Here is a 68,598-nt window from a genome sequence, read left to right on the forward strand (position 1 = left end):
TGATTATCCCACAATTCACATGAGAATTTCAGAAAAACAGTACCATCAGCATTAAGATATCTGAAAACACTTTAATATTTTCTTAGTTGGGGGGTACACTTTTTTGTACAGAATATTCTACTAGGTAAGAACAACAAAATTATTCTGTTTTAAATTCACTTGGAGTGGTTCTTCTTTATGAGGTTATCTCACCATAAAGAATGGTGGGTACACAGTTATAATGTTTGATTATTAGGGATTGCTTTTCTTAAATTTAATTTTGTTTGACACCTATTAAAAACTGGGTTTCTTAAGGGAAGATCCTAGGCCCCTTGGATCAGAAACACTACAGGGGCTTATTAAAACTTTAGCTTCCTGATCTTACTGAACCAAAATCGCTGAGGAGATGGCCTGAGAATCTGAATGTTTTGCAGACATTTTAGGTGAGAACTTCCCAAGAAGCGTGCCACAAATAAATTGAACAGGACATAGATTTCCTTGGCTGTCTAGTGGCTGGTGGCAAAGAAAGACACAGGCCCTGGGCTGACTGTCCTCCTGCATGAATGGTCTCATTCATTTGTCTCAGGTGCCGTATCAATAGGACCATTTCCGTAAATGCCACGAGGTGAGAAAGATTGGGAAGCACTATCCTAGATGACGTTTCTGCACAGCGAAGTTCAAGGACGACCACTGCCTTACATGTTGGTGTCCCTTGGGTTCTTCTGTCTGGGCTAGCTTCTTTACTCACTACTCTACAATCTTGTCCAGAACAATTTCATTCACTCCACAGCTCCAACTCCCATAGCCACAGATTTGCTAGATCTTGTGCCTGAGATCTGCAGCCACACACCCAATTGTCTTTTGGCCATCAACTTTTAAATGTGTCCCAAAGGCCCCTCAAAATATGCATGAAGCCCAGGATGACAAATCTCCACGTGTCCTAAATCAACTCATCTGGACTGTATCCTGCCTTTCTGTAGTCTAATAAATCATTTTAATTGTAATAGTTGGGATGAAACTTATCTCCCCCACTAGATTCCATAGTTGTTAATGGTATGTAAGCTTATAAAGTACCTAGGAAAAAATTCCAGGTTCATAGTAGGTGCTCAACAATATTAGTGTCCTCCCCTGAGGTTTACCTTCCGAAGCAGGCATTAACCACCTACCAGGGACAAGAGAACGAAGATTCAAACAAGCAAAAGAATGTTCCCAACGCCATTTGGAGATAGCACCTACCTCATGGGGCTCATGTGAGGAGTAAATTAGATAACTTATAAAAATTATCTAAATTGGGCCTGGAGCATAGTAAGAATCCCTTAAATGTAAGCTCCATAAAGGCAAGAATTTTGTCTCTTCTGTTCTTCACTGTGTCCCAAGCATCTAGAACGGTGTCTGCTGCTCAGTACATACTAGTTGATAAAGTAAATATGGGTGCCCTGCCCCATTTTCAGCATGTCATTCATTGTGAGCCTAACACGAAGAAGTTTCTGCTCCCACATAGCTTGCCTGTGTTGGTGTATACTCAGCTCACTTTTGCCAGACACAAGAAATAAGGCAGGATTAGAGATGGTTCCTGCTCAGTGGCCTGACAAATCATTTAATAGAAAAATATAAAAATCCATCTGGGCAAGAAAGAAAGATATAATGTGAGATGTAGCCAATCCCCATGGGAAAGGGGCTGAGAGAAAACACTGGGGTTGAAAAGCATCACTCAAGGGAGCAGCTTGGAAACAACAACAGAAGAATCTAGAAATGAGTACCATGTTGGTACATAGCAGGTGGTGGGGTAGGAAGGAGGAGGGAGGAATAGAAAATTAGAGACAGCAGGGACGGGGCTGTAACTGGCACTGGCACAGACACTGAGGTGAAAGCTGGCACAGAAACAGGATTGGGCTATGAGAACACCCGCTGACTGCAGCCGGGACAAATGGGCACAGAGCTGGTGCCAACAATGGCAGCAAATAGAAGAGAAAGCAAATGGAACTCAAAGTGGCAGTGAGTTTGATGTCAGACAGACGAACATGGAGTCTAAGACCCATTCATTAATTCCTACATACACTCTTCCATTGTGACATATAGTGTCCTTATATGGCATGTTCTTTCTTCCTCCAACCTCGTGCCTGCATTTCCTGGAAATCTTGAAGGAATAAACAAAAGAAGAAATTATAGATTATGTTTCTTTTGAAACGTCAAAAACTAAGTAGCTTCTAAAATGATGCTAGGATCCCCTAATAGGAGAGCTCTGTATCAGTGAGAACTTTCTAAAGGATCGGATCTGTTATGTGGGGTGAACAGAGGTGAGTGGGTCAGCGCTCCAGAGAAATGAGAGGAAGGTAGAAGAAAGTCTGCTGTAAGTAGTTAGATTCCAGTCAGTGCATGACCAGTGAGAACATGCAACTTGGTAAAGAATCGTATCACATACTCTCAATGTTGAAAAAAAATATTTTAAAAAATAGTATTGCTGTCAGAAAGTAAGGCTTGCCTTGTAAGAGAGCCTGTTAATTTTTATATCTATCTTTATTTATTGATGTAGACAGGAAACTGAGGTATTTAGATTAAAAAACAGACTGTTGTTTATAGAACACCTGAAGAGCATTGGGTCTTCATGTCCCAATTCCCCAAGAGGGTGACAGGATGAAGGGCAGGTGTAATTGCACGTGTAGGGGATACACCATAGGAGTCTCGCCAACCCTTTCCTAATGTTCGGACTCAGAACACAATTCCCCAGAATAAAGACCTAAGAAGCAGCCTCAGAAGCAAAAGTTTTTTTCTGACCTTCTCCCACCCTCCTGTCTCTCAGAACAATTCTCCTTGAGGCTGTCCATAGAAATCAGAGCACCTTTTTCCCAAGGCCAGCCATAAAACCTCAAAATATTATCCTAACTTTCCCTCCACCTTTCTGTGTAAAACTGGCCACAGAAATTATCTGACCTACCTTGTTTGATAGCAGGTCATAAGACCCCCATTCCAGAGAAAGTCCAGCCACATACTCAGAAGGAAGAAATGCTGCATGGAGAGGCAGAGAAGGATCTAGACAGACAGGCCTTGCAGGTTCCCCTGCTCACTGTATTAGTATTACATCATACCCTTTTTATTGAGTCCTTTTTCCACAGGGCTGTCCATACTTTGTTGAACCTAAGCAGAAAAATAGAAAACTCCCCTGTACCTTTGGATCTTCATTCTGAAGTCTCATATGTCATGTAAAACTATGATCAAATAAATTTGCATGCCATTTCTGTTTCTCTTATTAATTTGCCTCTTGTCAGTGGTTTTCAGCAAAACTTCAGAGGGTGAAGGGAAAAGGTTTCCCTTGGCTCTGACACTACCCACCCCAACCCTCAGGGACCTCTCCTTCCTTTGAGTTCATTCTTATTTCCCTGACTACTTGCAGGACACCAGCTAGCATTGGAATTTCATGACCCTGTGTTGCTAATTGGTATGTGTTTATACTCCAAATAAAACATGGGCAATTTCCTTGAAGACCTGTGCCTTATTTCACTTCCACAGCAGTAGGTATCACTTTGTCTTTTAGAAAAATATCTAAAATTGGCTTTAATAGTAGCAGCTAACAGTCATGAAAAGTGTTTGCTAAGCGCCATTTAGCAAACTCATTGCTTTGCATTCATCATCCCACTCTGCCTATAGAAACACCCTCTTGTAACACTTGAGCTCTAATATCTGTAGAAAGCCTGTAGATTTACCTATTTCCATGAGAACTAAACTCCTTTTAGCAGCCATTTGGTTCTATCTTTGTAGATACTGGGGAAATAGTTCCTAACATCAACCCCTACACAGCCTCTGCCTCCTGACTGGGCGCTCCATGGCTCATCTGGGAGGTTTGAGGATTTGGAGACATGTGCAAAGGAACTGGGAAGAACAGCCCAAAACTTAAGTGTGCAAATGATGTAAAATTACTTTGCATTTGTTACACACAGAGATTCCACTCATTTTCCCCTAAAGGTAATAATTCACTATTATGTTTAGTTATTTACAGTTGTATCAAATTTTTAGTCATTGTTTAGAATAAAAAAGAAATGAATTCAGTACAGGCTTTCAGATGAATTTAGTAGCTTAAATTGGATTTTTTTCTTTTTAATTTCCTGTGAAAATACTTAGTGCCCTCCTCATTCCTTTTCTATCCCCATTATTGCATCTTTTCTTTTCTCCTTGGCTCACAGGTACAATGGTGAGGAAAATCACACTCACATCCAGCTCTTCTCAGTGAGTTTGACTGGATCTGAGTCGGATTTTGTGACTATGACCTCTTACATGTTATGTATTGTCAACGGAAAAAAAAGCCAAACTCTAAAATAATTTTAAAGAGATTTATTCTGAGCCAAATTTGAGGACCATGACCCAGAGCCAAGCCCAACAAGCCTTGAGCAAGTGGACTCGCTGTGGCTGGGTTACAGTTTGGTTTTATACATTTCAGGGAGACAGGGGTTACAGATAAAGTCATAAATCAATATGTGGGAGGCATACATTGGTTTGGCCCAAAAAGGTGGGCCATCTCAAAGGGGGGGCTTATAGGTTATAGGTGGGTTTAAAGATTCTTTGACTTGTAATTGGTTAAAGACATGAAGCTTTGTCTAAAGGCTTGGAATGTTTTAACATAGGAGCTGTTTATCAGAGATAAGCCACCGAACATAGATTTGTTGTGTAAATTGAGGACCTGCAAGTTTGTCTTGCATACCTTTAGGCCTGTTAATGAGTTACAAAGGATGTCCCCAAGAAGAGAGGGGCATGATGAGGCATGTCTGACCTCCTTCCTCTTGGCAGGCAATTTAGTTTTAGGATATTCCTTTGGCCACGAGAAGTCCATTCAGTTAGCTGGTGGGGAGGTGAACCTTAAAATTTTATTTTAGTTCACAGTATGAAGGGAAATAAATACATACATGACTTGAGTGAAAAGCTGTTTTACAATTACTTGACCAGATATTCTGCATAACACTCATAAAACACCTGTCTTCTTTTTGCCTTAGGTATAGCCATGAAAACCTGAGATTTGTAGACTTAAGTTTCACAGAAGATTGATGGAGAGAAAAAAAATGTCAGAGTTGACAACCCAAAATAAATGACTGAGGCAAAGATCTCAATCAATGGAGGTTTATTAAGCCAAAGTTTGAGGACATGTCAGGAAGAACACAAGCCACAGACACATCTGTGACTGTTTTTTCTGAAGGGGGATTTGGGAACTCAGTATTTAAGGGGGACAGGACATACAGAAAGGAAAGGGAGAGGGGTGGGTAGCGAGGCAAATGGTCACATTCTTGTGAGGCCCAGGAAATCTGCATTTTACATGAGATAAGGTGAATGTTTGAAGAGAAAAAGAGGAAAGGAAGCATCAGTTATGCAGATGTGCCTAGGTAGGTGGAGGAATGATTGATCTGGTCTTGTCTCTGTTCTGCACCTGGGAAGATAAACTTGGAATCAACATTATCATTGTGGAATTGAACAGACTTTATTATAGGAGCTAGACTTACCCTGTAGACCTAAAGCTATGACTGGCATGTCCTCGTTTATGGGACATGCCAGCACAGAATTTCCTTCCAAATGACCTATGGAGGTCGTGCTCTGTAGATGCCTCTCTGTGGGTATCTGGCTAATGCAAAATTTTAATAACAGCTATTCATTAGGAAGGGGTGTTGCATGACAGCCTCCAGGCTTGGGTAGTACTGAGATTTTCATTTTCCTTTACAGAGTCTACAGTCTTTGGCTTTTTTCTATAAATCTTTCCAGAGTGATCTGAAAAGTGTTCTGGATGATACAGTTAGGTTTCGACACTGACCAACCGGGATTGCTGTCCTTCCCTAGCCAGTGCCCCTTCTCAGAGGGAGTACCAACAGGAACAACGTGTGGTATCAACATCTGGCTCTGCCCCTGGGCTCTTCTTCTCTTGCCCCAAGACAGGTATGGCTGGGGCAGCCTGTTCCCTTTCTCAGCTCCCCAAATTCTGAGGGAACAGTATGGGGAGAAATGACAGACCATGACAAAAAAAAGCAGTCTATCATTTTACTTTGTAATAGAGTTCTGCCAACTACAGCATGTGCCATAAATTACAGTGATCCTTAAAATCCAGCTTGGTCACTGCTGAATGGGTGGGAATAGGCGTAGTTTCAGTTTTTAAGGTCACACTGTCCTAAACTGCTACATATCACACCGTGTAGTAAGTTGGTAACAACTGCTTAGAGGAAGGCTTTCATTATGCAAGTGAGTACATAAAAAAGGGCGCTTCCATCAAATGAATGAAGCAAGTTAAACCAATGATGTTTCTGCAGAGCAAGAACAAAGTAAGGCAGGAGTTTTAAGTAAAATATACTGATGTCTTTGAGCACCTACGGATTCATCAGTAGGTCTAAATGTCTGGTGGCTAATAAACACTGGGTTTCTAGCCACTGCTTAGAAGTGGAAATTAAATGCTGAGTTATATGAGTGAAAATATTTATATTTGTATTTATATGTGTCATTTATATAAATAATGGAAGTGAGAGGGTGAAAATACTCTAAAAACTCAGCTAATTTCTTCACCCCAAAATAAATAATATAGACATTTTCTTTCTTTATACAAGATTTTTGCAGTAGTGTCTTCTTCACATGTAAATGACAGCAAGTTACCTCAAGGTGGAAAATGAGATGTTTAACCTAAGGGAATTTTCCAGGCAAAGGGTATTGCCACTTAAAATGCAAACCTCTTAAAACAAATTTTAACCATTTTGTATGGAAATACATATTAGTTTATTCTGTCTGTCTAAACAGTTTAATGTTGTTATAAAAATTGCATTATTGAAATAACATCAAAAGAAATGCTGTGCTGTCCTTGGGAACGTCCCACTTGCTCCTTGCTGACTCCTTAGTCTGGATCTGCCTTGGGGGTTTGTAAGCAGGCTGTTGACAGTACTGTCTACTCTTTCCTGTACTTGCTAGCCGTTAGCATGTGACAAGGGTATCACAGTGCACTTGGACCCAGAAACCACACACAGGTGTCCCAGCAAATTTTTACTCTTGTGGAAAATCCATTTTTGTCACAAGTAAGTATTCACACTTTTATAATCATTTGGACCTGAGTATGACCTGCCATTGGCTTACAATGGCTGAAAGTTGCTATGAGTAAGATAGGTTGACATGTCCCTAGAGGATGTGACCATTTTTCCTTTTCAGTATAAAAGAGTGATCAGCCTGCTCTACCCAGACTCTGAGTGCCACAGGTTGCCAAGGGGATGGTGCAAGCACTGTGAATGTTGTTATAGGAACTGAGAGATAATGCTATTTAATATTTTAAGGCTGCCTAAGCAATTGCTCAGCAATTATTGCCAACTTACATTTCGAAACACAATTTTGTTTTATTCATGTCACCAGAAATTGTAATATGAAGTATGCTAACACAAAATTTGAGAACTATTTGGTAGCGATTGCTAAAATGATTGACAGGCTATTAGGTTGAGCAAACCAAAACTCAATTCAGTGTAAACAGTAAAACAACACTTACACTTTATCAATCAGAAACTATCAACAAACCTCTAACGAGGGACTTTCCACCAGATCATATCCAAATCAGACAAATGCCTATGTAGCCAATCAGGTAATTACTTTGTTTCCATGTTTTAGCCTATAAAATCCTACTGCTCACTCTCCTAAAGTGGAGTTCTGTGAACCTCTTCAGGTTTTGAGTGCTGACTAATTCATGATTCTGATGTTTGTTAACTTTGTCTTAAGTTTTTCTTTTAACACAACTCTCACCTTTATTTTTTGTGGGTTGGGAAACCAGGGTAACAATTTTCGTAGAACTGTGTGCAAAGTATTGTAAGTGTGAGCATGCTCTGAGTAAAGTGAAGAGAGGGTTTACTTCTTATTAAATGTGCTTTTTTGCCAGGCTATACAAAATACTTTAAAAAGCATTTTTATTTACTTCTGAGTTCTTTACTATATTTCAGAAAGCTGAGTTTGCCTAACAGCACATATTAGTTAAGTGAGATGTTAGGAAAATTGTCTTCAGCAAACAATTCTCACATAAAAGGCTTCAAAGCACCAAATTTCCATAAAGTAAAACTCTTGGAAAATAATAAATCACCATAGGAAAAACTTTAAATGTACTACAGAGACAGGTTTAAACTTTACTGAGCATGGTCAAATAAAGTAAAAGGCAAATATTGTATCATTTCAACTTCAGGTATGTTACTAAGAAACTTTGCTTTCTAAATTTGCCATATACCCACTTCGGAAACTACATCCCAAAGGGACTGCCTTCTGGAATTGAGAAGATCAGTATTCATCACAGCTCTTCTCAGCATGGAGACTCTGACAACTACAAATCTCAAAATGAATGTATCATGCCACACTATCGGGAAGCTCTGCTCTCACTGAATTCTGAATAAGAGACAGATAATTTTATTATCACTCTTCAATGCATGCTTCTGTCAATTTAAAATGAACCCTTATTTGAGTCAAATAACTGCTTTTAGTAACAGGACAATGTACTACTGATAACTTTAAAAAGTTAAAAAGGTTTTGCATTGACCATTTCGGTGATCTTGAGGTCTCCAGATTTACAAATATCTCCTCATTCATTTTCCAAAAGGCACATAAGGCTGGTTTGTCAAAAGTATGAGGATAACTATTTTCTGGGCGAAAAAAAAAAAGTGACCCCATATCTTCATAATCTAATCATTTCCAGACTTTTTTTTTTTTTTAAGTCACACCAAATTTCTGTCTTCAAAAAATGTTCCTTTTTTCTCTCACTTGTCTTCCTCTTCAGATTTTGAACAAATTCATCTTAAATATCTTGGAGCATGATTACCACAGAGAGAAATCAGTGTCCTAAATGGAGTGGCCTGGGCCAAACTTTATCTGTTCCAGGAATCTCCTTTACAAGATTCTTTTAGAGGCTGCTCCCAACCCTTGGTCTATATTCCTTTGGATTCCCGGGAGGTTGAGAACTTCCCCTCCGAGATACTCTGTTCTCTGCTCACGTAGAGTATATCTGCTGTTTTGAAATCAACATCCCTACCAGACTTGTGTAACATTTAAATTCACCCACAGTAGTACTCTTCTGGAAGAACAAGGATTTCTGCTGCTTCTGTAATCCTAAGGGCATTCTGTGGGATTCTTAGGAACTCGAATCTAGCACACTCATGCTCAGCAGGTGAATTCAGCCTTTACTCATTACCCAGAATCATCTAGTATTCACTTTCACCTCTGACTTTCTACTCTCTCACTCCAACTAAAGGGCTCCCAATGTCAGTTCTGGCTTAGCTACGCTACCCTACCTTCCTGCTCCTTGTCATGCCCCCAGCAAACCCTGTTTCTGTTCTCCAAGAGGCTGACCCTGAGCTCCTCCTGGCTGCCACAGCACGCTCCTCCCTGGGGACCACAGGGCAGCATCTGTCCATCAGCCAGACAAGAAGAAAGCCCAGGGAAGACGCACTCTCTTACATTCCCTATATGATGGGGTGGGTGTGGTGAAACTTGCTCCAAGTTTTGTACCTCATCCATCACATTAAGGACAACAATTTGAAGGGCACATTAAGGTCTAATGTCCTATCTGCAGGTTCACATAAGCTTCTAAAATTAAGTACCACACTCTATTTCTTATTGATGACATCTGATTCAGAATTTTTTCTTCATGCACTTCCTCATTTTCTGAACTCAGAACTCCCCTCTCACGTTAGAGCCAAGCAGCTGTGGCAAACCAGCCATTTTTCCCTGCACTGCATAAAACAGAATGCTACTCTCCAAGGCTCACCCAAGCATTGTGATCACCACAGACTTTTCAGACCCCGTCACGGCCACGATGCATGTGTCTGTTCTCTAAGGAGTCTCTACTCCGCTCCTTCTCCAGTGGTCTGCCCCTCGCCCAGCTGTCTTCCATCTCAGAGACACCGTCACAGGGAAGAAATGTGCTTACGGGGCAGCAGAACCCAGACTCGGAAACACTGCGAAGGATCTGCGGACCACAGAACCCACAGCATGGGAGCTATGAAGTGGCCCGGTGGTGGTGGGGTGGTGGTGGTGAGGGGTACGAGGTCAAAGCAACTCCTTGTTATATTACCCCAAACGTACGGTTTTATTGCTCTGAGATAAGATGTAGTTTTATACAATAAAAAGAAGGGCCCTGTTCTAAGTTAGGGGACTTAGGATGTTTGAAGGACGACAAAGCTGTGAGCAGGACAGGGCTGGAAGATTACTGAGTGAGCTGCCTAACGTGAGGAGGCCCTGCCCTGCGATCGGAGTGCCTTGGCCAGCAGGGCGCTGATTTTTACCAACTCCCCAGGCACCACCTCCTGGGCAGCTACCCACAGGAAGTGAGGCTTGGCCAGGGGGTCACTGAGCATCTCTTATCACACGGTGTCTTTCTCATTTTGTCTTCTAAAATCCTGAGTGCATCATTTAAATGTTACCTTTGTGGTTTCTATAAAGGGGTACCTATACATAATCTACACAGAGGGAAACTTTCAATATATGAAATCACTGCATTGCAACCAGCTGTGATTTTTCTTTATTTCCACTTGTAAATTTAAAATTCTCAGATTAATGTAACGTAATCTGTTCATTTGAGGCTTTTATGTTCTAGTTCTGTGCTTTAGTACTAGGTGGCTGCAAACCGCAATGCACTTTCAAAACAAAGTGTCGTAACCTTTATACAAATCCTATTCTTTGTTATTTGTTCACTTCCAAAAAAATGTTTATAAACATTTTAGACATCTGATACCACTGCATTGCAGGAGGGTAGAAACATTTATTGTAGCCAAGTGCTATAGTTACTCACTCTTAAGTTTATTATTCCCCTTATTTTGTGGCAGCAACTCTGGATTCTGTAGTATAAAGAGAAATCAAAAGAAAAGTTCTATAATCTTGTTTTAAGAAGTACACTAGGACCTGGTGACCTAAACCATATGTACAGGACATAAACATATTTATACTTTATATGTACATAGTTAATGGTTACCTATGCATTATAAATAGTAGGTTTAACTTAGATTCTACAAAAATAATCATTTTGGATGGGCACATGCAAACTGGTACACATAAATCTATTTATAAAACACATCTCTATGCTTTTTTTTTTTTTTTTGCTTTTAAATATAAATGTTGCTATTTGGCCCTCAGCTAAATGATTTAAACGCAAACCCCAAAGTTCCCAATTAAAAGTATAAAATCTGCTTCTATCCACAGCGGCATACCACTTCAAGTATTCTTCTCCTATGCAAAGTCTAAATAATTTTGTCACATATGGGTTATAGGTACACATCCTATTTCTTTACTTATTAGACATCCCTGCAAGGTCAAAGCTTTCTTTGTTTCGTTTTTTGCTTTTTTGTTGTTGTTGTTGTTTATTAAAATATTGCAAAACAGTAGATATTTCTTAAAATGGCATCACCTTAGCTTTTACATTCTGATAAAAATGAACATAACTAAGCCTCTTTTCCTCATGCCCTGACCCCAGTGCGGCAAAGCCTGCACTTAATGGTTGGTGGAGCCATCGGAGCTGGTAGACAACTGAGTGGCCACAAAAGGCTCGTTTTGCTTCTGATCGTCTTTCATGCCAGCTGCCTGGTCTGTGATGGAGGAGAAGGACAGCTGGTCATGCTCGATGATGTGCACTTGATCTTCATCCTTGTCCTTCTTCACGTAGAACATCTTTCGGAATTTTTTCAGCTCATGGAGTTCACAGAAGGTTTCCAGAACTACCAACATGGCAATCAGGCCAAGTAGCAGGTAACCTGGTGAGAAACAGGACAGCGTCTCAGGGTGATCCAGTCATGGATAAATCAAGTAACAAGCGATTTACCTCCCGCTTCCCATGCTTTCCGGAAACATTTATTAAGGAATAAATTCATTGCCAGTTTTCTAATTTCTAGGAACGTTTTGAAGTCCATGGCTTAAAGAGGAACTACCCATTGTCAAAGAGGGAAAGACAATGAAGCAGGACTTAACCTTCTATGAACTTGGATTATTTTAGAATCACAGGCTACAATTTTTTTTTTTTTTTTCTTGAGACATGGTCTTACTCTGTTGCTAGGTACTCCTCCAAGTTGGAGTGCAGTGGCTTCATCATAGCTCACTGCAACCTCAAACTCCTGGGCTCAAGCGATCCTTCCACCTCAGCCTCCCAACGTGTTAGGATTACAAGCATGAGCCACTATGTCTGGCCCTGAAATTTCTGAGAAAACAAACAGTTGGGGCTGATGTGGTATTGTTAAAGACAGATAAGATAACACACTGTACTCATCCAAATGAGACCTTCCATGCAAGGAGGGCTTGTCACCTCTGCTTTATAATCAGGGGCTTACAAAAAGCCAGTGACATTTTAGAAAAGTTTATTTCTCTTGGGGTGCTCAGAACAATGCTTGGCATCTTTTTAAGAACTCAACAATACTCTTATTGTGATTTCTACTGCAGAATAAGAACTCTAATTATAGGAATTGCAGTTTAAGCTAAATCAAAATTCCTTTAAGAATCGATGTCAATATTAAATAGGTCTCTGTGTGTGGCTATTTACACTTGCACCTAAATCTAGCAGCAGACCAGAGCTCTCCATTATTTGACAGCTGTTTTTTATGGCACATGGACCACCGGCTAGATAACTCTACAAGTTTCTTATTCTTAAAATAAAATAACAGTTGATTTGGGTACAGTGGAATTTATGATGGGAAATGGTGATTTTGAGTGAGCTACAACATTTTAGAAATCAGTTTCTGGGAAAAAAATAATCATCATGGAAAGGAACAGAAAAGTGAAAATGAAAACTCCAAGAGCAACAAAAATTTCGAGTTCATTTCCCAGTAATAAAATGTTTGAGGAAGATTTTCAGAAAATACATTAAGTAAGAAAGCTAAACTTGGCAGGGTAATATGAATAAAGAGGCTGATTATCTCAAAAATGCCAAGTTTTAGTATCTTTAGAATTTGACTATTGATTTTGATAATAATATAGTGTACGAATGTGCTACATTCTACAATGGATTATAGAAACAGTAATGACTGTTAGACTAACTGACACATCCACTCCTTCTCTTTTATCATTATTTAGCTAAACTCTTGAGTGCTATCAAAAATACCCAGGAGTTTTAGGAAAATCTGATGGGCTTTGTCCTATCCACAAGTAACATACCTTTGGAACATTCATTTGTTAGATACTCAAGTTCTTAACACTCGAAACATAAACTGACTCTATGGAGAGTGCCTAAAAAAACATGACCCACATTGTACCAAGTGATGAAATGTTACACAAGGATTTAGTATTATAAGAAAAACTAAGGAAGTTAAAATGCTGGGCAAAATTTATGAGAAGACAGTTTACCCTGGGGAAAAGTGTTGTAGCTAGCAAACATAATTACATAAACATTCTACTTTCCTAAGTCATGAAAAAAATAAAAAATAATAAAATAATAACCTATTACATGAGAAAGAAGTTAAGATAATGTTTATGGTTCTATCAAATTCACAAACACAAAAAACATCTATAATGCTATTGGCCACCACCCCAGGAGTGCTGAAACTGTCACGCTCAAATAGCGCTGGTCGCAGTGTAAACCTGTAGCACCATTTGGAAAGTACCAGGTCAATATGTTCTGTGAGTCACAAAAAGGTGTATTCACTTCAGGACAGTAATCCTACTTCTTGGAAGGATATCAAAGTGGAAAAAGTATAAATATACAAAGACATTTTGTACAGTGTTATTTATATTACTCTCAAATTAGCAGAAACCTAAATGGTCCATAATAGAGATATGGCTGGAATATGGTATAGCCCCCTGGTGAAATATTATATGGACTCTATAAATATTCCTTACGGTAACTAGAAGAAATATAAGATCATCCTTGTAGTCATTTGGCAAATATCTATTGAATTTGTACGGAAGCCAGGCGCTATTCAAAGTATCGGGGATTTATGAGTGAAGTCTTTGTTCTGGGCAAGTCCACGGGTTAATGGAAATGTTAAAATACACACAGTTCAACTAAGCATTCTGTGAGGTTAAGACTACAAGACAGGGTCAGGACAGAGTGTTTGACTCTGGAGTATCAGCTATGATTTCCAGAAGACATGAATGACCTCAAGAATTGAAAAATTCTTGAGAAGGCAGAAATGAAAACTGTGTATACATTATGACTGCAATTCTATGCATCTTGAAAAAGATAGGAGGCTCACACGAAACTGAACAGCTTCTTGAAAATGGATGGCTAACTTTTCTATGATATTATATTGAATTTAAAACAAAAATTATTTAAAAGTTATAAGTCACTGGCCATCTGAATCTTAATGCCCATTTTATTTTCCAAATATAAAATTCTGAAAACAGTTAACATAGGCTAACTTCTTCGAAAAAGAACCAAATGGACAAATGAGATGAGCAGCTCTTTTAAGATTTTCCTGGTAAATTAAAGAACATGATTGATAGTAACAGGCTCTATCTGAGGCCCAGTTTTCTTGGGCTTAAAATAAAGTATTTAATAAAGTAGAACAACCTTTTTTTTTTTAATTAAATTTGGTTATCAAGTACATTCCATATGATGTACTTTTACCCTGTAATATATAATGCCTATTACATTATTATCGTAATGTAAGAAATCGATTAGTCATTTTAAGGTACCTGGGAAAAATAACTCAGTAATAAGATTTTTGCATGCAGAGTTTTAAAGGCAGTCATGAAATGAAATAGTTATGGGAAGGTGGTTGATTCAGAAGCCGTATGAATGAGAGGAAAGCAGTCAGGGCTTTTATGAATGACTCTTCGCTGGCAGGCGAGGTGGATTTTGGAATGACAGAGATGGAAAGAGCAGCCCGTGAACCCTGATACTCACACGTGATCCCAATCTTATAGAGCTCTCTGAATTTTTGATTGTAGCCTTCTCCAGGAACATAATCTCCTAGGCCAATGGTGCTCAGGGAAATAAAACAAAAATAAAAGGATTCGAGGAAGTTCCAGTCATCCTCCAGGACAGAGAAGACAGCGGCCGGGATGAAGAAGAAACAGGACACGGTGACAAAGCCGAGGACCACGGCGTGGACAATGGCCACCACCTGCTTGGAGAAGCCCCAGCGGACGTGGAAGTAGAGGACAGGCCTGCGGGTGACGTGCACGGTGACACGCTGTACCACGGCCGTCAGGAACAGGAGGGTGAAGGGAATGCCGATGACCGAGTAGATGATGCAGAAGGCCTTGCCCCCATCCGACAAGGGCACGGTGTGGCCATAACCTGTAAGAACAACAAGGTCACTGGGGTGAAGAGGAAGAGAGGGAGTGGCAAACACTTTTTTTTTGTGAGACAGAGTCTCACTCTGTCACCCTGGGTAGAGTGCCATGGCGTCATCATAGCTCACAGCAACCTCAAACTCCTGGGCTCAAGCGATCCTCCTGCCTTGGCCTCCCAGAGTGCTAGCATTGCAGGCGTGAGCCACCACGCCTGGCCTGCAAACACATTTTTAAATAATATATGTGTATTGTCTGCCCTTATTCCCCTCAAACTGAGGAGAAGAACGAGACTTTAGAGGTCTCCTATTTTAAAGGCTCCAGCATAATGGTTACATCAGTAAAATTCAACAGTGGATGCCAAAAATTTGGAAATCCACCACTCTTTATAAACTCTGACCAGCAATTCCAGCACATCAGAGTCTCTGGTCTTGGATTCACCATCAGGCTGAACAGAAAGTTCTGTGTGGTTGGGAGCTAAGGCCCACACCAGCTTAGACCACCAGGAAAAACTCACCATCTGCTTCAGCAGAGCTGACCTGGGCCCCCCACAACCCCCAAGAATCCTCATTAGCATCTAAACCCCAGTCTACACTCATCTCCTAACACACTACTCATAGAATGTTCTAACAGGAATGACTAACAAATAAAATAAAGGTGTGTGAATAGAAAGCTGATACGAGTGAGTACACTGGGAGGGTGGAGTAGACATAATGCAGATACAGACGTCAAAAAAGAGGAAGAAAAGATTAAAGCACACCAAGTCAAAGGATTGAGCACTTCTTTTCAAATATTTTGCCCAATTATCTGTTGAAATAGCACATTTGGAAACTGACATGTTTTTTTCCCTCCTGTCATTTCCATATGTGCAAAGATGCCGTAAATTCCACAAAAAAATTTTTTTTAAATTACATTAGGACGAGTGGTTAAAACATATGTCCTGTTTTACTTTCTACAAGGTTTGAGTCATTCCCTAATCAAGCCAATCAAGGGGCTCTTCATCCAACAAATGTCAGCAGGAGAGAACCCAGAAGGGCCTGAGGCTTGGCAGGCTGTTTTTCAAATCTCATGAGCACATTATCCTAAAAGGACTAACATGTCTGAACAAGTCAATTCAGGAAAAAGCCAACTAAATACATCTTTTATGAAAACAGATTCCAAGAAAAACTCACATATGCGATTATAATTGAAAAGTAGTTTCAAAATCTGATCTCTAAAATACATCCTGCTTAAAAATAAATAAAACCTTCAGTGGCAGATCCTCCAAATTCTCTGCCTTCTACCTAAGGCCTAAGTCCATATGGTTATTTAAAAATTCCCTTGTTTATACCCATGTACAGGCTAAAGACAACAGAGTCAAGGTTCTCAATCTTCCGTCCCAGAGGGTACACAGTTTATGAATGAACTATAGCGAGCCCCAGGAATCCTCTGACATTGTATGGAAACTTGTACCTCTGCCCACGTATGCATTTTCTTGTGAACAGATTCCAGAGCTTACATTTTCAAAAGGGGTATGTGTCCCCAAATGGTTAAGAATCATCATTCCAAGTGTCAGTTCCTGAATCCATCTGGTCCCTGCACACCCTACTGCTCCTGGAATGCGCTGGCTAATTTTGGGCCTGGTATTTAAAGACGGAAATGGGCGAGTTGGGGAGTATCTACAGAACAACGGGAAGGATGATGCGCGCACACCAAATAATGTTCATGCAACATATGGAGGCAGGAAACTCTGAATGTTTGGTTTTAAGGAAAAAAAATGTGCAAGAAGAATGGGGCTTGTTCTGAGCAAAGCAGCCCACATCCCAGAAACACCAGGGCTGATGGCAGCTACAGTTTTAGCTAGGCCTTAGGGAAGGCTATTTTGATGATCGCAGATATCTGGAATAGAATCTGAAAATGGAACTTTATTTAACTATAACAAAACCAACTGGGAAGCGATTCACAGACTTAGTGACAGACCAGTGGCTAAAAGTACCAGGAGATAAAAGTACCCCCACGACTAGAGGGTCAACAGAGACTGCAGGAGATGGATTTGACTTTGGCGAGGATGTGGCAGAGAAAGCACAGATTAGCTGAGTTAGCTGGACTACAAAAAGCCTTTAAGTCTCCAATGTTATGACTTTCTGGGGTAGCATTTTTATAAATTAGCTTTTCCTAAAAGTATAACGCACCTATTTCACACAGCCCGCATCTTCTGCGCCATCTGTTCCAATAAATTACACGGTTTAGGTTCTAGTAGAGGAAAAAAAATAAACAAATTTCTAGTTCGAAAATATTTAGGATATGACTTTTCTCTCAAATTATGATAGCGCTTTGTATTAGAATGTTAACTAAATTTCATTTACTAAAATGTTTCCTCCAAGCAATAAAGATAATCATTCTAAGACTCTCAGATCTCTCTGCAGTGATGGCATTTTTATGCTAGTACTCTAATACATTCCCACTGAGAGGTGAAAAGTCACCAACATGCAGATCCCTGCTGAAAGCCATTTTCTTCTGATGTGTACATAAATAATTTTTGTTAACGGAAAGTGAAATATAAATTTTGCATGGCATTCGTATTCCCTACACTTTTAGCGCGGGCCATATTGGGAAAACCATCCTCCGTATGGACCACGCAGCTATTCTTTTGCAACAGACAGCTTAATGCAACGGAATGGAAACTTTCAGTCCTGTTGAATTTTAATGAAGTGGTGAATAATTTATTCAAGTTCAGTCAATTGAACCTACAGATAAATCATGAAGCAAAGCTCATATTTGAAAATCTTATAATATAACCACAATTAACTCCATCACAAACCATTTAGAATTTAGCAAAATATTAATAAACCCTACATATTTGGGAGTTCTTTAGATTTTTCTAAGGCTATTAATATAAATTGGGAGCCCAAAAAATTGAGCATAACAAAATCTACTGAAAAAACTTACTTCAAAATTAGTTGAGATCCTGAGATAAAACTCCCTCATACAAATGGTCTTGTATTCTAGCCTCCTCCTCCACAACTGCTAGGTTTCCTGTTAGGACTTTGCACCTGTGGGGCATATGGGACCGTACATATAACGAGTGGTCATACTGATGACAAGTCCTAAAAATCTGGCTTCCCTTCTGGCTACTCTAATTATAAGCCCTGACACTATGCCAGCTGGGGCTATTCTGTGCCAGGTATGGGCCTTCTGGTTTTTCTGGTATTTAAATTCTCCTGAATGAGGGCCAAGACAGACAGCCTTTGTGGGCTCCTCTTAGTACATCCCAGCAAGTCACTGATATGCAACTTCTTCACACGTACCAGACGCTTTGGAGAGAGGTGCAGCTTACAAGGACCCCATGTTGTGACCTGGAGAGTATAATACTATAGCCTCATTTATTTACATTATTTAGTATGATATGGATCAATGTATACATTCTCCATTAAGTTAGCTTGATGCATGCTAAAAAAAAAAAAAGCTACAAAAGAAGGCTGGCCTCTGAAATCAACTGCAATAGAGATATTGAAATCAGATGCAATGTTTCATCTTCTGTAAAACAGACTTTACTTTGCAATCCTAAACTTTAGCTCATTCATTATCGCTTTCCCACTGTACTGTATGCCCCCGGCGGGGAAAACCATGACCTCCCCTACTTTCAGTCTCTCCAGGCTCCCGGACCACAGTGCTATCTGCTATCCACCCCACAGTGAGCAGTTACACTGGTGCTGTAAGTGACTTTAAACTGGGGCGCTTTTTTTTCTAATCATCATAGTTATACTGTTCCCTACTGGGAGAAAAAAAATGAGGTAATAATCTCTTTACCTTCTCAGACTCCACAGACAAGATGGCTTGTTCCACTGAACCATCTACTGAGCACTGCCTTTTTATGCCTTGTTAAGTTATGGGGCCAGATAAAAGCAGCACAGAAACACGGCCCACAATCGAATGTGGGGTCATAAGCACATTACTTCACAGTATTAGTACAGCTTTCCTGGAATCCCAAGCACTCACATTTTTAAAATCTAAGAATATTACCTAAAGCTTTTGCATCCAGTAACTCCCTGATGCCGCCTTGGTTGGGGGCAGCAGGATTGATAGGGGTAAGTGATAAGGAAACAGCTCACGTCAAAAGGTTGATTTGTCCCCCTTCTAACCAAAGCTAAAATAGACTCACCCTCCTTGCTAGCAGCTTCTCAGCTTCCCCAGACACAAATAAGATGGGCTTCTTACTCTCAGTACTGGCTATCTCTCTAGAAAGAGTCCCCTCTAATATTTTCTCTACTAAATTAAATGACAGGTTAATTAGACAAGCCGTTTAAAAAACAGCATGCTAGCTAATGTCTAACATTTTAAAAAAGTAAATGTACAATGTTTTATGACTAGGATTAAATAAAGTAAATAAAAAGGACTTAAAATGAAACTCTGTCACCCTGACTTGTTTAATTCTGAAACCCATTTGAGGGCAGAGATGTCAATATTGCACTTGTTGATGATGCCACAAAATTGTTGTTGTTTTCTTTAATATCCTTTCCTAAGGACCAGAAATCCACAAAAGTAGCCTGGTTAATGAGAAACTAAAAATGATGAGAGATGCTATTTGCCAGAGCAAATTAAAGAACTCTGCCTAGTATGCCCTAGACATGGGACCAGGTTTTTTCACATATGTTACCCCAGTGGCTCCTCATCAGTGGGTATCTTAGTCTACTCAGGTTGCGATAACAGAATATCACAGACTGGGTGGTTTATAGATAAAAGAAATTTTTATTCTCACAGTTCCAGAGACTGGGAAGTCCAGCAGATTTGGCATCTGATGAGGGCCACTTCCTCACTCTAGTTTCATTCACATGGCAGAGGGGCAAAGAGTCTCTATCATGTCTCTTTCAGAAGGGCACTAACCCCGTTCACGGGGGATCCATCCTCATGACCTAAGCACCCCCCAAAGGCTCCAACTCCTAATACCATCACCTTGGAGGTTAGGATTTCAACATGTCAATTTGGGGGTGTAGGGGTGAAGGGAAACTTCCCCTTCACCCCAGAAGCTTCACTAAAAGATCAACTCACAATAAAGCAGATTAGTAAGAGAAAGAGATTACAGATTTATTTACTGTGCACATGGGAAGAATCACAGAGTGATTATCCAATATTCCAATGGGGTCTAGAAGTTTATATACCCTCATTTCAGAGGGGCGGGGAGATAAGGGATATAGGTAATTATGTTGAGTGGCAATACGTGGTTACCTAGGAAGGATGAATAGATACTTAGGAGACTAAATGGATGGGGGGAAACAGATTGACTTGTAAATGATTCTCTTTGCAACTTAAATTAACCCGAGGGACAGATATTATATTTAAAATGATTTGGGCCAGGTCTGGTTGCATTCTTGATCTTCTTTCCTACAATATATTGAGATAACAGGGAGGGGAAGAAAAGACAATTGTTCTTTTTGATGGGTCCAGTTTTTATGCAGATAGAGGGAAAGGCCTTCCAATGCCAGTTGACCTCTAAGGACCTTTAATTCAAAATACTCTTTATACCGAGGAGTCATATTTTGGGGTAAAACTTCCTGAGCTCCTTTAGGGAGGACACAGACTCTCACACTATAGCATTCCACCCCTGGCCTCCCAAAATTTCACGTTTTTCTTGCAAGCAAAATACATTCATTCCATCCCAATGGTTCCAAAAATCTTAACTCATTCCAGCATCAACTCAGGAGTCTAGATTCCAAAGTCTCATTTAAATATCATCTACATCAGAAGTGGGTGAGAAACAAGGTAAGATTCATTGAGGTGAATTCTCTGGCTGTGAGTCTGTAAAATTAAACAAGTTATGTGCTTCCAAGATATAATGATAAATCAAGCATGGAATAGACATCTCCATTTCAAAAAGGAGAAATAGAAGTAGAAGAAAGGAAACAGAAAAGAAGAAAGGTCCCTGGCAAGTCCAAAGTTTTGAGGCTCAAGAACAATCTTTGGCTCCATGCTCTGCCCTCCAGCCCTCCCAGGGCTGCAGTCCCACCTTCCCAAGCCCCTAGGGTGGCGGCCTTGCCCCCATGGCGCCTCTGTGCCTGGGTCTTTCCCTTGAGACTCCCAGACTAGCATTGTGTGTTTACGGCTCCACAGTCCTGGGGTTGCTAAGGCAGCCCTGCCACACTGCTACACTTGGGACTGCCCTAACAGGGGCTCGCTGTGGTGGCCCCACACTGGCTCACTTGGGCTTTTGCACCCTGGACCTGTGATGCGGGGGGCAGCCCTGATTACTTCTGAATTGCCAGAGTGTTGGCTTCTGTTTAGATGGTTGACTAATCTATTTATCAGATGATTGTTTTGCCACACCCTTGGTGTTCTCCCTCTCCCAACAAGCTTTCTGATTTTCTTCTTTTACAGACGGGGTTTCTCTATATTGCCCAGGCTGGTCTTGAACTATTGGGGGCTCAAGTGATCCTCCCACTTCAGCTTCCTGAGTAGCTACTGGGATTACAGGTGCAAAACACCACACCCGGCATCTTATTTTTTATAATATGGCTAGGCTGAGAATTTTCCCAATCCTTAATTTCTGCTGCTTCTTTTTTGGCCAAGAATTCTGTCTTTAAATCTTTTCTCTCTTTTCACATTCAAGAGAAGCCAAGCCACAACTTCCACATTTTGCTTAGAAATTTCCTTAGCCAAGTATCCAAGTTCAATGCTCCCAAGTTCTACCTTCCACAAAACACTAGAACATGAGCACAATTCAGCCAAGTTCTTTGCCACTTTACAATTAGGATGGCTTTCCCTCCACTGTCTAATAACATGCTCCACCCATTTCTGTCTGAGACCATCATGATGAGCATGGCCTTTATTGTCCATAGTTCTACAACATTCTGTTCAAGACCACTTAGGTGTTCTCTAAGATTGAGGCTTTCTTTTCAGTTTTCCTCTTTTCTTTCTGAGGCTTCACCAGAATCCCCTCTAAAAATCCATTTGCAAGAGGGGAGGGAGGAGAAAAGAAAAAAATAAATAAAAATAAAAATCCATTCACAGCAATGCAGGCTTTTTCTCATATGCGCCTCCAAACTCTTGCAGCCTCTACCCCAGTTCTAGAGCCACTTGCACATTTTTTTGTATTTGTCAGGAGCACAACCACTTCTTGGAATCAACTTCTATATTAGTCAGGGTTCTCCAGAGGAACAGAACCAATGGGAGATAAATGATAGAAAGAGAGAGAGAGAGAGAGAGAGAGAGAGAGAGAGAGGAGAGAGAAGAGGAGGCTTATTATGGGAATTGGCTGATGTAATCATGGAGGCTGACAGGTCCCATAACATGTCATGTGCAAGCTGGAGAGCCGGGAAAGCCAGTCGTGCAACTCGGTCCAAATCTAAAGGCCGGAGAACCAGGGGAGCCAATGGCATGACTCCCAGTCCAAGAGCAGGAGAGTATGGATATCCCAGCTCAAAAAGAGAGAATTTGCCCTTTCTTCGCCTTTTTGTTCTATTTGGGCCCTTAACGAATTAGATGCTGCCCGCCCACATTGGTGAGGGTGGATCTTCTTTATTCAGTCTACTGATTCAATTGCTAATCTCTTCCAGAAACACCCTCCCAGATACATCCAGAAACAATGTTTTACCAGCTATCTATGCATGCTTTAGCCCAGTCACGTTGACATATAAAATTAACCATCACAGCCAGAGAAGGTGTTTTACAATGTAGGTTTTATTATTATTCAGGTACGGTCAAGAGATGATCATGATTGAAAAGAAAGCTTGTCACTCACAGGTGTCAGGAACAGGGGCATGCCACGCTGGGGGATAGGGGGCACCTGGAAAGCACTGGGGTTGGTCAGGAGGCAGAGGGAGAAAAGGGAAAACCTTACCATAGTTTCCGCAGGAAGAAATGGACGAAGCAGTATCAGCAGGTTTAGGGTTGACTGGTTAGAATAATTTCAACAGGCTTTGGAATATAGGGGTTGTCCCTGGTTGTCTGGTATCAGGCCCTGAAGTGACTAGGACAGAGCAATAGTGGCCCAGAATGTGAGAGCCTGATATGGAAGGTGGCTGGGGATGTGGGCTCCGGATTGTTCGGTGTGCACAGGAAAGGCATACCCATAGTGAGTCCTTCACTCTCCCTAGGAGTTGGCTAATCCTGGGAAGGGCAGTTCCTGCAGGGCCAGCAAAGCCTAAGATGTCAAAGCATCAGAATAAAAAGACATGCTTAACACAAAAGGAGAGCATGACAGGAGCCAGGCTCTGGAAGTGCCCATCAGCCTGGCCTAGAGTAGTAGCAGCCCTGAGGAGCTTGTTCCAGTAATCAAACCAGGAAGACTCCAGGGTACTGGACAGGAACAGGAATACAGGGGATGTGCTTGAGAGCATTTATGGAAAAGTCAGGCAATGTGGTCTCTGGATAATTAGGATACGAATAGTATGAGCTTCTGAAACCTTTAAATCTGTGGTCCCCAACCCCAGGGTTGCAGACCTGGACCAGTCCATGGCCTGTTGGGGACCAGGCCACAGAGCTCCGTGCCATACACACACCCCACCCCCACCCACCGCCGTCCAGTGGAAAAATTGTCTTCCATGAAACTTGGGAAGCAGGGGCTGCACAACAGGAGATGAGCGGGGAGTGAGCAAGTCTTCATCTGTATTTACAGCCGCTCCCCAAAGCTTGTGTCACCACCTGAGCTCTCCCAGCCCCCACACCCCGCCCCGTCCAAGGAAAAATTATCTTCCGTGAAAACAGCTCCTGATGCCATAAAGGTTGGGGACCACTGCTTTAACACATTGACTGCCACACACAAAAATCAGAAACTTTTCCTTGGGGCTACAGTGTTTTATTATGAAAATGGAATTTAAAAGTAAACATAAATAGAAAAATGAAATCTATTGACTTCTATTCATTTAATCCACATTTTTAGAATTAAATTGTCAATGTCAATTGTAACAATAAGAAATCAACAAGTAAGATATTGTTGATCTTACTTATATATGTTTCACGTGGCCCTGGGGTCAAAACTAGAGTGAGTTAAATACAACTCTTACAGAAATTAATGTGTTAAATCACCTCCATGTCTGTTACTTGTTAACTCTTGTCCCTCCCTCACTCCAGACCTGGGAAGGCCATTTCAAGGAGAAAATGAATGGAAAGCATCTAATATGTTATGCTTTATACATATTACCTCCTTCGAGCTTTACATCAGCTCTCTGAGACAGCCATGCATGTCCCTACTTTACTAATAAAGAGACTACATGATTAAATGAACAAGTGCATGAGGGAGGCAGTATTTGAACCATGTGCTGTGTTTACCAATTGTCTAAGTATGGCCTCAGGGGTAGTGGTGAGCAGGAACAAGAAAAAATAGAAGCGGGTCAGCGGCCAACCATGTAGAAAATAAGAGCTGGAGAAATTCCTTGACATTTCCAGAATAAAGGGTTACCATGAGCTAGAACAGACCTAAGACAACGACCACAGGGCTACCTCACCCAAGCAGGAGCTCCCAGAAACACGCCCCTGCCCTCGTGATCCGTGGCCTTTGGGAAGGGCTAGGCTACCTCCTCGAAATACAGACTCATCTTCATCCTTCATGGATCTGAGCCTGCATATTGCTTAGTCCTGTTTGCTTTTAACTCACTGCTGCCTTCGCCTTGGGGTTCCTCCCAGGACTTCTGACCACCTTTGTTCACCTTGGTCTAATCTGGATGAAATGTCCAGGTTATCCCTGGCCTACCTGGTCCCACTTCCATGAGAATAGGAGTAAAAGGGTTTATACATGTTCATGGTGAATGTACCCCCATAAATGTCTTGTAAGCAATAGCAGCCTGTCATAGATGAGGTCCTGGCGTTCTCGCTCCATGCCCTGGGCGGCACCCATGCCCTCCTCTCAATTAGGAGGCAGCAGAGTGTCTGTCACACAGAGACCCACTTGTCTATCCTTGGGACTTGCAGGGAGAGTTAGAAACCTGTCCCAAAGCCTGATTATTGCGGAAAACAGCACAGCAGAGGAACAATCACACGTTACCTTCTAATATGCCCTTTTTTCTTTCTTTTGTAAATTTCCCCCTTCGTTTACTCTTGATCATTTGTTAGGAACTTTAGCAACAGGATAAAAGAGTGAAGTAAAGTTAAAGAAGCCAACAGTGACAATGAATCTAGTTTTTCCTAAAGCCCCAATATTTTAAACAAGGTTCTTGACCTATTAACCAAAGCAATATGTCCTCCACCTTCCACCCCCCTTGGGTTTGCCTTGAGGTTTGATAAAATTATCCTGCAGGCATCACTAGCCTGAGGTTTAAAAGTTATTACACTGTAGGCTTTTCAGTGATCCACTTTTAGAACAGCGTTTTAAAATTCATGCTGTAGGCATTTTTCCCCTGGGCATGAATGCTGTGCAGACAATAAGATTTAAATGTGTTTTCCTCTGGGAACAACTGGGCACCTTGCCCCGTGGAGGGAAGAAAGGCTCAAACGGTAATCAGGGATATGCTAGACGACAAGGAGAAGCCACACCACGCTGAATTTGCACTCCTTCCCCACAAACCAGCAGATAATCAATACAGCTCTTGCCTGGGCCCAAAGCTTAGCTTAGACTAGAAGGCAAAGTTGTCCTAAACTTTCATATCGTAGAAAGGATGGGGAACCCTGGATCCAACCAAACCTCCACTCCTCCATTCACAGGAACTCAGAACAGGCACTTGCTAAGGCTTCTGTGACCCTGGGAGGAAAACGTGGTGTCTACCTTGCCTTGGTGGGAATCGCTGCACCTTTTGGACGAAGATGTTCCTGGAATGAAGTAAACACATTTTTCTTTTTCCGTTACTGTATAGACTTTGGTTAGGGGAACAGGCTGAGGAATTACATTTTCTAAATGTGACCTCTGGTTTTGCTTCTTACCAGCTATGTGACCCTGCAAAATGTTATACCTTAGTTTCCTCATCTGTCAAATACGAATACTCCTTCTTGCCTCATGCAAGTGTTGGGAGCACTAAATTAAATAGTCCATTTAAAACAATTAGCACAGACAATTGTGCACACATAGGAAGCAACGTGAAGGTAAACTCTTCCACTGATGTTGAAGGAAGTGACTAATTGAATTACTGCCACAATACGTGCTGTCTTTCAGATTGGCCACTGTGCTTAGGTACAGTGGTTAGACATTCTCTGTGTGCTGCCTTCTGTTCTCTGCATACACTTAAATACTCCCGAGTCTTTCAATACACCTTCTTTCCCATTGATGGTTAGATGTCGTTAAAGAAGTCCTTGATAACAATTAAAGACCTAACAGCAGCACTTAGGAACTAATCTGATATATAGAAACCATATAGGAATATAAAAATCTAGGAACCATCCCCCAACTCCTTACGCAAAAGGGAAGGTCAAACCTGGAGGCCGAGTCATGCAACACCCCCTTCCAAATGAATAGCTGCTACTAACAATATATGCATCAGCCAGATCCAAGTGGAAAGGTAAAAGGCCTCAGGCATCTACAAGGACTGCACCCACATATCATTCATAAGGAAATTCTTTGCCACCTCCCATAAACAAGAACGTGTGAATTGCACCTTTAGGTCTGCAGGCTAAGTCTAGTTCCTAAAAATCTGTTAGATTCCACACTAATAATATTGATTACAGGTTTATCTTCCCAGGTGCAGAACAGAGACAAGACAAGATCAGTCATTCTTCCACCTACCCAGAGACATCTATTAATACACAATTGATACTTCCTTTTTCTCTTCTAACATTGCCCTTATCTTATGTAAATTGTAGATTTCCCAGGCCTTACAACACTGTAGCCATTTGCCTCACTATCTCCTCCTTTTTTTTTTTCTTTCCTGTATGTCTTCTTCCCTTAAATAATGAAGTTCCCAAACCCTCCTTTGGAAAAACTGTCACAGGTGCACATGGTTTATTTTTCCCAGGCACATTCTCAAACTTTGGCTTAATAAACCTCCATTGGCTGAGATCTTTGACTCAGTCACTTATTTTGGGTTGTCAGAATTTTATGGCTGCTCTGTAGTTTGGGAGGACACTAATGATCCCACCCCACCCCAGAGAAAAATTTAAATGCTTCCGTCTCAAGTTCTTATTCCCCTCACTACAAACTGACCCAATACAGCAGCCATCTACCACAGTCACATTCTTATGGGTACACAGCTAGTAGATTCCGTGATGAAAGCTAGGTGAGATCTGCAGGTCCCTCTCCTGAGACTTCTCTACTAGGTGGGATATTATAAGGAAAAGAGGCACAAAAGAGTCACACCATCTGTTGTAAGCTCAGGGAAGTTCAAGCTCTCTCCTTTAGGTACCTGAAAGGTTTGCTGGAGGCAGATGCAACACTATTTCTATCACAGCAGCTGGAGTCAACACCTTCTAGTCAAATCAGGTGACAGAATCCTCAGGATCCTTTAATAAGTGGCAGAAAACAGAACAGGATGGAGTCCTAGACTTAGAATCCTGTTCTGAAGGATATCCATTTGCTGAGTGTCCAAAGATTTTATTCCCTTCTCGGGTCTGAATATTTGTGCCCCCCGCCCCGCCACCTCACAAATTCAAACGTTGAAACCTAATCCCCAGTGCAATAGTACTAAGAGGCAGAGTCTTCGGGAGGCGATTAGGTGATAAGGGTTTTGCCTTCATAAACTTGTAAATGGGCTTAGTGTTCTTACAAAAGAGGCCCAAGGGAGCCTGTGTTTGCCCCTTCTACCACGTGACGACACAACAAGGCACCACCTGTGAAGCGGAGAGCAAGTCCTCACCAGACACCAAATCCACTGGCACCCTAATCTTGGACTTCCTAGCCCCCAGACCTATGAGAAATAAATTGGTCATTTATAAATTACTCAGTCCAAGGTATTTTGTTATAGCAGCCCAAAGGGACTAAGATACACCCCTTTACGCAAGAGTAGATGAACAGTATCTCCGGTCAATCTATATAACTTGAAAACTACCCATTTACCAATGAAAAATTACTTTGAGCACTCCTTATGCTAATTAATGGACTCTCTAGTCTAGATACTTAAGGACTTGAGACATCCCCTGGAAAGTGGACTCCTAGTTAGGGTCTTTCAAACGCGCACTTCCCCTGGGATATATAGTTCTACTTAGGGAACTTCGGATGTTAACTCCCTATCTCTAGGGTGCAGATTAATTAATAAAAATGCTATTACACTATTTATGCAGAAAAATACATATTTTTACTTCTCCTAAGTGTCTCATAACACTGATAGACATTTCCTCTTGAAAATCTGGCTTCTCTTGGCTCTTGGCTGTAGGTGATGGTCCGATTCATGCCAGATCCCCTTCGGAAACAACCCTGACTGGGATCTCCCCTGGAAGACCACCTCTCCGTCCTGGTGCAGAATAAAGAAGGTGAGGAACGGGAGCCACCTGCACCCAAGACAAACATTTAACTTGAGCAAGAAATAACTCTATTATTGTAAGCCGCTGAGGGTTTGGGGCCATGTTACTATAGCATCTCCTGGTAAAAAACTTACTAATGATATGCCAGGAAAAAGATAAAAAGAAAGTGGAGGAGGTGTGTGGGATGAATGGAACAAGAAAGGCAAGACTCAAAAGTTTTGACAGCTGCTTTATGTATGCACTGTGTATTTGTTATATAATTCTCTCTTATTTTCTATATGTTTGAAAATAACCATAATAAAAAGTAAAAAACTTGAGGCTTGGAAATGTGGATGTAGGAACACAGTTTTTTACCTGGACAACCTCTAATAGGAAGTCCTAGATTTTCTTTACTCCTAAAAATCCTGCTTTTGTATAGACAGTACTAAAAGTATACCTTACCATATATACAGAAAATAAATTATAGCACAGAGGTTATTAGCACTTGCAAACATTAAGGTACAGCCAAACATGATTTCTTAATTTGAAGCCCTCCAAATCTGTACTGATTCCATAATCTCCTCCAATGGAAGAGTCAAACTCTCAGAATGTTCTTCGAGGGCACTCACTCCCAGGCCATAGACAACCCAAAAGTACAAGGGGAAATTGCATAGAGGGGAATATATTTTGGGGTTCTCTCAGAGTTTCCAGGGACTTAAAGTCAATCAGCTGTCTGCTCCTGTGCAGCATGGAACAGAACTCTTGAAGATGCCCAGGCCTGATTACCAGTCTGGAGAGGTTCCTCCTGGTCTTACCAAGCTGTCGCTGATGTGCAGTGTTCCAGAAAATGCTATCTCACTGAGGCTATAGGAACTGCGATGAGCCACTACACAGCTCCTGCACACATGCTAAATGACTTCCATAATACTAGAAACGACTGGGTGTCCAAAGATCCTTCCAGAGCAGAGTGCCAGAGTGGAACAGAGAATTTGTAGCCAAAACTCCAACAGCAAGGCAGCCCTCTCTGTTGAGCATCATGAGACACTGAGGAGGGAACTGAGGATTGAACAGAGGACAAGCAGGTAACGGGCAGGGGGCTCTAAAGGGTAGAAGCTCCTCATCCACAGCAGTGGCTCCTGTACCCTCTTCCCAAGAGACCTTGAAACATGCCCCTTGCTCTCCCTGGGGCAGTTGCATTGTCTGCCATAGGGTTATTTTTGCCTTAAGTTTCAACTCATGTTTGCTGAGCCTGGACTATGTCCCAAGCAATGAGATTTGACAGCACCATTCACATTCACCTACGAAGCAGCTGTGATTCATTAAGCTAGAACAACCGCTCTCAAGACAAACGGGCTAGCAAAAGCTAAACAATCGCACATGCCCAGGGAAATGCCAAGAGGCCTTCATCTAGAGCGAAGTCATACTGAAAAGAAAAAGAATTAAATGGAAGGAACAGAAGCACGGATGAGATGCCGTTTATAAAACTGACACATTAATAACGGGATTCATGTACTATATTCCAGAAGATTAAATATTTGGTTCAACAAAGTCATTTTGAATAAAATTTTCTAACTCTCAGAAATGATGGATTTTAACGGGGAACAGCAGAAGCCAGGTACCAATAAGAAGTCTCACTCACTGTTTCTGGTTTGGTGGGAGGATTTATGGGCTCAAAATACACTCACTTTGCCTCAACTGGTTCAATCTATGCTTCCATCCAAACCATTCTGGTGAAATAGGTCTGTCGTCTTAGGGCCACCAATGGCATCCATCTTGCCAAATCCCCAAATTAATTCTATCCTCACCTTTCTCAACTTCTAAGCACCATTTGCCCAAATTTATTGCGTGCTCTTCCTGAAGCTCCTTTTTCTGTTGGCTTCACACACACCTTGTTCTCACCACCATCGCCCAGCTCAAGAATCTTTCTCTGTTTCCTTTGCTGGTCCTTCCTCCTAGGCAAGCCATCATGGTAGAGAGCCCTCCAGGTCTGAGCCCTCGGACCTCTACTACAAATACACTCTCTCCCTGAACCAGGCATTTCCTCTCTCTTTCACCTCATGGCACACCAAAAGAAAAAAATAATGGTGCCAGCCCCAAAACTGTAGCCACCCTGAGAGCAGAGGGAGATCAGAGTGTAGTGTACCTGAGACCCTATTAGCAGCATCATATCTTCTGTGCAGCTCCCATGGGTGATCCTATTCAGAGCTATGGCTTTAAATACCATCCTTACACCTGTGAATCTCCAACTCTGGTTGGACATTAACCTCACCTGGGGAGCTCTTAAATACATTGGAGATTTCATTTCAATGGTCCAAGATGAAACATAGTTATGGTTATTTTTTTCTTTTTTTTTTAAGCTCTTCAAGGGACTCCATTATACAGCTAGGTTGAAAACCACTGATCTATATACTAATGACTCCAAGCTCACTGGCCCTTACCTCTTTGCTGAGCTTCAAATTCAGGCCAAGATACTATTCAGAATCTCATTTTGGATGTGATACTGACATCTCAAAATCAATATGTCCACAAAAGGATTCGTGATCATGTTATACCCAGGACCACACCTCCACCACCCTCAGCATCACCTCTGATGCTGAAAACCTCAGCCCAAATTGCCCCTCCCTTAGTCTTTAGTCTTCCTCATTTCAGGTAACAGTATTAGGTAATCTGTTTAGTTCTTCAGGCCAAATACTGAGTAGTTTTTGTTTTTTAAAATTCTTTCCTTTGTCCCCAACATCTAATCAATCACAAATCCTATTGGTTCTACTTCCAAAATATGTTCTAAACAAGACCATTTCCACTGCTGTTGATCCAAGCCACATGACTTTGCTTTTGGAATATTTTAATAGGCCCTACTTCCCCCTTAGATTCCCCTCTCCACCCCCTAACATATATGCCAAGCCTACGAGGCACTGGTATTAATTTCCTGTGGCTGCCATAACGAATTACCACCATCTTGGTGGCTTAAAATAACAAAAATTTATTGTCTTGCAGTTCTGCAGGCCAGAAGCATGAAATCACAATGTTGGCAGTGCCACACTCCCTCTTCTAGTTTCTGTTGGCTCCAGGATTCAAGGAAGGTGGCTTCCTTGGTGTGTGGCTGCACAACTTCAATCTCTGCCTCTGTCTCCACACGGCCTTACCCTTTGTATCTTCTCCTTTTCTGTCTCACATAAGGACACTTCTCATGGATTCAGGGCCCATTTGGATACTCCAGGAGGGTCTTATCTGGAGATCCTTAACTTGCAATTACATCTGCAAGAATGCTTTTTTCCAAATAAGGCCACTTTACAGGTTCCAGGGGTTAGGATGTGAACCTACCTGTTGGGAGTCACCATGAAACCTGTTACAACACTATGGTTATCTTTTAGTAAGAAAAATTATTATCACTCCTGAGATGAAAATCCTCCAATGACTTCCCATTGCAAGTATCAGAAATAGAATGAAATCTTAAATTTCTTATTGTGGTTTGCAGGACTATAGGATCTGGCCCCTGACTACTTTTCTGACCAAAATTCTTACCACTGTTCCCCTTACACACAACCTTCTGGATATATTGGCCTTTTGTCTACTCTCCAAAAAGTCCAAGATTTACACTCACTGTTGCCCTGGTGTGATGCCTTCTCCACTCAGTCTTCACTCAGTTCCAGACCTATATGGCTGCCTCAAGAAAAGGCTTCCTGATCATCCTCCTTAACATAGCCTCACCCCCTCCTCGGTCTTTCTAGAGCCCATGACCGTGTCTTCGTTTTTTGTAGTGCTGAGCACCATCTTATTTAATCGTGTGATTGATTCCTCAACTAAAATATAGATGAAACTTGTCTGTCTTGTTTACTGTTGTATGCCTAAGTGCTGAGAAGACCTGCTTAGCCAATAGGGCACTCTTAATAAATATTCGCTAAATATATGAATTAGTAGATGCTATGGTCTGAATGTGTCCCCCCAAATTCATGTGTGGAAACTTGATCCCCAATGCAACGGTGTTGGGAGGTGGGGCCTTCTAGGTGGTGTTTAGTTACAAAGGCTCTGCCCTCATGAATAGATTAATGCCACTATAAAGAGGGCTAGTGGGAGTGGGTTTATTTTACTTGCTCCTCCATTCTTCCACCATGTGAAGACATAGCTGTAAGGCCCCACCAGATGTTGCCACCTTGATCTTGGACTTCCCAGCCTCTAGAACTATGAGAAATAAATTTCTGCTCTTTGTAAATTACCCAGTGGTATTCTGTTATAGCAGCCCAAAATGGACTAAGACAGTAGGGTATCTCTTTAAGAAGCACCATGAAACTCCATGAGATGGGTGGCAGTTTTACTGTAAAGAAATGTGAAATGCAACAGCTTTATCAAGATTGTGGCACCTTACTCTAGGTGATTTTGTCTTGTTACACTTTTTCTCCGTTCTAAATATTTTTTGCTGACCGTGGGGGTTGAGGTTAGGTGAATTTAAATGATGTGCTGTCTAGAAATGATGCTGGCTGTAGTATATGCAGATACAGCCGGCTCATTGCACTCATGCACTGGGGAAAGAGAAGTGGAATGGTTTTGGCTACTCCTGCTGACCTGATCTAAGACCCAGCAGGCAGCTTACACCCATTTATGAGGTTCAGGTCTCCATCTCTCCTGTTCTAACGTCCGTAAACCAGTAACAACAGGTATCCCAGTAGAGGATAAGAGAAACAAAGAGCCCAGCATGGGAGGAACTGACTATGGGGAAAGTGCTATACCAACAACAGGAGCTCATCAAAGAAAATGTGATACTTTGGAAAGAAATGCAAAATTATGAGCTCCTATATAGACATGAATTCCAGTCAGGTATAGTGAGTGGAGTAGTCACTCACCCCGGACACTCCATCCATTTCATTTCAACTAAGATCTACAGCCTCCCACCCTCTGCCCAGTCCCTTGTCTATACTGCCAGCCCTTCTTCTCTCATCAAACCCAGTCCTCTATCCGCAACCACCTATGGATGTGCCATAGCATCTCTCACCCAACATATCTACGATTGGACCAGCAAGTGCCCCTCAAACCTGCCATGGTCAGAACAGTGCCACTGTCCACGACCAGCTGCCTAGAGTTAACCCTGATTCTTTCTGCCTCGCTGCTGACATTTAAATGGACATCAAGAGCCACTGACTTTGGAATAATTTCCCCAATTCATTGCTTTTTCTCTATCACCACTGTGTCTCCTACCATGCCCATCCCCCAAACCACCATTTCCCGTGGCAAGAGGTCAGAGCACAGATCCCACAGGCAACTCTTGGTGTCCCTCACAAAAGAATGCCACCCACATGTCCAGCCTCACTGTTTGCCTGTGCTGGGATCAGAGAACCAGGACACAGTCTCAGAACATCCCCTTCCCTTTCACGCTTGCGTGATTTTTCATAGGCTGCTCCCTTTCATCTTTCTGACCCGTCTCCAAGCCCCCATGGTCAGTCTCTGCTCATGCTCCCATGGTACACGGCACCCTTTCCTCTTGTCCATCCGGGAAAGCTATGCACTTCCTTTCCTTGCCTCTCTGGAAGGTTGCAGTGACCACAGGCAGAGCCCTGGCTAATGGGATACAAGTGGACATCTGCTGGAGGGAAGCTGGTTTAGAGAAACCTTTGTTTCTTCCTGCCTTTATCGCAAACAAAATGCCTGCATCTGGGCAGCCACCTGGTGAGGCTGGGGGATGAGCACGAAGACAAAGCCAGCATGTGAGACCAGAATACACCCCACAAAGCATGAAGGACCACTGGGCTGAAGGCCATGAGGAAGGAGCAGACGCAGGAGAGCGCTCTGCCCTCTCTGTGCGTGCCTAAAAGCAGGAGATAGATTTACAAAGACAAAAGGGATGTGGCCCACCCCTCCCCACCAGTGAAAAGCAAGGCCAACAACAGAAGGCAGCTTTAGACCTTCATCAGCCTTGAGATGATACCAGAGTATTAATAAGCTTTATTAACTAATCTTTACCTGCCATTTGTTTGCCTTCTCCCCAAGTTCCTGCCCTTGGAGACTCAAAGTTCTTTTCCTTTGCCTTGTCATTTGTCTAAAATGTATTGTTCTTTGTTGAAGATGCTATCTAAGCCACTGCTTTGAGGCACCTCTCGCTGATATGCACTGCACATGTTAATAAACTTGCCTGTTTTTCTCTTGTTAATTTGTCTTTTGTTACAGGGGTCTGTCCCAATTAGGAATTTACAGTGGTTGAGTAGAAATTATATTTCTGTTGGCCGGTGCGGTGGCTCATGCCTATAATCCTAGCACTCTGAGAGGCCAAGGGCCAAGGCGGGAGAATCGCTTGAGGTCAGGAGTTCAAGACCAGCCTGAGCCCTGAGCAAGAGTGAGACCCTATCTCTATTAAAAATAGAAAAAAATTAGCCAGGTATGGTGGCATACCTGTAGTCCCAACTACTCAGAAGGCTGAGGCAGGAGGATTGGTTGAGCCCAGGAGTTTGAGGTTGCTGTAAGCATTGTCAGCACTCTAGTTCAGGTGACAGAGCAAGACTCTGTCTCAAAAAAAAAGGGAAATTATATTTCCTCCCGGACACCAGCACAGCAGGAAGGAGCAGCAGCAGGGCAGGAAGCATGACGGGACCCTGCCATGTTGAGCAGTCACACCAACACCAGCAACTGCTCACTGTTAGACTTTGCAATGTGAGAACATTTACATGTCCCTCCCATAAATTTAAGCCACGTAAGTTGGGATTTTTGCATATTATAGCTGAGAACATTCTTAATTGGTATATGGCACAGATTATATTATAGTAATCAGATCACATGTGTTTCCCTAAGATATGAGCTCCCTGATTACTAGCCCTATATCCTATTCATCTCTCCAGCTCTGAAAGCCTAGCATAGCCCTTGCACGGAGCAAGCTCAGAGGCCTGTGAAACTTGAGAGAACTCCAAAGGCAGCACTTTGGCCAGGAGGTGGGTTCTGGCTGAAGATTCTTCACCATGACTCAGTTCCAACAGTGAGGACACCTGGCTGGAACTGCACTCTACTCCTGACTTTCAGAATGTCCTTAGACAAGTCTTCTGGCCAGTCCATGCCTCAGTTTACTTCTCCATAAAACTTATCCTCCCAGGCCGGGCGCGGTGGCTCACGCCTGTAATCCTAGCACTCTGGGAGGCCGAGGCGGGAGGATTGTTTGAGCTCAGGAGTTCGAGACCAGCCTGAGCAAGAGCGAGACCCCGTCTCTACTAAAAATAGAAAGAAAAATTAATTGGACAACTAAAAATATATAGAAAAAATTAGCCGGGCATGGTGGCGCATGCCTGTAGTCCTAGCTACTCGGGAGGCTGAGGCAGAAGGATTGCTTGAGCCCAGGAGTTTGAGGTTGCTGTGAGCTAGGATGACGCCATGGCACTCTAGCCCGGGCAACACAGTGAGACTCTGTCTCAAAAAAAAAAAAAAAAAAAAAAACTTATCCTCCCGAAATGAACTCACTGTGTTCTAAGAGAGATGCCAATTTAGACCAGGCTGGTTTTGGAATCTCCAGCTACTCCTGGCTGAGCACTCTCAGACATCGCCCATGAGGAAGGCAGAGCCCTAAGACAGGAGACAGACTTGATCTTTATTCCCTCCACATTTTACCAGAAAACCACTTCTTCTGGAGCAATTTACAAGAGTAGTTACTTAAAAGATTAAAAATATATATGTAAAATGTCACCAAATTTCCATGATGGGGAAATTAGTTCACATGATAAGAAAATAACTTTTGAAGTCAATTCATTTGATCATTAGGAGCTAACTCTACTTAATTACTTCCAAGTCTGTTTTATCTTTCAATGGAGATGAAATTAGAATATAATGAGTCTGATGAATTCAAGCTCTTCAGTAGATCAAAAGCAAGGTTAGGTTTCCTCAGAGTCCCTCAGAGCTCAGCACTAGGGCCAATTACTCCTTCAGTACTTCATTCACCTGTCCACCCGGCAATAAGCGATCGTAGCCTTAAGCCCAACATCAACATTGCATAATTGACATTTCTTCTGAGTGTTTCCACGCCTTTTAGAAACTGTCCATGGTGCAAGAAAAGTTATTTTTTATCAGAGGAGTATATTTCCAATTTACTCAAATGTTACCAAAAATGTTGAACTCTTCAAACCAGGATTTGGTTTTCTCACCACAGCTTTCCACACACTGGGTGGTGGGGTGAGGTGGGGGGAGATTCCAATCTCTGTCATTTGGAGAAGAGAATTTTCACCTCAGATCTCTCTTTGGATAGAAAACTTATAGTCCCCCTGGCAAACTTTCACTGCAAAAATGAGAAGATTGAAGTAACAGCCACAATTCCACCTCGACCCTGTTCAATTTTTAATCAGTCTCTTTTCCTTTCATCCCAATGCCCTGGGCTACCAGCTGCCCAGAGTATGAAGGAGACAGGAGGAAGAGCCCTACAGGAGTCCCACCAAAAAGTTTTGACCTGCCACATGTGTAAGAAGGAACCAGCACTCAGTACTGCTTTCAGGAAGGAGTTCTCAGGATAAAAGTCAAGAGCATAAAACCAAAACCAGTAAACATACAACCAGAGATGAGATGACTGATTGCCCCAAAGCTGTTTTTTTAAAATAACTGAATAGCTTAAAAAGCCTTGATTCTCTTCCCTATGATATCAATGGGAAAGAGAATCAAGTATTTGATACAAACAGAGAATGTTCGATGCTTTGTCAGACATTAAGGTTCTTCTAGTTTATTCCTGGCAGATAAATGAGGAGGAAACTTGGAAATGAAGAGGAAGATGTCTTTTATAGGAGAAATGGATTCAACCTGGCAACATAAAAGTCAGAAAATCAACTCTTTCTCTATTTAGCTAAAAAAACGCAGGAATACATTTTGGGTTCTGAAGTTCAGGTCCCTATGACATGTCTATTTATCAAACACTTTGAAATGCTGCAGATTCTTCAGAGAAACATAGGACAAGATCCATGCTCATGTTTTATGAAAAATATAGCTGTGGAATCAAAAAACAAAGAACATTTAAAAATGCAAAATAGCATATTACTAGGGGCTAAAGGTGTAGTTAAAAAATACGCTATATAAGAAAGTAAGAGGAGGGCAAACACGGTGTGCAGTCAATGTTAAGCTCCTTCTTTGGACTTGGTCCTGATTTAGGAGCACATGAGTGAAAAACACAAGTCCTGTATAATCACCCTTCATCCAGTGCATCCATCAGGACTGGAGCTCACCAGTCTTAGGTAGATACACACATGGGTACACCAACGTGGACAGAAAACTTCCAACGACTTTAGTCAGACGAAACTAATCATCACTAGGCGTACTTTCTATTTTCCCAAACAGTGAGTGTTATCATTAGTTTTTTGGACAATTACCCCGAGGGAGCAGAAAAAATGTATCTGGCACTCCGGACGTGCACACCACCCCATCGAGCCAAACGTAGGCAGAACAAGCTGCTTAGTAGCATCACATGAATTCCTCCCCTTCTAAAAATATTACTTTCTGGCATAAAACACTTTCCTGAGCCTGGCTCCACTTAGTCACTGAGCCCATGGATGCATGCAGAGCTGGTGTATTCATCACATGCTGTGTGTCCCCAGCTGGCTCCCCGCAGCCCTGCACCTGTCCAATATGGCGGCTCAGCCCAAAAAGGGCGGCCAGGGCAGCCTCCTCAAAGAGAGGCCCGGAGGCTGGTGGTCACCAAGGCCATCGCTGCCCTGCAGCCTCCACAGTCTATCAACACTTTACAAAGGTGCCGCAGAGCAGAGCTACTCGGCAGTACCTCGGTCCAATCGGGCTGAGGAAAGGGAAACATTCTCACCTCTGCAAAACTCTCATTTCTCGAGCTGATAATTTCTTTTCTTTTTTGGGAATTGGTCATGAAAAAAACAAGGGAAAAAAGGAAAAGAGTCATTTTTTTCTTCTTTTCCTAACCGTCACACACTTGTCTGTGGGAACCCTGGCAAGAGCTACAGGTGGGCTCACTGTTCAGGGCAGGTGCCCTGGAGCAGGGTTAGAAGAGGCTCCTGGGGTCTCCCACTTCCAAGCATCTCATATCAGACACTTACTTGGCTTTGTTTTACTGCTTAAGACATGTAAGCTAACAGAGGTGAAAATCCACACCAGCATTTTACTAACTTTTAAATCAGTGCCCCTTTGGGCTAAAACAACACAACAAAAAGAAATCTGCCCTAGGAGTGGGCCCTGCTTTTGCTGGGCAGGGGAGGGGATAACCTTGTGTCTTTTTTTCCTTTTCCCACAGCCCAAGACGTTGAGTGAAGCATTCATTTCTCTAATTTGCATGATAAATAATAAATACAAAATATAACATTTAGTATTCAAACTACATATCTCTCTCCTTCTCCACACCCTTTGAGAATTGGTAGTCCTAAAGGCTTTAAATATTGAGTCCAATAAATAGAACCATTTAAAATGTAAAATGAGTTTCTTGCTCCTCAAATGATTGAACTGGATTTACTCTTAATCCAGAGGAGGTTCCCAAAGCTACATTCCATTCTAACCAGCCCCTAGTACCAAAAAGCAGAATTCCTGTTGTGTGGGTTGCACACAGATGAAAATCTCATCATGGATCATATCCTTGGAAACACACCAGAGTCAGGAAAGAACCTCTCAAAAAGTTGGTAATTCCGTCTTTTAGGAGAAGATAAACTTGCACTGCCAAACGGAAATTTTCTGTTTGAAGGAGCTAAGAGTCTAGCTTTAAAGAAATGATGATAAAAATGGAGAGATGTGCAGAAAAATTGGTTATGTTTACTGGTGATCTTAAAAAGTTCTTTCATTTCAAACTTTCCTCACTGAGGACATGGAGGCCAACAGAAAGGGCTCCCACAAGAAGCCACCAGCACAGCTCTCAGCCATGAAAATGACCTCAGCCTTCTCCTGTTTCCGAGGCCAGCTCTCCACCTGGGCCTGGGGTCGCAGCTCATTCATCTGCCAAGGACACAGCCCAGCGAGTCCGCCTTCTCTCCGTAACTACTGCTACTCCTCCAACAAAAACCACACCCTTCTCTGGATCCTCTACTCTTCCCTGCCAGCTGCTGTCCACGTTTCTGTCCCCCTTTGTGGCACAGTGCCTGCCTCCTGCCTTCAATTTCCTCTCCTCTCATTTTCTCCAGAATCTAGCTCAGACGGAGCTTTTGCACCCACCAACCCACTGACCGTGCCATCGCCGAGTCCAATGGCCAGTTGTCAGCCTGCGCCTTACTAACCATCAGGGATGCCGAACACAGCTGTTTACCTCCCCGAAACACCTCTCATGATTTCTTGACCTCCAGGCCGCGGCAATCACCTGGTTATCCTATGACACCACTGATCACCACTCAATTTACTCAACCGGTTCCTCCCCTTTCTGAGCTCTGATGCCTGGGAGCCCAGACCCACACATCCAACCACCTCCCCAGTATCTGCACTCAGCAGTCACATGGGCACCTAAATGCGATACATCCACAGCAGAGCTCCTGGGTCCTCTTCACCGCCCCCCATACTGCTTCTACCAGGGTTTATCTCCTTGCAGCCACTGGCACTTCCATTTCACTGTTGCTCAAACCAAAACCCTACAGTCACGCTTATCTCTTCTTGTTCTCTCTCACTCATGTCCAATCCACCAGCAGATCCTATTGCTTCTATTGTTAAACAGTCCAGAACCCACCCATTCTCACGATCACCTAGTCCACTGCTGTAGTCCAAGCCATTGGGATTGCTCTGGTGATCACAGTAATCGCTTTCCAGCTGGTCACCCTTGTCTACCCCAGCTCCCCACACTCTATTCTCCAAACAGCAGTCACAGTGGCCCTAAGAAAACAAGTCGCACTATGTTACCCCTCTGCTTCAAATCCTCCAGCAACTCTCTGCTTCCCTCACTCACAATAAAACCTAATGTCCTTATGATGGCCCACGAGGTCCCACATGATCTGACCCTCCTACCTCTCTGACCTCATCTGCTACCCCTCCCCACCAGTTGTTCGGCCCTAGCGGTGTCAGCCTCCTGTCCCTGTCCCAGCTCAGGGCCTCTACATGTGCTGCCACCACAGCCTGGAATAGTCTTTCCTCAACTGTCCAGGTGGCTGACTTACTCACCAACTTCAGATCACCTGCTCAGAGAAGCCTACCCAAGTTGCTTTATGTAAAATGTCAACGTTCTCCTCTTTGCAAACTTTTTATCACCCTTCGCTGCTTTATTTTATTTTTCCTTAGCACTTCTTTTATGTAAAATAATTTACATTTTATTTTCTTACATTGATTATTGTCATTCTTCCCTTCTAGACTCTATGTTCCATGGCAGGAATTTTAGTCTGTGCTGTTCCTCAATATTCCTCAACACCTAAAAATATGCCTGGCACATGGAAGGTGCACCAAAGGTGTGCTATGCAAGTACAAATAAATGAATGAATGAATTTCACTTGGAAGAAGCAAATCCATAGCTAAGTCTGGAACCAAAAAACAAGTTATTGGCTTTGATGGCTCATTACCATGTTATTAACTGGATCCTATGTAAAGAAGAATCACAATTTCAAATAAAAACTATACAGTTGTGATGTCCTACTGGCTTAGACATTCCATTTTTATTCAATCATTGAAATGCGTGGAAAGCAACAAAAATCAAAAATATGATGGTCTTGGAGCTAGATTTCAAGTTTCCTTTGGACAAGAACTATATCTGTTGTTTATTATTATATTTCAAACCTAGCAGAGACCAGCTCACAGTGGGAACTCAAAATTTATGTGTGGCCTGAATGAACACAAAATATGGCTTTTATTTTATAGTTGAACATCATTATTTATTAAGCTGGAATATACCCTTAGCAATACTCCCATCAAGCAGATACACACACAAAACATTTATATGGAAAAGATTATAATTCTTCCATTCACAAATTGATTACAGCTACTATCAGAATATTAAAGTAGTTCCTAAAAAGGAAAAAGATGGGTATTTACCTATTTTAGCTAATATGAGAATTCCATTTTAAAGAATTGGCTTTGTCGACGGATAGATTGGACCAGAGGACTGCTTATATGTAAATATTCTTCCTTCTTTCGGAGTTGGGCCAAAGTAGAAGCCTTGAGGACCAACGAAGGTTATAATATATCCATTTAATTTTGGAAAGAAACAATTATTTCTGCAATAAAGTGTTCTGTCTGGACAAAATGACCACTTCACATTCAAATGCCTCAGCAGGACACACTGGCAAACTGAAAAAATGTAATCAGGCCTCTGTCTCTCCCCAGAGATGACCTTGGTTTTCCTTCAGCTTTTCATTAAGTGATTCTAGGGAAGCGTAAGTGCAAGACTGTCACCAACAGAAATTTCCCTGGTGACTCTGATTACCAAAGAATAATGGGAGGCACTTAATAAAGTTAAAGTCCCTGCACGCAGGACATCTAGTCGGCAACACAATCCCACGGCCCTGCTTTACTTACTACTCTGCCCGCAAACCTTGTCAACTCCCTCCCAGAGCCCCTGCGACCCTCTAAGCACTTGGGTTTGAGTCCTGATACTGCCATTTCCAACTGCTTCGCCTTAAATGGACAGTTACACTTTCCGGCCTCAGATTTCACATCTATAAAGCAGGGATAATTAATGGTCCACCCTGCTACCCACACACTCTGTTCTAACAATCAAAGGAAGTGATGTTCGTGAGAGCAGCATCAAAATGTAAATATTCTTACTGTGTGTATCTATTTCTTATTGTCCCTTCTTATCCTATTCACTGTCATTTCAGAGCACCTGTCTTTGAAATTTCTTGCACCCTGTGAATAACAAACGAATAAACAGAACTGTTGCTTTGTTGTGGATCTATGACTATGCTAACTCCCTCTTCCTTATACTAAAGGCTGCCATAACCATCCCCAACCCCCACTGTTAATTATGGCTTAGTGTTTTCTTCCTAAATGGCGTACTTTTTTGTATCCCTCCTTCTTTAAACTCTTCTCTTCAACTCCAAACAACACAAAAGACTACCTCCTCAAAAAATGAAAGATGGAATTGTAGACTCTGGAAACTACCAAAACTTGTATCCTTTTCAGATTGTCCCTAAACACTAGATTTAATAGGTTTAATATTTCACAGGGTTTTAGTCAAGATTTTACACAAATTAGCACCACAATTTTGTTTTTCTATGGAGATAGTCCTATTTAACGATATGACTGCAAATTCCATCTTACAAAATTAGCAGCTTAAGGAGTGTAATAAACTCAAATATTCTTAGATTTAAGAATATTTCTTGAATCCTGCAGAAAACCAAACATTAAGTTCATTGGGCTATCAACATTTCCCTAGCATATTATGTTAATCTAGCTTATTTCAATGTACTGACCTACATGAAAAAGCCCTGCAGAAGAACGCTATAATATATACTCTAACAGAGCTCTCTTCTAAAAATGTTAAATTTTTTTTTTTTACATATTTTGTTTCATACCTGTCAGAGGCAAATGACAAATACATCTGATATGGGACAGATTTCTGAGGGTCACAAAAGAAATCAGTATAGTTTATAACCTCCTCCTTTCCACACATCTTTCTCCAGGATCTCAACTGTTATCTTCCTAAGATTCACTCTCTAGCAATCAACACAATTTTTACTGAAATGGCAAATGGAATTGAACTCAAGTCAACAAAAACTAACCCTGCCTTTGCAAAGGCCAAGGAGGAAGCTTTGGTCTAGAGCTATAGGCAGACACGAGACACTGGGAAAACATGTTACGAAACATTTCTGAGATTAGAGAAGATGTTCTCCTCACTAATATCGTTACACGAAAAGACTGCCTACAAGATGGGAAGCTCCCAGGACTAAGCTCAGAGAGCTGGCCTGCCCAGGGAATCTGTTGAGGAAGAACAGGTGCAAGACAAAGAAAGCAAAGTTGCAGGTCAGGAAGTTGCACACTGGGCTCCTTCTGAAGAGGCACAAAACCCTCCTGGTCAGAAAGAGCCAGCGGGACCAGCATAAGCACCAAAGGATGAAGAAGTCACGTCCAGTGTGCGGCACACAGCATGTGGTCAGCAAGCGGTGGTCATCACTGGAATCACTGAACCACATCTCTTGGTGAGGTCCAAACAACAAACAGAGGACAAACCACCGCCAGGAGAGTCAGCAGGAGTGTCTACACTAGATCTCAACAAGGACTCCTGGCAGTTAAAAAAAAAAAAAAGAAAATGAAATCCAGTACTGGTAGGGTTATGAAAAAAATGAACAGTTGAGGGTCATTAGTCTATTAATTGACCTTATCATTCTACCTGGTCAAAATCAATAATAAAATATTCTCGTTGCTATATTGGGTAATTTGGTTGCTTGCATGTCAAAACTTATTAGCTTCAAATTAGAGCTCATAATTTTAGAGGAAAAAAAACAGTAGAAAACAGGGCAACTATATCCATGTTAAATTGAATTCATGCGGAACCTATCATCAAAGAAATCATTAATTTAGACAGCAGCCCTTGGGAATAAAGTGAGAGAACTGCCCGAGCTGAGTGGTCAGAGCACGTATTAACCCATGCTAAGAAGCTCTTCAGCCAAATGTCTCATTCCCACTTAGCAGAACACAAAGCAATGTTTTCCTGTTCCAAGGCACGCAGCAGCATGCATGTGGACAGGGTTAAGGGTACATTTTGCCACGGCGTCTTTGAGCAGATGCTGTCCAGCCAGCTTTCAGGGCCATGGCCAGGTTGAGATTAGAGACATGTGTTGGGACTAGCACAGAGGTTCCGTCTGCCTGAGCCAAAGGGGACTAACCTATGAGACAGTCTCGTTGCTGAAGTTTCTGGGTAACACACCTCTCCCTATTCCTGCATTTTTTTCTTGGCTCTTTTTTATTTCAGGGTATTATGGGGGTATAAACACTTTGGTTACATAAATTGCCTTTGCACCACCCGACAAGTGTGCCCATCCCTCTGACAGTGTGCACTGCATCTGTTAGGTGTGGATTTAGCCATCCCCTCCCCCCTGTCCCCTTACCAACATAAACCATCCTCATATAGCCATCTGATCTTTGACAAAGCAGACAAAAACATACACTGGAGAAAAGAATCCCTATTCAATAAATGGTGCTGGGAAAATTAGATAGCCACATGTAGAAGACTGAAACAGGATCTGCACCTCTCATTTCTCACAAAAATCAACTCGTGATGGATAACAGACTTAAACCTAAGGCATGAAACCATAAAAATTCTAGAAGAAAATGTTGGAAAAACTCTTATAGACATTGGGTAGGCAAAGAATTTATAGAAGACTCCAAAAGCAATCACAGCATCAACGAAAATAAATAAATGGGACCTGATCAAATTAAAAAGCTTCTGCACAGCCAAAGAAACTATCACTAGAGTGAATAGACAACCTACAGAACAGGAGAAAATATTTGCATGCTATACATCTGATAAAGGGCTGATAACTAGAATCTATACAGAACTTAGGAAAATCAGCAAGAAAAAAATCAAACAGCCCCATTAAAAAGGGGGAAAAGGACATGAACAGAAACTTTTCAAAAGAAGATAGACTAATGGCCAAGAAACATATGAAAAAATGCTCAACATCTCTAATCATCAGGAAAATGCAAATTAAAACCACAATGAGATATCATCTAACTCCAATGAGAATAGCTTTTATCAAAAAGCCCTCAAACAACAAATGTTGGCATGGATATGGAGAGATAGGAACACTCATGCACTGTTGGTGGGACTGCAAACTAGTACAACCTATCTCTGCATTTGACGGGAACTGGAGAATTATCTGCTTGGAGAAAAAGCACAACCTATCAGCATTTAATGGGACCAAGCATAGGAACAAGCCTAATATGTGAGAACAGTGAGCACGTTTCTTTAAAACACATAGCTAAATTCCAGCGCAGCCTCATTTCACAGAGGAGGAAATGAGGGGAAGATGGAAAAACTCCAAAACAAAGGAATTGTCTCACTGTGTATCCCAAAACTTGTCACCTTTCTAGACATGCAGAGTAGAGATGCTGAGTGAGGGTGACTTTATTGCACTCTTAGAAGGCAGAGTGGCTTTCAAAACCATCATCTCTACAGGCAAGGAGAAATCCAATTAGATTAATGGGAGCTCACCTACTGCATACTCTCTTCAAGGTACCAGGGCACAAGCTAGAGTGAACATTTTCTGCATTTGAGCTGATGACGGCTGGGCTTAAAATCCTGTCATTAAAGAGAAGCATAATGAAGCGGGTCTAATTAAACTCCATGCCTGGAAGCAGTGATTCTCATCCTTTTCCCCAACAGATAAACAAGCATTAGATGTTCAGTGAGTGGTACCCTATCATGGGCATACCCTGATGTTGTCAGAATCCCAACTTGGTGGCAAAGGGAGACAACCTATTTGAGTTAGTAATTCCCACATAGGTGTAAGTAAAATAGACTGTTAATGAGGCATAATCATCACAGCCAAAGATAAAGCACGATCTTTTGTTTGCCTTTTCACAAGAGCATATTAGAATGGAAGTTAGGATAACATCTACTGTAATTGGTTTTAAGTTAAGTCTTTTGCAAACACCAATACTCTACCTCTCATTCGCAGCCACTATGTATCAAGTTTCTATGGCACTGGCACCTACCACCCTGAGAGTCCACATGACCAATGGGACCTGGAAAGGGAGCATGTCTGACAGCGATATTTATCAGATTGGATCCTTAGAAGTCAGAAGACGGATCCTTAAGAGATTCTAAAGTCTGATCGACCTTGCTTTGCTCTTCAAACATTTCCACAGACCTATGGGACACACATCTTGGATTCACAGCTTTCTCGTAAAGCAGCAAGAAGGAAAAGAAGACTTTGCAAGTGTTAACAAAAAGTCACATGTGATGAGGAAGAAAACAGAATTAAAGATCTGTACTAAGGGGTGCCTTTTCCTCAAAGAATTTATGAGTTTTTGTAAGTAGCTCTGCCATCCCAGCTTCCTTGCGAAGTAAGAATGGCCTTGTAATACCGGGTGCCCTTGAGCAAAAATTAAAGTACTAAGAGATTAAATAGAAGCTAGACATCCTTAATCTGAGTTTAATGCATTAAGAAAATATCTCAAACAATTACAAAATGCAAAGAACTGTACCTATAATACCTATGTTTCTTTTAAAGATGAGAGAAAAGTAAAGCCTTATTAAGTTACAACTCAGTAACTCAGGAACTGAACTGATGTTAAGGTTTTACTCTGACAAAAAATAATTTACTTAAAGCCAACTAATAGTATAAGCATGATCAGAATGACTATTCTACCTAGAGCTTTTCAAAACTTTTTAGAAGTCCCCATTTGTAACCAACTGACATACTAATGACAAGTACCGTCCTATTGCTACAGCCTTGACCGCTTACTCACCACCTCATGGCCGCAGCTGTGAGAATTCTGGGTGGCAGAACCAGCTCCCCGCAGATCCCCTCTCCATCTCTCAGAAGCACACCCCAAGTCTGGAGTCTGGCCAACCCACAGAAGTGTGGGGAGGTGAAAGTACACAGAACTGGGGGTTGTTCCCTTCTATAATCCCTGCCACATAGCCACTCAGAAAGAAGTTACACTCCTACACGCAGCAACAACTTTGCTACTGACCCAGGCCTCAAGTCTAGTCCGGGTAGTGAAATCCTCGGTGTGGCAGCCCAGGACCTCATTCCACTGTGTCCCAGGGCCTACAGGCTCCCATTTATGTACCCGTAGGGGCTGTTTATGAGAAGCTCTGCCCATGGCTGTTCCAAAGCATCCCTATGACTGTTTATCTTCATATCCTGGTGGTCCTTTGGTCAATGCTAGCTCTTCTTTGATGCAAACCACCTCGTGTTTGCATGACTGCAAAACCCTTGAAGCTCCGCTGCCTGACGCCAGCCTTCACTGTCTTAAGCCAGTCTGCAGGCCATTCTATTTGTCATAGTGCAGGACCAGGAGCCTGCAGTGGCTTCCTATCGCCTACCAAGGCAAGTGCCAACTCTGCTTTCCACACCCCACCCAACCTTACCCTTTCACGAAACTTCTCTGACCACTACAGCCCACACCCATCTCTGCCTCAGAATCCTACAGACGTTACCAGCAGTTAGATCTCTACATCCTATACAGCTCTTGGAGGGCTTTATGTTTCAGTGGAGTCTCCACAGCTGGCTGTGGGCTTTTTGAGGTCAGTGACTTTGCCATTATGGTATATTATGTATCCCCACATGCTGGGCACAGAGAAGGGACATACTCAGTAAATACTCCAGACCCAGGATCACAGGACGTCAGAGTTAGAAGAGGATCTTAGTCAGCCTTTTCGTGGTATAGATGAAGCAACTGAGCTCTGGAGACATCACCAGTGAGTTTTTGGGGGTGATGACCTGGCCCCCTCCCTGGTTGGATGCGTTCACACCTCCTATTCTCACGTTTACTTGGTCTCGGTAGGGTCATTCAGCATATCTGAATACAAACATTTTCCCTAAAAACAATTCATGATTCTCACTTTTCAATACATTAGGTTGGACTTTTTAATAGTATTAATTCAGTCGGATAACAGCACTGATGACAATCTGACCCAACTCGATTCCCTGAGCCAGTGAAGGCTGAGGGAGCGCTCCTCTGAGTTGCTGCTGCCGTTGGCCGGCCACGCGGGGTGACTAGGACACCGAACAGAGACAAGATATTCCGCACACACGTACTCCAGCACCCCTGGGTCAACACGACAAACCTGAGATGACTAACACAAACCCACGCACACATCGTGCTTCTGAGTGAAGCAAAAATCTCGATGGGCAAGTTCAGGTGCCAAATATTATTAATAATCTGTCGTTTTAGCCTCATTCCCACCAGAGTTGCTGAAAAAGCACACGTAGCTTTAGGTCACGTCCCATAAACTGCTAACAGACATTCATTTTTTTGTCCCTTTTCTCTACTTAAAAAAAAAAAATTTACGTTTCTTTTTCTTTCTTCCCATCTTGGTTGGTTCGATTTTTAAACATCAGCTGCTTTGTGGCAGCAGGGGAGGGTGAGACCGAGGAGCAGCAGATGACAGATTGCGGATCTGTTTGTGGGTGTGAAACTGCAGGGCTCATCCACGCCTGCCCACCCTCCCGCCCCCCACCGCACGGTGCATCTGTTGGAGCTGGGCCGTGGGCAACAGAACGCTCTCTGAGATGGCTGGTGTTGGCGCGCTGGGTGGCAGGTGGGCAGTGATGCAGGGCTTCTCTGCCCCCTCAGAGTTTCTCAGTGTGACATGTAGGCAGCTTCCGTTCGGAACAGCCTCTCCCGGTCCCTTAATTAACATGATCCACCTAACCGTGGTCTTTAAATAATTGAGTGCCTTGGTAACCGGTGCTCAAACACTTGAAGAATTTTAGTTATAAGAATGTTTTAACCTTTATATTCTAGTTTAAAACATTTCACTTTCCCTCTTGCTATTCACAAGTTTGGATTACATAAAAAAAACAGTATTTGATAATAGAAAAGAAGATATTTAGAGCACCAACAAGAAGCAGGAAGCTGTATTTATATTAATAGGATCACTTCAAACGGTAAATCAGCAATATGGAAGAAATGAAAACCACTCAGGTGTTTTTCTGAGAGGCACGTGATAATTTTCCCATCTGTAAAGACTGGCAATGTGTTTATCTGAAGAGTATACTCTTAAATAGTTTAGATTTCTTGTGGGGAAAAAAAGGTGTTTGTCTTATTAACGTTTACTTCCTAAAAACAGAAACCACCTAGATTCATTTCTTGGTAACTTTAATATTAGCTACTCCTAATATGTACTGAAGATATTTATTTATTGTTGTTCTTTGAGCTACAGAAAATACAATTTTTGTTAAACTATTATATAAAATGCTAAATATAATACTGTTAAATTTAAGATAATACAAAGCAAATGCTGCTCAGCTTTGAGCTTTTTTTTTTCCAGTTTTCCACACAGACTTACATAATATTAAATTAGAAAACAATGTTACAGTTCAGATACCCTTTCTTAGCCTGGAAGTGTTTACAACTGTTGTTAAATGTATTCATTGCATAGCGACTCAGCCCACAGAATCCACATTCTCAGTCTGAAATACCTCTTCTTTCCTCTTTACTTACTGACATTCTGTTTTTCCTTCAAGGTCAAAATCAGATATCACCCCTCAAAAGCCTCTTCAGCCTCTGCAGTCAGACAAGTGATGCATGTAATATGACATCATGGCCGGCTGAACAAACGGAAGGCGCTGTCACCTACACACCAAGCGTGGCCCTCACGACACCCCATTAGAGTTGTGTTTGTGTCTAATGTGGATCCCCCCAGACCCCCAATAGTGATCTCAAGTTCAACAGGCCCACGACTGAGCTCCAGACCCTCCATCCAAACTCTGCCCCCTGTCTGTGAAGAGAAACCCCACGATGCCAGGGGCTCAGGCCAAAAACCCTGGAGTCATTCTTGACAGCCTTTCTCTTACCCCTCACATCCAACCCATCAGCAAACCCTGTTCTGCCATCAATAGGATCCAGAATCTGACCACTTGTCACCACCCACTTCCACCGCCCAGCTCCAAGCCACCGACAGGCCTCATCTGGGTCACTGGAACAGCCTCCTGTTAAATCTCAGCCTGGCCTTGGCCCTCCTACACCAGCCAGAATGAACGAACATGTTAGAATAATCAGTCAGATCACATCTCCCCTTTGCTCAAAATTCCCCAGTGCTTTCCGCCCTGCTCAGACAAGAGCTAGGTGCCGTGCAATGTTCCAGGACACCCTACAGCACCCACCCCCCTGTTCTGCTTCACCCCACCACACCCTTACTCAGCTCCAGCCACACGGCTTTCTAGCTGCACCTACAACACGAGCCTCTGTTCTGGAACACAGCTCCCCAGATAACTGCATAACGCAATCCCGCCTCCTCCAACTCTTCACTCAAATGCCGTCTTCTCAGGAAGGCCTTGGTGGACAACCTCGTCAAAGACTGCAGTCCTGGGCTCCACCGTGCCCAAGCACACAGACCGCACACTCCCTCTCTCCCTTGCTCCCTCGTTTCTCCCCAGCGCGAAGCGCCATCGCACATTCTCTGCATTCCACTAAGTCATCTCCTTGATTATGCTGGGGCTCAGAAAACAGAACCCCAAAATGAAGCCCTCACCACCAGCTTCCTCTGACCCTCTGCCTTTCATTTTCCCGGAAGCTCGTCATAAAAGCTAGAATCCTTCCCCAAGGCAGGTCACAGAAACCAGAACTCCCTTTCCCCAAAGCCCGTCATAAAACCCCAAAATACTACCCTAACTGTCCCCCTGCCTTTCTGTGTAACACGGGTCAAAGAAATTATCTCACCTAATTGACTGTAGGTCATAAGACCCCCATTCCAGAGAGGGTCCTGCCCCACACCCAGAGGGAAGGAAGGCTGTACAGAGAAGGAATGCTGCTAGAAGAATCTGGACAGACAGGCCTTGCTGGGTTTAGCATTAGACCACACTCTTTTTGTCCAATCGTATTTCTACGTGGTTGTCCATCTCTGTTGAACCTAAGCGTACAAATGAACCACCATTTCTCCTGTATCTCCAAGTCTGCATTCTGAAGGCTCCTGTGTCACATGAAACTATGATCAAATACATTTGTATGACTTTTCTCCTATTAATTTGCCTTTTTCAGTTGAATTTCAGTGAACCTTTAGAGAGTGAAGGAGAAGTTTTCCCTTGGCCCCTATAGCTGCCTCTCTCTCCCCTCTAGACTGACAAATCCAGGAGGGTGTGAATTGTTGCTTTTGTTCCCTAACACATTCCTAAGTGCCCAGAATAGTACCAGGTCAGCCCAAGCACCCAGCAGGTGCTTTGTGAGGACTAAATGCCCCTCTTGTCTTTAGATTACTTAGGGACATACACTGAGTATATATGAGGCTCTCACTGTTTTTATTTTTAAATATAAAACTTTATTAGCAAAAACTAAAATACCTAAATAAATTGCGATATCATTTATATGATATCATTTATACGAATAACTTCAAAAGTCATTTCAGCAATTTGAGCCTGTTTCCTCATCAAGACAATGAAATGACATCTAAGGTCTCTTGAAAAGCAGTAACATTTCTAGAACCTTCATTTTTCAGAAAAGGAGACAGATCAGGCATGAGAAGAAATGTACCTTAAATTGCTCTTTTGGAGAGTGAGGCCATGACAGGTGTCCTGGGAGCCAGGTGCCCGGTGGGGCCAAGATGTTACAGGAACCCGCGAGAGAAGCTAACCCTGGGGATAAGTAGCAGTGAGAAACAGGGAGGGCCTGGGAAGGCAGAACCTGAGTAGAACCTGCTTCTTCTATGTCACCCCAAGTCCTGTGCGTGCCTGGATCCGTGTGCACATTTAGACTAACGCTGTCCTTCAGACAGTACTGCAGACCAAACGATGAAACCAGCGTCTGGATAAGCCGTAAGAGGCATCAGTAAAGCAGAGAGGGAAGGAGGCTGAGGCATCAACTTGAGTGAACAGCTTAACTCTGGTCACAAAGGCCCCTTAGCATTAATAAGGGACAAGCATTACAATCAGAGCCTCACTGACCACACTCGGAGAAATGAAAACTGACATGTTTTATTCTTTTAAAATCCCTTAGAGGCATTCTACATGGAACTGTTTTTTTTTTATATACCTGTATTGTTTTAGGTTTAATTTCTTGGTTAAAAATTTTCTTCTCTTCTTTTTTTCATTGACATTGACATACAATAATTGTACGTATTCATGGGGCACATAGTGATGTTTCAATACATACAATGTAGGGTGACTAGATAAGAGTAATTAGCATATCCATCATCTCCAACATTTATCATTTCTTTGTGTTGGGAACATTCAGTATCCTCCTCCCAGCTGTATAATATATTACTGTTAACTATACTCATCCTACAGCAGAGAACACTAGAACCTAGCCCTCCTATCTAGCTGGGATTGTGTAACCTCTAACACATTCTCTCCCTATCCCTCCCTTCTGCCTGCCCTTCCCAGCCTCTAAGTATCTTCTCTTCTACTTTTCACTTCCATGAGATCAACTTTCTTTAGCTTCCACATTTATATAAGTGAGAATATACAGTATTTAATTTTCTGTTCCTGGCTTTCTGTCCTCTGAATCCACCAGCCACGATTTTATAGACTCCACATTACCTGGGTCTCTGGTCCCCTGAGAGATTTCCAGGTAAAGCCCTTTGCCAGGTACTTATAACCAAATCTCTGGACGTGGTGGAGGGCAGGCTTTTATTTCACCGAGCAAGTCAGTCCCAGTCAGAGGAGCTAATGCAAAAAGTTAGACTCAGATCTGGGATCAAGCAGACAGTAGCAAATGAAAAACACTGCCAATGTCTAACATAAGCCAATTAATCTCATCAGTATAACAACTGGCTCTGTTTCACAAATTAAACAAGGGGAACATGAACAGTGCTAGAAAATATAATAACAGATAAGCCCTGCCAGTGTGATTCAAGCTCGGGGAGACAATCACGCAGTCCTTTCAGGTGTACAAACGCTACACCCCCAAATCCCCCTTCTCTTCCTTCCTCCCTTCTGACCTGGGATCAGGGCTATAACCCTGCAGTATGCTGCTGCTGACAGAGAGTGGCCGCTGACTCTGAGGACTGTGCAAAGAAGGAACAAAGAAAGTTCAGAGCACACACTGAGTCCAAGAGCTAGAAGGGTCATGAGAGCTAAGAAAATCCTCCAAAGCTGTGTGCTTTCCAACAAAGAAAGGGCCTGCACCTCCTACCAGGAGCAAGCAGCATGAACACAGCACAGTCAGTGGAGATGTTACGTACCTCAGTATTTCATGGATTGGACTATAATTGGGATCAAATGATGTCTCTTGAGAATAAAATCTAGCACAGTGCAGCTCTATGTCAAAGATGGCGTGTGATGCAGACGGTATTTCTGTCCCTGAAACCAACCTTGTAGTACGGTGAGCCTTATAGAATTGTCATTTTTATGGTCAAAACAATTGTGTGTCAGCAATTCACATGCTCCAAAATTACATTACTCTTCTACTCTACAGACAGTAGACATGCTCCCACACAACAACGGTGCAACGAGCAGTGCATAAAACAACTTGTCCTGAAGGCACTAGAGTTCCCATTAGGTCATTGATCCAATCGACAGTTCTATTCTTGATAGGACATATGGTTATGTCATAAAAGTCAAATCACAGTCATTTATAGTTATAACAGTAGCAGTATCTTCCAGGTGCTACAAGATAGGCATAGACAACAGCAAGTTTATCCTTAAAAAGAACCCTTCCAAATACTAAAGAATTGATATGTTTTATAGACAGGTATGAGTTTACATATTTAAACACTAAATATTTGTTCTCTTTGACCATTATTGGGTGGAAATGTTTCTAGAATTTATAATGTTATACACTTCTCTGCCTTCTTAAATTGAAGCATAATGAAGTATTTTGCTTGATGATTCAAGGACACCAATTACTATACTGTGTTCTAAAATAGTAACACTCTATTCAGGTATATGAAAATGTTGCAAGAGTAAAGACTTAAAGATTCTGTTTCTTATACTCCACTATTTGTTTTTCATGCAAACTAATATTAGTTTGTTAGGGCTGCCATAACAAAATACCACAGACTGGGTGGCTTGAACAACAGAAATTTATCTTCAAAGTTCAGGATGAAAGCTAGAAGTCCAAGCTCAAGGCATCTGCAGGTTTTGTTTTTTCTGAAGCCTCTCTCTTGGCTTGCAGATGACCACCTTCTCGCTGTGGCCTCATTTTAACTTAATCACCTCTTTACAGATGTCACCTCCAAATACAGTCACATTCTGAGATACTGGGGTTAAGACTTCAACATATAAGTTTGGGGGAGAAAATTCAGCCCCAAATAAGCTCTTATGCCCAGATGCTATGCAAAGGTCAGGCTCCTAGATATACACGGGTTCAAATTAAGGCCATGTCACTTTTGGCTTTGTGACTCAGGTAAAGAAGTCGTTCAACCTAAATTTTAGTTTCAGCCTCTATAAAGTGAGGATAATGATATCTACATCTCGTTAGTTTCTTGTAATGCATGGAAGACGATACATGTAAACATTGCCTGGCACATGCAAAGGGCTCAATAAATGTGTTATTTTTAAATATCATTTTAGTATTGGGATATTTAAACTATTTGTCTTTTCACAACCTGTCACTTAGGTTTGCCTGTAGCTGTGCCTTTCCTACTTTAATCTGTTATGGGCTCAAAAATCAGATAATTACAGAATTAAATATAAAGACTCAAAATCGAAACCAAAAGCTCTCCTTTGAATAACGAGCACACACTTCAGAGCATGGGATTTCAGATCTCTCTTTTGGCTGATAGGCAGTTTGCTTGTTTATCTTTGCTGTCCTTACTATTCCAGATGTAATACGGTATTTATTTATTGCACATTTTAGATAAGATAATCACAATGTGAAGTGTGGCTTTGTCACTGGTAAAGGGGAAAAAAGGCAGTGTCATAAATTTGACCACAAACTAGTGACATTAGAAATAAACAACCATTTGTTTTGGAAGTGGTCAGTGGTGACGATGCATAATTTACTTGATTTTGCGTATCACTTGAAACAACAGCACAGAGAAGTCTGAGAAGCTGAATTATCTTATATAGAGTTTGCCAAAAGGAAGTAAAGTATTAAGAACTACCCTTAGCATTCCTTCCAAGTATCGCTGTGAAGCCTAGGTCAGCACACTTTTCCTGTAAAGGGTCAGATAGTAAATATTTTAGGTTTTGTGGCCATATGGTTTCTGTTTACTCAACTCTGCCAAGGTAGCCAGAAAGTAGTCATAAATGATATGTAAACAGATAGGTGTGGCCGCACACCAATAAAACTCCCTATATGGACAATGAAATTTGATTTTCATAAAACTTTAATGTGTCAGGAAATATGATTTTTCTTCTGATTTTTTTCTCAACCATTTGAAAATATAAAAGCCATTCTTAGCTCAAGCAGCACAAAAACAGGTGGTGGGCCAGATTAGGCCAAGAAGCTGGAGTTTTTTCACCCTGTTCTATTCTAAAAGTTCAACGACTATTGGTTGATGTTAACAACACATTCCTCCTACTGAAAACAATTTGAAAATTAAGAATCAATCCAGCATCCCTATTACCTCTTCCCACTTTCTCTTTTTGAAAACTACCTGACTTAATTAAAACAAGGCCAATTAAGTTCTTTTACTGGACACTTTAAATGACAGTTTCAAACTATAACTTCATAAACATAAGGCAGCATCTTGACTAGAGGCACTTTAGCGACAAATGACAAGAATAGGGACCAAGCTGTCATGTGGATCTCACATTTACAAAGCAGCAAAAGATACTGACAGCTTATATACCGCATGAATACAAAAACGACATTTTTACCAAACATTCATCATCATGATATGGCCTTGCTTAGGGGGATGAATGGAGAAGCAAACTTACAGTAAACCAGTATCACAAAATGTTCTTAAGAATGAATGACATTGCCCAAAGTTTTAGATAATACTAAAGGTAAGTTTAATGAAAATTATGTTACTCCCTAAGTACACCTAGACATTGTTTCTTCAATCCTTGGAGGAAAAAAAAAACACACAGTATAAAAGGTATGTGAGAAATACTGCAGTCTATAATACTTCCTCTTACTTTTATACAACTCCTCCTTCTGAAAAGCTCAGAAGTATATTGCATTCTTTCTTCCATTTGCATATGAGTCCTATGTAGATGTTGCTATATCTTTTTAAATCAAAGGTGATGGAGTTTAGGACACGGTCCTCCAAAATATGACACTTTGGCATTTGAGAAAACACCAGAAGCTGGGAAGATCATTCACACCTCCCCCTTCACTTCTCTCCTGAAGCAGGCCATAAAAGAATTCTCTGCCCTTCCTTTGAGGAAGATGCTCATTCCATGAGAGCCCACTCTATACCTGGAGAAAAAGAAATGCCCTAATCTTTGAAGACAGAGAGATGCCAAGAAGAATCCAAACAAACAGGCCTTGCTAAGTTCCAGCAGTTTATTACCTTTAGATCATACCCTTTGGTCCTCCAATCATACTTCTGTATGACCATAAAATGACCCAGGTTTCCCTGTTTCTTTGGGTCTTCATTTCTGAAGGCTCCGATGTCATGTAAAACTTATATTAGATAAATGTATATGTTTTTCTCTCGTTAATCTGTCTTTTATTTATAGGTGCTTCAGCAATGAACCTTACGATGGGTGAGAAATCTTTTCTTCCCTACAAGGAGAAGTAAAGAAATGTTAAAATTGTTTGCTGGAAATAATTCACAGAGTCCTTGGCAGAAGAGAGAATGAGGAGAATTGCTGAATTACCAACCTGAGCCTTCTTTCAAATAGACGATAACCCAGTTCCTTCCAGAAATGGAAGCCTGTACTTTCTGGGATGAGAAGATTCTGACATAAACGCATTCATGGCCCTGTACTACAATGGTGACTACCAATAACACCATCTTTGTAAAGACCGTCATTGTCATTCTGGACAAGTCAAGGATTGACTGTACTGATGAACCGTGTGACAATTATTTTAGTGATTTGTCATCAACAGGGCTAGAAGAGTTTTGTGGGGTTTTTTTTTGTTTTTGTTTTTTAAAGCACAGCATGTCTAAAATCCACCTGAAAGAGAAGCAATTCCAATTTATTTGAGTTGTCTGGTCCTTTTCCAGAAAATATTTTCCCAGTAATGTACTGTACCAGCTTTACTCTAAAAAGTGTCTGATCTTCTGCCACAAAATCAGTGTTTTGAGACCATAAGGAACATCAAATGTCAAAAGGGCATCAGTACAAAACCAATAGAAGAGTATCTTTGATTTAGGATAGTTTTATTTATAACAAGAATTCATCGATCTGCTAATTTTACAAATCAAGGGGCACCTTTTTCATTTAGTTTATCCTTAAGTGCCCCTTGTACTGAGTTCCTAAATGAACTCTTGTTTTGCATGAATACGGACTTTCTTAGGAACTACAATGCAATCTGAATACCAATAAAAAGACATCTAACCCAACTCCACCTCCTTTCAGAACGGAAACTTTTCCTAATTAAAAAAGGGAGTTTATATCTTGAATAGACAAGTATTTTCCAGGTCTCTGTCTATTCAAGATACAAATTAATTTTTGACATTTAATTAGGTATGTGCAATGTTAACATTATACATGAGCTTCATCAGTGATGGAAACCCTACCCAGGCAGAGCAAACCTGTTCTTTTCCTCATAACACTGTTCTTATTCCTGTTCTATCTTCGAAAGCATTAGTAAGAAAATGCTGAAAGCTATCATTCTTCAAAATGTTTACCCAACACTGTGACCCAGTTGTAAACTTTCTGTAACCCAGTGGAAACACTTCTGTAGAGAATGAATGACTCTCAATCTAGCACAAACATACTCCAAAGGAAAAGCACCATGACTTCTAAGAGATCTGAGGAAGAGAGAGCTAGGTCAAGACAATGGAGGCAGTAGTTGTTCAAATAAAAATTAATGAGCAGTGTTGGCAAAGGAGCAGACATTCTTTGGAAAGTGAGATAACAGGTCTGTCTTGTTTAGGGATACGTTTAACACAGTTTTTAAAATATCACAATACAAGCTTGAATTCTACTTCTATTTATTGCAGGATATATTTACATCTGTGTGGTAATTCATCTCAGACTTTTGAATAATTGTTTTCTGTGATCTACCCTGAATGATGTATTATTACTCATTACAAAGTAATTAGTAATCGACTAGGTATAGTTCAAAGGGGATTATAAACAAATAAATCCTGGGAGGTGGAGAGCGGGTGGGAATGAAGGAAGTGTTGGAGTCACACAAGGGGAAGTTGATTCCAGTAAAGGCTGAAGGTGGGAGATACGAAGTGTTCCTGGCAGGGAAATCACAAGGCCAGGACAACACTTAAGAGTAAGAAGTGTGTGACCTTGTGCACACCAAGATGGATTGCTTCAAAGATTGGATCTCATAGACAAAAAGAAGGGGCTGTGCTGAACACTGAGATTCTTTCCAGTATCCAAATACCAATTTATATCTCCACCCAGGGAAGGGGCCCCACTAGCTCCGGCTGGAAAAGTTCACCTTTCATTCAGCAGATCTAGCACAGCGCCCAAGCCCTGGGCCCTGCGCCCGGCCTCCGCCTTCACCTAAGGACACTCCTCCATTGCTGAGCGCCCCGAGGGGGAGCAGTGCAGGTAAGTGGCTCTTCGAAGTTTACGGGGAGCTTCGCACACCTGAAGCTGAAAGAACTGCTGAATCAAGGTGCCTCGACGTTGTCAGATCCTAGGCAATCAGATGGTCCCTTTCCTCTCCCCAACCCCTCTTCCCACTCTGAAAAGAAACCGGATCGGCCAGCCCGCTCAGAGGTCACCTGCGAAGAGCACAGTGATGTCACTCGGCTACCCCCCAAACTGCCTCCAAGGTACAAAAGAGCCGAAATATTTGTGCACGATCAAAAGAGAAGGCACGGCCCGGAAGGTGACCCTTTCAAAGTACCATTAGATTCTGCGGCCTCCGGGCTGGGGTCCGGAGGAGGGTGCGCGCACTCGGAGCTCTAGCTGGTTTCCACCACCCCACTGCCTCGCCGCTCGGCAGCCAGGCTACTACGAATCCCAACGCGACGGTTCGGTGCCGTATAGAGTATCCCCAAAAAGAACGCAGCAGGAGGAAGCCCCTGCAGGGTCCCAGGCCGAAGGGTTTAGGGAGCACTTCCCAAGAGTTGCGGGCAGCACCAAAGTCATCTTCTGAGGCCACCTCGCTGGCTTCCGGCTCCGCGGCGCCTGCCCTCCCCGAGTCACCGCAGAAGCCGCACCGCTAGGGGTCCGGGGCGCCACGCTGGGGAAGGTCGGAGGGTCCGGAGCGCGGTAGAGCGAGGCGGCAGGAGGCGCCGGGATGGCGAGAGGCGGGGGTGGGTGGCAGGGTCAGGGTCGGAGGGTCCCGGGGCGCCGGGCGGGGGTGGGGGCCAGGCGGCCTGGAGGGCCGGGGCAGTGCGGGCCTCTTACCTGTGGTGGAGAGCACGGTGCTGGCGAAGAAGAGCGCGGAGGTGAAGTCCCAGTTCCAGTTGCCCGAGGCGTTGCTGAGCACCGACACGCCGTAGTTGCTGGCCTCCAGCACCCGGCCCAGGAACTGCTCGAGCTGCTGCTCCGACAGGCACTCGTGCTCCTCCAGGAAGCGCCGCTTCAGCTTGCGCAGCTCCTGGCGCAGCAGGTCCTCGTAGGGCAGCTCGACCGAGGAGAAGACCACGGCGCCGAAGACCAGGTAGAGCAGGTAGCCGAGCACCAGGAAGCCGAAGCACCAGGCCGAGCGGTGCCGCTCCACCAGGCGCACGCACGAGCTGCCGGCCAGGGACTGCAGCATCTTCGCCGCCGCCGCCGCCAAAGCCAAGGCCAACGCCGCAGACCGGCCGGAGCGCGGCCCGCCGCCCCCGCCCCGCTCGGCCCGCGCCCGCCCAGCGCCTCCGGGCACAGCCGGCTCCCTGCGATTGGCTCACTCGGGCGATGTTTTTCTTCCTTCTTTTCCTGTTTCCTTGCAATATAAAAAGCCCAGATGATGTGGCGCTGACGTGGTTGCCGGCTCAGGTAACCAGAGAGTCAGCGGAGACCGCGCGCAAACTTGGCCGGGGCCCGGGACGCCCCAGCCCTTCGCGCTGTCCCGAGGGGCGGGGCGGGGGCTCGGCGGCGCGCAGACCCTAGCGGGGTCACCGCGGCTCCTCTCGCTCCCTCCCCGGGTCCAGTAACCAAGCCCGAGCGGGCCGCGCGGTGTGTGCGCGTCCGTGTGTCCGGGTGCGTGTGTGGTTGCGTGTGTCCGTGTGTGTGTGTCCCGCGCGCCTGAGTGTGGTGGGGCCACTTCTGGGCGGTGCGCTGGCCGGCCGAGCCCCCTGTCCGAGCGATGCCCCTGTCTCCCTCGTATTTCCTCCTAATCAAAGCCGGTATGACAAAATAGCGAGGGCTGAAATACTTTCCTTCTCTGTCTCCTTGGCTGGAGGGTTGAGCAATCTGGTGCCTGCGATCTTGAAAATACCAGAACCTCAGAATGGAAGGCACCTTGGCTCAGGAAAGTCTGTTCCCTCCCGCCCACCCTCTCACAAGGGAAAGTTTTAGAAAGGGCCCATTTCTGAGCTCTAATTCTCTAAAACGTGACCTTAGGTTTTATAGTAAAGAAATGTCCCAGTGTATCAACTATGAGAAGAAACAACTTTCCCAGGTGTTTCTTTTTAGGGTGACAAAAATATTGACGAGGGTTGGTGAGCTGCCTTATTGTGGATGAGAGTAAAAATCCATGTCCCCTCTCTGGAAAGGCGATTTGGCAGTATGTTTCAAGAGCCTTGACAGAGTTTGTGTTCTAATTCAGTGATGTGTCCTAAGAAAAAGTAAGCAGGCAACCATGATATGCAAGGCTGTTCATAGATGGTATCTATGCATACATACATGTGTTGTATAACATACTACATATGTATGTGAGATGTTTATATTTAGAGATATTTACTGTGTAGATGAAATAATGTAGAATCAGGAACAATGTAAATATTCCAAAATAGAAAACGGTTAAATCACTTATGGTATCTCTACAGCATGAATACTGTGTAGCCATTAAAGATGTGTTGAAGACTACTGATGCAAAACTGCGTAGAATCTCAAATATGCAAAACATTTGTATTTTGTGTTGTAAAACAGAACTATATCTACATAATTGATCTACTGCATGGAAATTAAAAACCGGCTCCTAGTAATTGTCTTCGGGTAGTAGTGGAGTACATAGGTGACTTTCGTTTCTTGTACCTGTTTCTTATTTTTCAAATTTTCTACAATAGACATTTTTGTAATCAGGAAAAATATTAAAAATAAACAAAACTAAACGGTACAATCATTTATTACAAAACCTAGCCTGAGGTTCTTTTTAAAAAGGTCGTATTTTCAGACTAATGACCAACAAATATATGAAAAAATGCTCAGCATCTCTAATCATCAGGGAAATGCAAATTAAAACCACAGTGAGATATCACTTAACTCCAATGAGAATGACTTTTATGAAAAAGTTCCAAAACAACAAATGTTGGTGTGGATGCAGAAAGATGGGAACACTCATACACTGCTGGTGGGACTGCAAACTTTCCTCTGTGGAAAGCAATATGCGGATACCTCAAAGAGCTATAAGTAGAACCACCATTTATTTGATCCAGCAATCCCACAGATAAGGAAAACCCCCATCTGTTACTTGGCACATCAGCCACCTGAGACCACCCCCCCTCACAGAAGACTCGCATCAGCATAATACTAACCTACTACCTGGCCCATCAGCTAATCTATTACCTGGCACATCAGCGTAACACTAAATCTACTACCTGGGGCATCAGCATAGCACTAAATCTATTATCTGACACATCAACTAACCTATTACCTGGCAGGCATTAACCACCTGACACCCCACCCCCCAGACCACCACAACTTAATAAAAGTGGGAAAAATCGGGTAGACGGGGCTCAGAATTTGGTGGTGAGACCCCTCTGAGCCCGCCGGTGAATAAACTTTGATTCTCCCACTCTCCGTGTGCTGCTCAGTTTGTCCTCAGGACCACTCGCTGTAACACTTGCTGTAACACCATTACTGGACATCTACCCAAAGGAAAAAAAGACATTCTATAATAAAGACATCTGCACTAGAATATTTATAGCAGCACAATTCACAATTGCAAAGATGTGGAAACAACCCAAGTGCCCATCAATACATGAGTGGATTAACAAAATGTGGTACATGTATACCATGGAGTACTACTCAGACACGAAAAATACCGATGATCTAGCACCTCTTATATTATCCTGGATAGAGCTGGAGGCCATTCTACTAAGTGAAGTATCACAAGAACGGAAAAACAAGCACCACATGTACTCACCATCAAATTGGTATTAACTGATCAACACTTACGTGCACATTTAGTAGTAACATTCATCAAGGAGTGTCGGGCAGGTGGGAGAGGGGAGGAGGGGATGAGAATATTCACACCTAATGGGTGCGGTGAGCACCGTCTGAAGGATGGACACCCTTGAAGCTCTGACTCGGGTGGGGCAAAGGCAATATATGTAACTTAAACATTCGTACCCCTATAATATGCTGAAATAAAAAAGGTCATATTTTGTATTTTCATAGAAACTCTCATGAAAATGTCTAACATACATGGGTGATTTTTCACTTTCACTAAATAACCTCTCCTCCTATGTTACTCAGAAGATTGAAATCATCCCTCCACTTTACTTCTCTGCACTTCAAAATCTCATCAGTAATCTATTTCTTTCCTCTGCACTTACCCTGAGGAAAAACAGGTGCCTCCTTATTTTCAAGGTGAAGTTATTAACCTGCCACTCCCAGTCCCTCAGACTCTGGGAAGCCTTACCTTATCAGCGAGTACCCTACTCTTTTAGAACATGAATTTCTCCTTCTCTACTAGCTCCTTGCTTTTTGCTTGCAAATCATGTCAAGTCTCCATCCTGCACTGTCCTCTGCAGGTGCTCTATAACCCTTGCTCACTCTAACCTTGATCTTTGCCTATTTGACCTGTTGCGGGACCTCTTTGTTCCTGAGGCCATCTCCCCCTGCAGCACATCCTCATCATTCTCCTCCTGCCTCTGATGGTGACTTATATCCCCATGTCTCTGCTCACATGATTCCTTATGCTCAGACAGTCCCTCCTCCATCTCCATCTGTGATAGAGTTTCTATACTTCAGGGCCTGGCTTGGATGCCAAACCTCATCCATGAAACCTCTAATGCCCCAAAGGGATGTGATTTCTTCCTCCTCTCAAGCCACATAACTCTTTGAATGCCAGAGTTTGTGGGGTACTAGAGATTAACTGCATGTACAGGTGTGGTTATATCATTGCACACTCAAATATACAAACATACATATGGCAGCTTTTGATACTCCCTCATCAAAAGGTAGGCTTTGTGTCCCCGGTTTCTGAATCTGGGTGTACTTGTGACTGCTTCAACAAACAGAGTGCAACAGAGATGATACTAGGTGATTTCTAAGGCTAGATCATAAAAGGTCAGCAGCTTCCAACATTGTTGGAATGGAACTCTCCTCTGGAACTCTCCACTGGAACTCTCCTCTCTTGGAGCTCTGAGCCTTTACATAAGATATCCGATTACCTTGAGGCTGCCATGCTGGAGAAGCCACACGTAGGTGCACCAGGTGACAGTTGCAATTGAGCCCAGCCTTCTGACCAGACATATGAGCGCAGCCATCTTCAACCTTCAGGCCAGGCTATCCACCTGCCGAATACCACTAGGTGATATAACTCAGTCCATGCCCCCTAGAACAGAAGAATTTCCCAGCTGAGCTCCATCTGAATTGTGAAATATAATCAGATGGTTGTTTTAAGCCACTAAATTTTGGGGTAGCTTGTTATACAATAATAGGTAACCAATGGCATGCATCTGGCTGAACCTTAAAAATCATCATTAGAAGTTTTCTTCCAAAGAATTTGCCATTCTTCCCATATTTCACTTCTCTAGCTAAGACTGTGCCCCAGTTCTGTATTGCAGCTAAGCCAAAGATACGAAATACTTTCAAATCATATTTACCCTCAGACTACAAGTAGGAACTGGAAATATCAGGAGAGTGGGCCGATGAGGGCATAGGCCCTGCCCTGCAGGGTGAGATCTGTGGAGTACAACCTGGGTGTGCGGCTGAGGGATGCAAAGATGTCTCTAGTTCAGGCTCTCCAAGATGATGTGAATCCTGATCATACAGGTTTGCTGTCTCCCTTCCTCTTTCTGGCCCACTTGCTCTGGGAAGATTCACCTGTCTTCAAGGAAGTTAGCAATCTCAGAAATGTTAGGATTTTTCCTTCTGTTAAAACCTTTACCCTATATGATTTGTATGTGCCTCACTGCTGACTAGCTACTTCCCCCAGGCCTCCTCCCAACATGGATTCAGGAGATCATCTGAGCTGACATCCCTGCTGCCTCACTCACACTCCCGATGCCAGAGGCCATACCTAATCATTTCTCAGAGGATAAAGGGAATATGGAAGAGAACTCAGAGAAGAGTGCAGAGATACACAAGAGGGGTGCAGGTGTGGAGTGGGAGAGGGAAGAGGGTGGAGGAAGCGGCCCTGGCTGTTTTCTGCATCAGTGTTACCTCTAATTGACGTAATTCGTAGACTGGTGACCACGCTTTGTGAAAACCAACCTCGCACTTGGCACAGAGCCTCGCAAGTTAATCTGACATAGAGCTAATGATGTAAATGATCACTAATGTGTTGTCTGATAATTAGGCATAAATCGGCTTAATTATCTCAGCAGATTGAGATGATGAGATCAATTTTGTAGAGATGGTAGCTCTATAGGAAAGTCTTTCATTTGGGATCAAAAAGTGAAACTCACAAATACGGATTCAGGGAAATCCAATCAATCAGCAACAAGTACAGAAATTTAGCACTTGCAATTCCACTTCTGAGTATACACCCAAAAGAATTGGAAGCAGGGACTTCAACAGATACTTGTATATCAATGTTCACAGCAGCATTATTCACGGTAGCTAAAAGGTGGAAGCAACACAGGCGTCTATCCACAGATAAATGGAAAAACAAAATATGGTATATACATACAATTGAATAGTATCCAGTCTTAAAAAAGGAAGGAAATTCTGACACATGCTGTAAGTTGGATGAAGTTTGAGGACATTATGCTAAGTGAAATAAGCCAGTAACAAAAGCACAAATACTGTTCGATTCCACTTATATGAGGTACCTAGAGTGGTCAAATTCATAGAAACAGAAAGTGGAATGAATGATGGTTGCCAGGGGCTGGGGAGAGAAGAGGACGGGAATATATTGTTTAATGGGTACAGAGTTTCAGTTTTGCAAGATGAAGAGTGGGTGATGGCAACAGTTGCATAACTATATCAATGTCCTTAAAACCACTGAACTTTACACTTAAAAAATGGTTAGAATGGTAAATTTTGTGTTGTATGTATTTTGCCACAATTTTTTTTTTTTTACAGTTAGCATTTGGGTTGACAGTGAGGACACAGCATTAACAGTCAGCTGAAGCTCTCCACTAGCCACTGAGCTCCCAGGTTGTATCTGTGATATAGAGCCCTTGAAGACGCAGACATCCTGCACTTCAGAGAGTTCTGGATGGTTTAGGTGGGGCACAGTACAAGGGATCTCACCAACCTGGCACATACCCAGATGAGAGGCACCTGGCTGGTGATGCGCCTGGAAAGTTGGCTTAGAGAAATATGTGGATGATCCTAAGAGTTTGCCTGAGTAAAGAAAACTCAGGAGAATCCGATAGCTCCACTAGAAAAAAAAAAAGTGAGTTTATTTTGTATGTTTTCAAAGGGCAGAGCTGGGATGAATGGATAGAAGAGACAGCATAAGATTTAAAAATCACTGTAAGAGAGAACATTGTATTCCTATGAACTGGCTATCAGCGGACGAGCTGCCTCCAGAAACAGTGAGCAGAAGACAAAAAACCACAGTTATTAGGTTATTAAGTATGGAATGTCTGATCTCCTTAAGTACTAAGTTTGACAGCTGATATCTCTGACATTTCACTTTAACACTTCTTGTTTTGGTTTTTTATTTTTTTTTATTGTGAAGGTACATCCTCATTCTTTCAAACATATGTTTTGGCTTGTGATTATCTTTCAAGATTTTCTTTTTAGAGCAATTTTTGTGAAACCATGGATAAGTCAAAAATTCATGTTATTTTTGAATGTGAGTTCCGCCCTGGAACCAATGTAGCACAGACAGCTCAAAATATCATCAAAGTGTTTGGGAAGGATGTGGCTAATGAACACATAGTATGTCAGTGGTTTGAGAAATTCTATTCTGGTGATTTTAATCTTAAAAATGAGCCACGTGGGTGACCTGAGACCAAGGTGGATAATGATGAGCTGAAAGCTGTAGTGGAAGTGAATCCATTTCAACCTATGCATAAATTAGCAGCAAGGTTTGATGTTACTATTCCAACAATATTGGACCATTTGAAACAAATTGGCAAGGTAAAGAAGCTGGATAGACGGGTTCTGCATGAATTAAACAAGCATCAGAAGAGAAATCATCTCAAAGCTTGCTTTTCTTTGCTGTCATGACACAATGGTGAACCATTTCTACACTGTATTGTTACATGTGATGAGATATGGATTCTTTTTGACAATCTCAAGCATTTGGCACAATGGTTGGATAAAGATGAAGTGCCGAAACAGAGTCCAAAACTGAATACTCATCAAAAAAAGCTAATGGTTTCTGTTTGGTGGTCCAGCACTGGTATTATCCACTACAGCTTCATGAAACCTGGTCAATCGATCACAGCAGATGTCTACTGCAACCAATTGGATGAAATGATGAGGATGTTTGTGATTAAGCAGCTGAAATTGGTGAATAGAGATAGACCAATCCTCTTGGAAGACCACATGTTGCAAAAAAACCAATGCTGCTCAAACTACAGAAGCTGGACTTAGAAACTCTCTGTCATCCACTGTATTCACTAGACTTTCCCCCAACTGACTACCACTTCTTCCAGGCATTGGACCACTTCTTGCAAGGAAAAATATTCAATTCTCAGCAAGCTGTGGAAAACGCCTTTGGTGATCTCACCACCACTTGCTCTCCAGGCTTCTTTGCTGCTGGCATAAGCAAGCTACCGTTAAGATGGCAAAACTGTGTCGATAGTTTAGGCACATACTTTGAGTAATTGTACTGCTACTTGTTTGAGGTATAATATACTAAACGTTTGATTCGAAATCAGACATTTCATATCTAATGACCTAACAGAAAGGTAGAATGCAGAGTGTTTAGCTTTATGTCATTTAAGTTTCTTTCCTAGTCTGCAATGTTATGGTTTCAGCATCTACAAGATCAAGGATATGGGGAGAAAAAGAATGAAGCAAGTGAAGCTCAAAGTTGCCCTGAACCGCCTCTGGGCAGTCCAGCCCTGAATCCCTAACTTCCAGGTGGTGCCATGCCCAGGTGTCAGAAAACAGTGCAGACCCTTGGCTTCTCTGTGACCTTTGGCTAAAGATGCTGTCATTCCCCCCTCAATGTAGTGGGAGGCAGCCATCCAGTGAGGGGTGCAGATAAGATCTCAGCCTCTGGACAGGCTCTGCCAGGAGGCAGCAAGTGACAGATGACTCCCCTTGAGGTCCTCCTGCCCACACAGACCCGTGCAGCCTGTCCACTCCTGGCCTGAGCAGCGCTCATAACTTCCCTTGCCTCATCCCTGTCTCTAATCATACCCTTCAACCACACCTTACCTGTGAGTATTCAAACATAACTGATCCCTGCTCGCCTCTCATTCAGCACACCCTCCATGGGTACAAGAGATAAAGAGGGAAGGCAAAAGACAAAAAAGTTCTCTTAGAAGCAAGTGAAGAAAGGTTGATGAGAAAAAAGATAAAATGGAAGGGAGAGGACCTGAGAGTATTATAATGCCATCCACTGCTCTGTCCTGCCAGGGACATTGGAAGGTGTCCCTACCCCGCCATGCACTTCTATCCCCCACCCTCTCTGGCCTCAGAGTGCTCCAGCACTGATGTGAGATGGTCACCTCGACGTTCACTCAGCTGCCTCATTGCTTTCTCCAGAACAGTCCATAGATACGTGTCAGCAGCTTAGAATGGGCTTGCTCAGACTTGGTTATTCCCATGACTGCAGACCATGACAGTGTGTGGGGTTGTGGTCCTGATGCTGACAAAAAGCGAGAAAACAAGAGGTGGATGATATCTTTTTTGCCTCCCAGGAGCCGTCCAGCCCTGGCTGCTGGTTATCATCACTGCTTTTGAGTCCTATTCTCACCTGGATGACAGCACCTGAACTGCAAGCTCTTTGATGACACAGGATAATACATTTCATGAACTGTTGTGTTTGCATGTGACACAGCAGTATGAACACAGGGAACCGTGTGGCATCCATGAAGCTTTCTGGCCAAGAGTGACTTGATGCTGAAGGTCAGAGTTTAACCTTTTCAAGAACCTGCTTAGTCAGAGACAAAATTGTCAGATCCAGGGACACTGAGCTCTCCACCTCGTTCTGCTAAACTCTAGGGCCAGGGCTCTACATGAAATCTGTAAACGATCATTCCATACAGTTCTGAGTTTGCTATGTTAAAACCTCCTCCAGATCTTAGAATAGTAGCTCCTTCCCTACCACATGCCACGGTCATTCAAACTTTCCTGTATTTCAAGACCCTTGAATAACATGGGTTTGAACTGTGTGTGTCCACATAGATGAGCATTTTTTTCAATAAATATATTAGAACTTTTTGGAGATTTGCAACAATTCGAAAAAACTCACAGATGACCTCTGTAG

The 68,598-nt window shown here is 42.6% G+C and overlaps 1 protein-coding gene across 1 annotated transcript; it reads right to left on the minus strand.

Moving 5' to 3' along the window:
* Window positions 1-10,693: 10,693 nt before the first annotated feature.
* KCNK1 (potassium channel, two pore domain subfamily K, member 1) lies at window positions 10,694-59,756 on the minus strand. Its single transcript, XM_012660169.1, has 3 exons — window positions 59,289-59,756; window positions 14,777-15,172; window positions 10,694-11,696 (listed from the first exon to the last, which is right to left on the minus strand). Exons 1-3 carry the CDS (start codon window positions 59,641-59,643, stop codon window positions 11,437-11,439), a joined length of 1,011 nt encoding a protein of 336 aa, XP_012515623.1. The 5' UTR covers window positions 59,644-59,756; the 3' UTR covers window positions 10,694-11,436.
* Between the last annotated feature and the right edge of the window lie 8,842 nt (window positions 59,757-68,598).

The sequence above is a fragment of the Propithecus coquereli genome, unplaced genomic scaffold (genome assembly GCF_000956105.1).
Source record: "Propithecus coquereli isolate 6110/MARCELLA unplaced genomic scaffold, Pcoq_1.0 Scaffold66, whole genome shotgun sequence".
In the NCBI taxonomy this organism is placed as follows: Eukaryota; Metazoa; Chordata; class Mammalia; order Primates; family Indriidae; genus Propithecus; species Propithecus coquereli.

Bases quoted from the DNA above. Each gene is read 5' to 3' on its own strand.
- KCNK1 (XM_012660169.1), bottom strand. From the start codon at position 59,643: ATGCTGCAGTCCCTGGCCGGCAGCTCGTGCGTGCGCCTGGTGGAGCGG. The intron at 15,173-59,288 runs GTAAGAGGCCCG...TTGTTCTTACAG, and splicing joins CACCGTGCTCTCCACCACAG to GTTATGGCCACACCGTGCCC. The intron at 11,697-14,776 runs GTGAGTATCAGG...GTTTCTCACCAG, and splicing joins CTATAAGATTGGGATCACGT to GTTACCTGCTACTTGGCCTG.